This window comes from Cyphomyrmex costatus, unplaced genomic scaffold (genome assembly GCF_001594065.2).
Source record: "Cyphomyrmex costatus isolate MS0001 unplaced genomic scaffold, Ccosl1.0 scaffold14, whole genome shotgun sequence".
Classification (NCBI taxonomy): domain Eukaryota; kingdom Metazoa; phylum Arthropoda; class Insecta; order Hymenoptera; family Formicidae; genus Cyphomyrmex; species Cyphomyrmex costatus.
In genome coordinates, this window is record NW_017275390.1 from 495,917 (window position 1) to 568,005 (window position 72,089).

Consider the following 72,089-nt stretch of genomic DNA (forward strand, 5'->3'; position numbering starts at 1 on the left):
ATATCAATGAGTGAATGATTGAATGTATTTCAATTCGAGGCTGCATTTGACATATGCATATGTTTCTTTTGAAGATGTATGCCTCTCGATTACCATCAGAAATTATGAATGCCTTTTGTATAGGTTCTCTTTACTGATGCTCTTTATCAAGTCAAAACCCCCAAGCATCGCAATTATATTGCAACCGATCGCGCAGCAGTGGTGGATTTAAATGATTGCCGTCGGCTCGCATAAAATATAGATCGGTTTTGGAATACCTATTTCCACCTGCTAATTGGCGTAAAAAAACAGAGGCGCAAGAAAGCGACGATTAGCCGTTCGTCATTTCTGCAACTCGTTACTTTCCTTTTAAATCCACGCGCTCAAGCAAAATACGGTTGCATTATGTCGACGAAGCACCTCCCGGAGTTTGGAATAAACAATGTAAACGGAAAAAGAGCGAAACGAAAAAGAGAGAATTGCGTCTTAAAATTCTTACTTTACGTTCTTTAAGGTGACGAGATCATTATGTCATTTGTGAGGTTAAAAGTAATTCTTTGGAACATAAAAAAAAAATAGAAATGTTTTCCTCTTATATAGCGCACATGCTCGTAAAACGTAACTAAAAAAATATTAAAAAATATTAAATGTTAAAGAAATTTATATTTTATTAACTTTGATCAAAATTATTAAATTTTTGTAAAAATTACGCAATTGTTACTATTTTTTACGTAAATTCTTTTACGTAAATTCTTTACTACGGTTTTTACAATAAAATGTACAACTATTGGTAAATTTAAGAGTAGAAGCGATACAGTATCGCACTTTTGTGGCTTGAAAGTGGAACAATAAGTAAACAATGCCAAATAAATATTGACGCGTGTCGAACAGGCATCGTTTGTTCAGCCGCAATACTTGATATTGCTGGCCTTTGTTGATATTTAATCGTATTTTAGTAAGAAACAGAATCATATTAAAGAAATTTTTTTAAATTACGTTTTGTTTTCGCGATTTTAAATGTATTAAACAGGTATTTCGTCGTTCATAAAATGATTAGTAACGAGATAGATTGAAGAAGTTAAAAAGTAGAATAAATTCTCACTTTTGCGACTCGTGTAACATAGAATAAACATGTCAAGATATAAAAAAAAACTATTAGAATAATAGCTGCCTGACAGAAGTAAATAAAAGGAATAAATTGTTTTTCTTTTGTTGTGATGTAGAAATATTCGTTAATTAAAACGTCCTTTCAAGATTGTAAAATCTAAACCGTTATTGCAAGTTTAGTATCTAACAATAAGAACAATCGTCTTTCATAAGTACTCGCTAATTAGTGAGCAACACAATGGCAATGTATGTGTGTCAGTTGATTATTTTATAATCTAAACGATGCTTACGCGTTTTTCACTTGTAAAACAATTTCCATTTCTTTTTGCTGTTTTTCGAGATAAATAATTCTATCAATGACCTCCGCTAAATAATGAATAACTAACACAATAATAAGTAACACAATTTAGAAAGATTGAACACGGCGCTATCAATTTGTTAATTTTTATAATTAATTTCTCTCAACCGCCATATTATCAATTAAGTTTATTAATATTTTATTATTTTAAATGTCATTTATTTATATTAATTATTTAGCAATACAACAACCATATAAATAGCCTTATCAATTTATAATTTTGAATTGCGTTTAACGTTATACAATAATCATTCTAATTTTTCTGAATTTTTGTAATCGTTTATAAACTATTTATAAATTATATTATAATATATACTTATTTAAAAGGTTTTCCTCATTGGAAGAGTAAAAAGGTTAATTTTTTTAAAATTAAAATTTTAAGTAGAATTAACTCCTAAAATGATTTTGAAAAAAGTTTCTGAGATAATGACCTGAAACATTACGCAAAATCAAATCAACCAGATACATAGAGCTAAATGTATCAGGAGACACGGTAGTGTCTCCAGCCATGTTAAAAAAACTACTAGTTAATTTAAAAGTTACAGTTTAAAAGATTAATAATAGACAAGTCTCTTATCCCGAGCCAACCAAATCCATTTTTAGGGGATGCATAACTACTAAAATATAAAAAATTTTGAATCGAACGTTATATTTCCTGAATTGTGCTTATTTCAAGAGACCGGTTTCTATAATCTATCGTGTCAGAACTTTGATTGTTACGATTGGCTTAAAGTGCATACTTTATAAATATATTTGTCATTAAAAAATTGACTTGAAAAAATGCTGAAAATCGAAACATAAATTTTTGTTTTGCCGTTAAATTTCATTACTTTAATCTAAATATATTAGTTTAGTAACTGCATTATATCAATGTAGAGTACCGGTTAGAAAGAATAATTAAAATATGTAAGTGTATATTTTATAATTACAAAACCGCCAGGAACTTCCCGTAATTACTATGTTATTTTCGATGCGCAAAATTCGATGGTCAAGAGAGAATCATGAAAGGAAAGATGTCATTTTCCATCTCTAAAACCTCTGTAAGACAAAACTTCCTATTAAAACAAATAAAAAGTTTTTCCTCAGTCGGTTGTATAGTTCATTTATAATTCACTTTCAAGAAATAGTCAATTTTTAGGCTTCTAAATAAGGAAAACTCTTTAAGTATAAGGTTGGCAAATATATCTTTTAAGAATTGAGTGGAAAATATAAAAAATAAATTAAGCGCAAGAGACTACTTCTGTAAATTTGCATCTTTTATCTAAATAATCCTCTTTATTATTGTAAAAATAAAAGTTTGCTCATTAGAGCAGTGGAAAATTGAAATATTTTTTTCAAGAAACTTTAGAAATAAATTTCAACGAAGCATGTCGTTCAAATTCGAAGCAACATAATACTAATATTCAAAGTAAAATATCATTAAAGCACATTGAAACAATAAATTCAACTCAAGATAATATGGTTACATATTAATTATAACTTTTATAAAATATCTTTCTGACATTAAAGAGAATATCTCTAAATTTAAAATAATGTGTCTAATCAGAAATTATCTAAATAAAAAAAAGTGACTTTTGCAAATGTAAAACGCAGTTACAAAGAAATGTGCAATTTTAAATCAACGCAAACAGAGTTGTGGTCTTTTTATTAATCACTTGAAATGTATATAGTTATCCTGCTAAACGTAATTATCATTGTGGTATGTTTATTTATGTTTATTATGCCATAATATAAAGATACATTAACCTTTAAAACTTTTAGAATAAATCTCACTCTAAAGAATGAAATCTTAAAGATTAAAGATTGAGCCACTCTTATTTAAACTGGCTCAATTTTCACTCTTTATAGTCAAATTAGACGCTACCAAATCCGAAAACAAACAGGTGTTTTGACAGAACATGAAAAAAGTAAGAGAAGTCAGCTCAACACTTTTTATCGATTAAAGCAAAAATTTATTTACCTATCTCTATTTTATTAGCTTTACTCATAAGATAACTCAAGGAAACATACGAAAGGGGGAATTTCGCTTTGTTTACAGTATTTTCTTCAAACACACGTTGATCATTCTGACAGTGCACACTCGAGTGGTAAATAATTGCACAGTTATACGCAGAGACAAAAATGTTTATCAAAAAAGATTTAACAAAATATTAAATGATAGGTAGAGAAATATAGCCTTCATAATATTTTATAATAACTAAGCTTCTCGATGCTTACTATAAAACCAAGTAAATGATATACGGATTTGATCAATGTTTCCTAGCAGTTATGTAGCTGATATAAATTATAATTTATAGTTTTCTTATATATACGTAAAAGTTACAACAGCATTTTTTCTTTACACTTGGGGGCAGATAAAAGTAAATACAAGACATAATTTTTTGTGTTTAACATTGTCATTATATATAAAACCATTTTATAAAATATAATTTTATATGTTTTATATAATTTGAAATATTTTAAATTAATAAAATGCTGTTTAAACGAATAAATATTGTCCAACTTACTCCTAAATTACTCTCTTTTATATTTCCTCAATTCATTTCATCGTATTTTTTTTGTGTTCTTATAATTTAAACTCTTGATTGCGTACTGTAGATAAACATACAAGTTTATATTTAGTCATATTATTTAATTGCTTGTGGCATCTTCTCTCATATAGAAGGTGACATTTTACTTATATATATACCATATAAGAGAAAGATGTCACTTTTGCAGAGTATGACATATCAATTTTTCCCAATAATACGAAATATCAAATTAATTTGTGTAAATAAAGAAAAAGTTTCTAGAATATAAACTCTTGTCGTAATTTAATTCAATATCATTAAAAAGTTATTCAAGAATATATATAAATAGACTTAAGTGTAGCGTCTTCCATCACGTGTTACCTTTGTAATAATTTTTCTTTTTTTGTGGCAGTTAGAATTTAAAAAAATTGTAATTTTTAGAAGCGAAATAAAACAACTTCCTATTCAACGCGTTCATGCATTTTTAATAATTTCATGCATTGTAAATAATTTGGACGCTTTACTATATTACTACAAAAAAAAAAGGTCTAAGCATAAGGAGTATTGTCGATTTAAGTATTTATTTAGACAGCGTACAGAGGGAAGCGGTTTTGTACCGAGGAAACCGCTGCCGCACTCTCACAAGTTGAGGCGCGTAATTGCGCTTAGCGCGAAAATCCTGTTTTCGCGGATGTGCCCCGACAAACGACGGCAACCGAATAGCGCGCGCCGAGACCGAGTTAAGTCGAAAGTTCCTATGTCGTCATGACTCTGCTCGGAGTTAAACTCAACAAAGTGCGTGAGCGGTGCATCAGCGGCATCGCGGACGTACTGAAAGACAGTAACGTTGAAGCAACGATTAAATCGTCGAGATGTTTCGCAGAGGCTCAAAGAGACGTAGGTGGTAGTGCTCGAGTACTACTGCTATTCCGTCTGTCGTGACGTATTAATTAAGATAGACAAGAGGCAGACTTAATTTGTCGATCTTATTGGTTCACGAGCCATTATTGGAGATAATAAAAAATACCTGGTGTGTCAAATATATGTATAACGTATAAAAGTTTTATTTAAATACATGCGGACTCAAATATAAAGGAGAAACAAACTTTTCTTGAAAAAAAAAAATTAGTTTTTAGAATTTTATTTTAGTAGAAAATCTTACTATAATTTTTATATTATTTTTATAATAGTCGTTCTAATTATAATTTTATCTGATAAAGTTATTTAAAGTTGAATCAAAACATACCGGAGATACCTTCTCTCAAAAGTATAAGCTTAACATCAAGCTGTCATTAATTAGAAGTACCATCATTATAAAATATTATTAGTATTGTTACTTAAGTTTTGTTACACAAATACTCTAATTCTACACAGATTCTACAATCCTTCAGCTCTCAGCCGCTTCGTGCATTTCTGACGCACTCCAGTTACAAACTCCAAGGATAACAATGACATGACGGTAAAGGACAGAACTTCCGTCTTAAATCAGAGCGAACAGGCGGTTTCTCAACCGGGCTGTTCTTATCCTCTTGAACCACGTTCGTGAAAACAAGATTTTGCAGTTGACAGCCATTACTAGCTTCATTTCGCAAACGGTTCGCCCGAAGCCGATCCGCTGCGATGCATCTGTTTGATTTCCTGCACCTCGCTCTTGTTTTGACTTCGCAAATTCGTCCGTCACTTGTCAGAACGATTTTCCCGAGTGCGAAATTCACCGTGGATCCACTTTGATGCATCCAGTAGTACGTTACATCCGATGCGATATACCAGCGAATTTCCAATATATATATTTCATTGATCGCGACTTTAAAAGATTTGTCAATATGAATCTCAATCCATTTCTTGTGAATAATTTTCGCAGCTTACTACATACAAATATATAATTATTTTAGTTTACTATTATGTTTTCCACGCTATGGAAAGAATTGAGACATAAAAGGTCAAATAGATCTTTCAAATGTCATAAAAACATATTAATTCATTATTAATATAGAAAATATTTTTTGGGGCATATATAGTCAACTTATAATTTCACATAAGTCTAAAAATTAACTCTAATATGATAATATTGTATAATTCAAAGTACATACATTTTATTTTGTTGTTTCAAGCAGCTCCAATTTTAAGCCGTAAAAACAAACGCAATAATTCGAGCATAATCAATAATCAATTATATAAAGTACATGAATATTTTGCAAATTAATTTATACCGTTACTCAATTTGCTTGAAAATTGAATAAATCAACATTTAAAGCTTTCATTCAAATATCATACGATTCATACATTTCTGTCAATATATGTGTTTACATTTACATCCTTTATATTTTTAAATTTAGCTAAAAAAATATATTATTTGTTTTGCATGAAATACAATAAAATATCAAGTAAAAGAATATAAATAACAAAAAATATAAATATAACGAACTATTATTTTAGAACCTTATTACATACATTTTATCAAAAGTTCACTTTTTTTCCTCGGTGTTGTGATATATTGATTTTATTATTTACAATATCATTGAAATATAATATTTATGTTAAAACGTGGATATATACATAATTGCAGCATATTTTAATAAAAGCTTAAAAACTCGATTTATTTTGAAATAAATTAGTTATTACTATCGTTTAAAGCACTTTTGTATATTTTTAAAAACAAAATTGTTTTTTTAACAATTCAATAATTTTGACCGAATGAAACATAAATCTAACCAGTTGACACTCAAACATTAAAACTTTGAAATTCTAGCCAATGCTATCGTATCTCTTCCGCGGAGCAGTAAAAATTCCCCTTATTATCTCCAAACACGAATATTATCTTTCAAAAGACAACGTTCACATCGCCATATCGTTATATTTTTCTTCGTGTTTCGCTTCGCTGGTATTACCAACTTGTAACAAACCCAAGTCGTTCGTATTTCTTTGTTACGATCTAGAGAAGATGAAGTGATAAACTAAGCCTTGTAGTTTTCAACAACGATGTCGCCAAGATGCACCCGAGGTAACAACGAGGTGATTTCGCAAAGTTCTTCCTTTCTTCCTCGTACGTTGCAACACCGTGTGTCCAACGAAACTGGAAGCGCGCTCGCAAAAAGAAACGAACGGTCACTTTTCCTCACTTTGTTTACTTGCGGTTTGCGGGCGCCCGTTCGATTTTCCCGGAGATCCCGGAGAACACCGGAGAATACCTATCTCGTTTTCTTCCTCTCGTTTGGTTCATTCCTTCGTTTGCAATAGAGCAGGCAACTGATACAGCGGATAATAAATGTTACTTCCAGCGATAGCTCGATCTCAAGCAGTAACGATGCTCTGGTTTCGTGTTTTGATTTTTATTTTGCTTTACGAGAGGAAGATCAACTTTAGTCTAGACCATTTGTCTCTTGCTAGGAAATTGAAATAAAGTTTACTCTTTTATTATACTTTTTTTTTTTATATATATATTCACTATGTGTAAAATTTCTTTTTATTAATTATTTTTTGTTTTTACGAAATATTTCCCTTTCAATTTTTTTTATCAATATGTAGTGATTTTATTTGTCGATACATCAAATATATAACAGTAGCGTTTGCAATATAGAAAACAGTTTACAATACGGAAAATAGTAGATACTATCAACGGAAATTCGATTTTATACTATAACTTTATTTTGTATTTGAATATTGGTGGAGGTCACAATTCGATTTATCAACATACTGAAATAAATTTGTCATATACTTTTCTTCAAAATTTTATTGTATAGTAATTGCTTTTTCCTCTTAAATAAATTTTTTAACAAAATTTCGTCTATTTTACAAATATAATTACTTCTGATATTCTTCGCAATATATTAAATTAATTTAAAAAAAGATTTTTAACTTAATTTATTGGGGCTCATTGCCCTGTTTCTCTATATTAGTTATAATTACTTCGTTAAAAAATCATCTATGAGGACTTTGATAGCTGGCACGTTTATAATTATCGCAAGTAGTAAGTTCGATCGTGCCAAAGAGGACACTTTTAAGATTATAGTGTCACATACGTAGAATTAATACATGTAAGATATACATCTTAAGACAGAGACAAGCAAAAGGTTGATAAGACATCAACGAATCAATTATAAAAAAAAAGTATAAAGCTAGTTCAGAAATGTTTCTTCGCAGCATGACTGACAATGAGAAAACTTTGCAAACTTATTATAGTAATTACGATAATTTATTAGTTTTTAATCTGTTTTACATTATTAACACAATGTTACATCTGTCAATTAAGAAAAATAATTTATATTAATCAGTTTTACATATATATGTATACATACAAGTGTGTGTGTTAACATATCCCTAAACTGAACACCTATTTTCTATGATAGTCTTCGAAGTTTAATTAAATAGTTATAATATAAATAACAAGATAAATTATATAAAAACAATATATATAACCGTTTATCACTCCAAGTGTGTATACAATCTGTTTACTTTATACTTTTTTATAAAATGAAATAATTTCTTTCACGCAGATCTAGATTAACGCTGTTCAGACGCAATGCAGTTCCTTTACCAAGACGCTCGTCTAATCCGCATTTTCGCAAACGGAAACGAGCGAGAACGAGCAGGCCGACGAAGCGGCCGTCGTCGTCGCCGTCGTACCCGACCCGATCGATGCCCCGCACGAAAGTGAGGTCACGAGATTCCGTCGTTTCGTTTATAATTTCGCCGTGCCCCGTCGAGGGAAATGAATCGCACGTGAGCGCAAAGACCAGAAGGAGCAAGAATCGGAGAAGAAAGCAGCCCGCCGCCAGAAAATCAATAAAGTCGCCGCGCCGGTGTGTTTTATAAACGGCAGCAAGACGCGCCATCGACATTTGTGTAGAGCGAAGACGGAGCTTCTTTTTATTGATAGTTTTATTGAGTTATGACACACGTATATATACGTGCCTCGGGTTCTTTGTTACTAATCCTGATTCATCGCTGGATTTATTAACGCGATATAATTTTAGATTGCGCGATCGTAAAAATATTACGTTCACGTGACACTGGCAATTCCTCGACGATAAAACGTGAAGTGTAGCGATGAATAATTGTTTGAAATCAAAAAATAGAACGTCCCAGATACATATATCATTCAAAATTACAATTTTCATGCTGTTAATGCAACGATTGTGACAAGTACAGGAAAAGTCAATTTGGAGCAATTCGCGGTAACAAGTTTGAATTAAGTTTGCGCCTTTAGCGCAAATTCGATCGCGTTGATTGTCTTTAATAGATGATAAAGTTATAAAAAAATCAGCAGCGTAAAATCTCATCTCATTGTTGAGTTTCACACCAATTACAGAATTTACATGGCAAAATGGTTATCCATACATTCGCGACAGTCGACGCGTCGAAGCTATCATGATTTAACGAGATCACGGGAAAAACGATGGAAGATTGACAGTAACGGAAATGACTTGTCCACAGCGATGTATACTTTTTCGTAATCGCGTAATCGGCATGAGCTCTTTTACCGCGTCCGCGTTATATAATTGCGCCGCAACGCGATGTAGCGACGGAATTGCCGGGACGTGCAGCGGACCCCTGTTCCTCCGCCCGACAATAATTTATCTCTGGCTCGATGCGCCAGGCGTCGGTTTATTGCCAATATATCGTTGCACCTCCGGCGTACTTTCCTAATCTGCATCGCGCCCGCGATGCATCGAGTGTCTCGGAATTCACAGCGAAAGGAGACCGTGCGCAAACGGATGCGCTTTCTAGTGCCGTCGCGTCGGAGGGATGATTTAGGCATGCCGCATGACCTATCGACGACGAAAATCTCTCAGTCGTAGACTTCGTGTCTCTCTCTCTCTCCCTCTCTCTCTCTCTCTCTCTCTCTCTCTCTCGATAAACTTTGTCATTTATTTAGACACCGATGCGTATCGTTTCATGGCGACTGTAAACATTTTAATTGTCTCGATATACTGAAAGAAAAAAAATGCTTGCAATTACCATAATTTAACTTTAATTTACAATCACTCTAAATGCCAACTATATCTATGTAGGTATATGTACTTTTTTGATAGAATTATATTACTATATAATAACGATAATAGATGGAATTTGTAACTATAATTATATTTTATTATACTATTGCAGTCACGAATATTAAACACTTTTCTCTGAATGTAATCATGAAATTATATCGGAACAAGGAACATAGGAACAAGATGTTCTTATATCTTGTATCACATTCCTACTATTTCATTATTATTAATATTATTGTTACTTTTATTATTACATAATAACATATACATAATTTATAGATACTAATAGACTCTTTTATTCTCCGCAAATGTTTTGTTGTGACAAATATATTCACACACTCTTTTATTTTGTGAATCCATAACTATCGATAGATTTATAAGTAACATGGTTTGTTGATACGACGGTATTTACACGTGTATATGTAACGGTCATCACCGAATGCATGGAACATACAATTGAATTTAAATTCACGGCAATACAAGAAATTCCCAATGTTGATTTGTTCCGAAATATCTAGTGGAAAGAGTCGTTGACAGGCGCGAACAGCTCGACTCGATTTTTAATTCGATCGATAGGCATCGCCCGGAATCGAATGAAACGCTTCTCCATGTGGTTTCATCGTTGCGGTATTTGTGCTTGCATTTTCGTCACGAAGCTTTCTTATGTAATTGTTATCGACATGTACTAGCAGATGTATCAAGTAAAATTGTACACAGAAATAATTCTTAACCATAACTCGTAATATAGTAATAAAGAATTCGGAAAATGAAGTAACTAACATTGTTTTAGTTTTCATTGTTAATATTATATGAATATGAAACGTGTATAACATGTATATCTCTTTCGTATTTTGAACGTTACACAATTCAAAAAAAGCTTTCGAAATGTTACCATAAATAAGTTGAGTAAACATTTATCCTTTCAATTATTACAAATAAACTAACTAAACTTCATAAAAAGTCGCCAAGGTTCAAAACAAGTGGTTATTTTTAAAGGATTTTGAAACACAGAAAAGGATTATAAAACGGGAAAGGATTTATGCCACAAAAATGACATTTGATCATATCAAGAATAAGTTCTCTTTTTACCGCAATATTATTTGATTAGTCGATAATTTTCTGTCAGTTGGAAAAAAGTTTTCCCTTTACTGAAATGCTTATTAATTTTTTGAGCTGCGTTACATTTAGAAACGATACATATCGCATTACATACATTATATTACCACGTTAATTCTAATATATCTTTAAAGAGTGATCAAATTTTTTTCGGATAAAACTTGCTTCATGTCTATTTATTACTATTTCATATGTATTTTTTCATACTTTTTTATATATTTTTTAATAGTCATCATATATTAATAAAAATCATTTTTATTTTACAAAAATGATTTGTGTATATAGAAAGTGTAATAAAATAATTATTCATAAATATTCATTAATATTTATAAAATTTCTTATACAATGCAGACAAATATTTTAAAATTATTTATTAATAAATTCATTTATGTCGCAAAAACTTTTGAAGAGTGAGCGAAAAATAATAACTAGAGTATATCTGTAAATAAACAATTTAATCATATGTTTTATGCTCGCCTACAAGAAAATACAAAACTTACTTTTTATAATAAAAAAAAGACCTACATTTTGTATTTTTATTATATCTGAAAAATCTATCATTTTACACGATTATCAAGAATTCTTTATTTTGATTTGGGAAACAAGACGGAACTATGACGACGATTTCACACGCCATGTGGCACACTTAACCACTGCAAGTTTCTGCTTTTAATGTCGTCATCGACCCGATAAAACGCGGTGTATGTAAACGCAAGGAAAAAATGTAAACGCTGCATAATGGAGTAACCACGCAATAGTGTATTCTAGCAAATTTGTCGCTTGTTTCACTTAAATATTTATTGAGCACAATCAAATATTTAATTATACATTATTTCCTTCGTACAACTATTTCACATTCTATAATGCAATAGTTCTCGAACATTTTGTATAAAAATAGTCACACATAAATTTTGTTATGATATAAACGCACTAAAAGAAGATTTCCTGCATTTTGTTCTTTAACTTTATTTTTAAAAAATCTGAATTTAATTATCTAATCATTATTCTTTATTTTTGGCCGTTGTTCATATTTATGCGTCAAAATTGACGACGACATTAAAATTGGCGCGTGCTTACTGGATGGCGTGTAAACTCGTCACCGTCGCGCGAGCGGAGGTCGAGGGCGGGGCAATGGATCGTCTACGAGAAGCCCCGACGTTCACAAATGACGGAGGAGGGTGATTACAACCTTCCTTTCATTATACGCCTTCGCGGTTCAGCGATGATTTTGTTATTCAATTGCTGCGAATCACACTGTCTCGCCAGTAAATTTGCAACAGCTAGACCGCCTATGTATATATTCAGCTTTTCTATATTTAAATCTGTTATAATCATTTATATTTTTTAGAGTAATTTTGTGTGTGTGTGTTGATTAGAAAGTAATATATATAATTTAAAAATAAATCGATTATTATATCATAAATTATATCATAAAATTTATTATATCATAAAACAATAATATTAAATAATTATCAATATTTAATATAAAATATATAGTTGTATAAAATAGATACAGTATAATTAAAATATTCTCATTATTTAAACCTTTTTAGTTTCTCTAAATCTTATACAATTTTTTTTGAAGTATTCTTATCTTATTACATCAGAAGTATGTTTGAGAATTAAAAATATAATAATACAATTTATAATATAGATATATATAAACTGTGTTGTATACTTTTTATTGCAAATATGTTTTTATATTTCTAGAAACTTTTTATTACCTATATTTATGTATACCTTCATAGAATGTTCTTTTCCATGTTTTTTTCAAATAACTAGAACTATGAACATTGGAAAAGTGATATTGTTTTACTTAAACCATTGTCTTGCCGCAGGATATTATTTTCAAACGATTTCTATCAAACTCTGCAAATGTTTGGATTGTTTTCAACAAAAAAACTAACACATTTTTCTGAAGTCTCAATATCCAAAATGTTTCGTAAAAAAAGATTGCGCGAATATTGAAAAATAACGACAATAAGAAGAAATGACCTATATGGAAGTAAATGTTGTGAAAGAATGCAGTTATAAAATATAAAATCAGCAAACTATCCAAGCGCGGTCAAGTTCGAGAAATCAGTAAGGTATAATCGATCGGCAGCTATATACGAGAATATCCGCAATAAGGGTGAAACCAACTCCCCGTGGGAGGGTTGTATGGTCTCACGAGCATATTTGCGAACGCCCAAGAAGCAAGGATTCGTGTCACGAATGCTTGCGTATCGAAGAATAAACCACGAACAGCGCGGAGCAGCGGAATATTTTTATAACACCCGCCGCAAATCGGGTGGAGGGAGGTTATATGTCGGTAGGTAGGAGACGACACGCGAGGGGGCGTCAGGTTTCGACACGAAAGCTCCTCGAACGAGCGCGTTTGCAGGCGTTATCGCGACGTAGGGCCCTAAGGTAGAGCTTAACCCTTCGAAGGAAAGATCTAATCTGACCGGTGGCGGTTTCCTTGGACTCGCTGCTGCTCGTTCTCGTGCTCGGCGCGTCCTTCTCCTACACCCTCTCCGCAAGAGCCGTCGGCACCAGTGCCACCTTGGAAAGCCACCCCTTTGAACCCCCGCTAGCTCCCTTTTTACCACCGCGATCGCGGTCGACCGTTTACTACCGTCTCGTGGTCGACACGATGACGACGATGTCGCACGCCACTCCTGAGAGCGCGAGAACGCTTGCACGCTCTAAACGAGAACAATTTTACATGTGTGTGTGCGGACGTGCGTGTATTTGCCGGATATTCCGGCCGCGTTGAGTTGCGGTCGATCATTTATTCATATGTAATTTATAGGGTAGGTATAGCGGTGTGTTCGCGCGAGCGACAACGCGCCGGGATCGAACGACCCGATAGGGTAGAACGTAATCCTCGTTAATTGCGTTTTGCAATAAGGCAAACTAAAGATTTTCATTAATACTTATAGCAAAAAATTTAATCCTAAAAAATTTTATATCTGTTAAGATTTGCGTGATGAAAAGATTAATCCGAGTTTTGTATTGGTGATAGTATGTGATTAAAAGTTCGATTCTCTTCTTATTGAAGAATGAGAGAAAGAGCTTTTTGCAAAATTATTTATACTGATGGATATTTTAAAAAAATTCTCGTTACTCTTAATTCTTCGTGTCGTATGAATGAGAAACGTAGATTTAAAAATGCTTTTTTAATGAATGTGGATATATGGTGTGTTGTGTACCTTTTTACTTATCTTTTACAAATTTAATCTTTTTAAGTGGCCAAATTATTTTAAACATTAAGATATCTCTGTTATTTTATTTTAACCTAGTTCATTAAATTGAATCGATAATTTAATCTCGATAATTAATTTCGATTTCTATTTCAATCTTGATAAAAGAACTTACAGTCTTTTATTTCGCAGCTTTATATAATTCACTATCTACTACTGTAATTAATATAACTCAGAGAGATGTTTGCTCTAAATGCAGTTCGATTAAACATCAAATTTAATATTCTATCTGCCACTAATGTCTAAAAATCTTTAAAATCGTTGAAGAAGTTAATCTGTCAGCTTAGAGATTGAATGAAATATTTTTAAAAATCTCATGTCGTGCAAAAAATTAATATTATTTCTGCCCTAAAATGTTGGACCGAATCGGGTAGGATCAAATCGAGATTTCTCAGCGATCCTCGAGATCGAAATACGTCGATTTGACATTACAGCGTTTTTCGTCGACGTTTGTAACGACGCGAGCGCATCACGAATACATAATTGCACATCGAGGACGTTTTAATACATGCTTTTCCGAGTATAATCTTTCGATAGCGTCTTCACCGAACGTGTATCGGCGGTATGTGCACATGGACTTCGGTGTATGTGTGTACGTTGCAGCCACCCGGTCCACGTACGTACGCGATTCTACGTGACCGCGTCGGCGGCGCCGACTAGCATAGCATTATGGCGGTTGTAACTCATCGCGAGCCGCCGCGTTTGCGGAAAAATGGTAGCGGCGGTTAGAAAAATACGCCACGTGCATTTCCGAGCGGGCTCAATCGCTTGGAAAACTTCTATTTTACCGCGCTTCCGATTTATCGCGGGCACGTCGCGAGCCTTTAGCGTGCTTTCCACTGCGCGACGATGTTACGAGTGTATATTACTATATCGCGTGATTTTATTTCATCGCGAAGAACATAAATTGATTTTCGTAAAATTACATATTGATCAAGAAAAATCAAAGATTATACTTCTTTCGAAAACATGTGCTATCTGTGAATGTATTTGTTTTTTTTTCATTTGACAATGTCACGTAAGTAAGGTAATATGATTTGTTGAGATTATTGAAGCGATTCGATCGACGATTAAGCGGTTTCATCGATGCACCCTAAAGAATAAGCAGGCACATATTGGAAAATTATTTTGTTCATCGATAGTAGAATATTGAACAACATTGTCATAACGTACTTAACGCTACATAATAATTTTAATTAAAGTAATTGTTTGTTGTAACATTGTACGAGATATTGCAACATGGGGAACGTCAATATACGAGCGCATGCCACCGGCCATTCCAATTACACAGTGAACGCACGCACACCATAAGGAAGTCTGATCAAAGGGCGAGAATGTTTGTTAATGATTACCTTGAATTTCCTCCGTAAATGCTATAGAAGCCGGAAATGCGAGTAGTAAACCACTTACGATGCCGTTACATGCAACGTAACGCTGCGCATTTCCGTTACGATATACGCAATTCGAAATTTCAAAAATTATTCCGCCAAGTTTTATTATTAATAAACAAATAATTATAAAGTAAGTAAAATTTTTATTTAAAAAAGGCAAAAAATAAATTTAAGAGCAATGTTTAGAAATAATGATCGAAAAAACTCTTCTTAAACCAAAATTTTTTATCCATTATTTGTAATTGTGTATCTATATTATACACAATAATAAGTACACAAATATTGTCAACAATTATAAAGACAAATAGCTAATTTAATATGAAATAAAATAACAAAAGTATAGGGAAAAATAAAAATTAATTAAGCAAAAAAAAATTTTTTAAAAAGTTTTTTAAAATCCTTTATTATCTAAATAATTTAATATATTATATAGAATATAAATAAATTAAATTATTGTTAAAATTATAAAGAACAGAAGAGTTACTTAAACAACTTTAAATAAATTTTCTTAAAATTTTTTACTATATGAATTGTTTAATACAATTTTTTGGAAGGGAGGGTAATATAATGTATAAAATTAAAAAAAAAATTTTAGAGAATAAAATAATTAAATGATCTATTACAATTAGGCAATCTAAAATAAAATTTCTTGAAGTTCTTCAGTATATAAATTATTTAAATGTTTTAAGAGATGATAATGGAATATATAATAGTATTGATTCTATCATTGTTAAATTTTTTAGTGTCAAATTATCTTAATGTAAATCGTCACTGTTCTTATTCAATTATTTCGTTATTTTATACTAAATGATTAATTAAATTTGATACGGTATCGTTTTAGTTTGACACCACGTAGAATCGACACTGCATGGTGTCAAATATAACCATTATTTTAGTACAAAATAACGATATATCTAATTAAATAGGAGTAATGGCGACTCACACTAGGCTACATTTGACACTATAAATTTAACAGTGTATGTTCTCAAAACCGAAATTCTTCATTAAAAATGTAACCAAAAATATAAAAATACTTAATATAAATTATTTTATTATTACCTCTGAGTACCTGTGAAAAATTGTGCAGTACAGTTTTGTCTTATAAGTCATTTAATTTCTTTGTTCGTCTTGATTTTTATATAAAATCTCGTTTTATAATACTTTGATGGAAAAATAATACTAAGATAACAATAATAAATGTTTGTGCAACAAATTTATTTGGATCCGTTTATATTTAAAAGTTACTAACCTATAAAACTATAATAAAATATAGTTATTTTGATGTAAAAAAAACTTATAAATATTATAATAAACCATATTATTTGTTGTTTTGTTTTTGGTTTTAGATCATAAGTTACGAGTTAATATTATCAAAATTTTTTTAATGATAAATTTTTTAAATAATATTAGTTATTTTTGGTTAAAAAAAAATTAGTTAACTGATACTTTTAGTTGATATCATATAGACAAAACATTCTTAAATTTAATTCTTAAACATTTCACGTGCCTATAAGTTATGGACAAGTTAAGAAAGAAAAATTCAGATGTTTTTCTTAATAAATAAAGATGTACAGTAAAAGGATGAAAATAATGTTTACTCCTCTGTTTAGTTCTCATCATAGCTTCGTTCTAACCAACCGTGCTCTAACACGGTTGGTTTTTGCGAAACGAATTTAATAGAGTCAGCCGCTGTTTTTATTTAAACACGGCTGGCATCGGTGCATTTAGCAGGCATGTTGACACGAAGAGGAAAGCGCGTGACTCGTTTCGGTAATCCTATTACATAAATGCGCATGCACACGCGGATGGCGAAGGCACGAAAGATGCGTACGTAAGGAGCCGGCTCGAGAGCTCGATAAATCGCGTTCAAACGCTGGTGATATTTGCGTCCCGTTTACCTCCCAGGAGTTTACTCAGAAATCGTTGGCGCGCGAACGGAGCGCAATTTCTGCAGACGAGGCTCGTAATAAGGATGTAAACGATGAACCGACGACTGGCGTTGCGTCGACCACCTTAGCGATTCCACGAATGTGCGTGCTTCACGACTGTCGCGGCGGTAAAAAGTCTACAAAAAGCTTTTTGCTTGCCTCGCATTTCGAGAAAGTCGCCTTTTAAACGCACCCCTAAAGGTACAACCTCTACGTAATAGACAAATAGGGAGGAAAACGTTGCGAAGTATGTAAAAATCTCTTCGCGATTGAAAGCTTCGGGAAAGTAAATAGATAACACTATTCTGTGCAATCAATTTCAAATAAGTCTCACTTTAACTTAATTTGTAAAAAATTACTGCACAAATATGTAACATTGAAAGAAAATAATTTTTAGTAACAAATCTCTCTCTCTCTCTCTCTCAATGATTTTAATTAAATAAAACTTTGAGCACACACAAACGAAAAGAATTTGATTTCAAAAAGCTGACGCACGATTTTTCATCAAAACTGCAGCTTGTATGCGAGTTCGATACAATGATTGACGCTAAGTTTGAAGATCAAGCTTGATATCCTGTACGAAGGCTTCCACTTTAAAACGTTTATATGCTCAAAACTCACAAGAGCGTAATATTGAGAGCTGTCTGAGAGATTGATAACGGACTCGATTTCCAACTGCATCCAGATGAAAAAAGCCATTTCATGAATTTGATACCCTCCGCGAAGCTAACAGTTTCGTATTTTTATACGCGGTGTGCAGCAAAGGAATATTTGATTGACCGCGAATCGTTGTGCCGCTTCGAGTAGATATATTTCATTCGCATAATTTCAAAATAATCATAGGATAACCTACACGTGCGCATTCATTCGAACATATCTCCTTTTCTTGAAGCTTCTATCATTGAATTCGCGCATCCTCAACAATTAATCTTCTGCATTTGCATTTTAAACTGTAACTTAAGAAGGTATGGTCGATTTTAAAATAATAAAGAAGTTATGAAAAAGTTACTATTTATTATTCTAAAAGAAAAGAATTATTTCTTATGTAATAGAAATGTATGGAAACATATAAAAAATAATGACAAAAATTTTATTTTTTAATATAAGTATAAATATAAGTAATAAACTTTAAATATTCAAAAAGTGTTTGGCAAAAAATTTATTACAATTACGATTTTTTGTTAATTAATAAATTGTAATATCTTCGCTATATTACAGTAAATAATGTTTTTTTTTTAAATTTTAAACTTATTGCAATCGGTTGAGAATTTAGACGTAAAATGATTTTTATCACAAAAAGCGACTTTAGGCCCACTGTGTACGACGCAACGGTCCTGTTACGTCATGATAAATAGTTTATATTAAGTAAAGTTTGTATAAATATTAACAATATATGTGTGTCACGTATACATTAATCGTACCTATCTCCTCAAGTATCATATTTGATAAGATATAATGTAAATTCCTAACTTTTTGTTACACTTTTAAATCTATTTCTTTCCAACAGAATTTCTGTCATGTCCCATATTTTCTTTTTTATCTTTACGTTGGAGAAAAAAGAGAAAAATATGAATAACAAAAGGTTCAATTAAAAAATAAAGAGAGCATGTCTCTTGTTACTTTAAATGCTGCTGTACGTTATAAACTTTCAAATTAAGTCAAAAATACATGGTAATAAATCACTGACAAAGAGATTCAAATGTGCTGCAATATAAAAAATTATATTGCGTTTTTGCAACAATTAATGACGTGTGATATATTATATTGCATGATTTGTACACAAGTTAATTTTTTAGACTGTTGGCCGTGATAAGAAATCTCTCTCACGAACGAAACTTCAAGGCAATAACATTAAAAAACGCTGTTGAACTGAGAACACAATAGCGCTTTGTAAGAGAGAACATCATTTCGCGGAAAACGTAACGTTTTACGAACGGATAGTTATAACCGATGATCGATGAGGGTAACGGACGCGCGCCTTATTTTCTTCCTCCTTCTCCCTTCCTTCTTTCTCCCGTTTTGTTTCCTACTTCTTTGCTGCAACACTATTGCGGAAGTTGCCTTTGCCCAACAAGCTCAACCAGGAAACTTTTGTCTCGCAGGCAACCGGGGCTTTACCGATATTGGTTTCTCGAACGTTATTTACCCTTTCCTCTGATCCCGGTCCCTCGCTCACCCCTTAAAACCTGCATCAAGCGGTACCACTGGTTTATAATAAGAGTTCGACGCACCGTGAGGCGTCGACCGATTCTACTAGATTCCGATGGCCACAAAGTTCTATTTATCCGCATATCTACTAATTTTTAGATATATAATAGTGTACAATTCAAAGCAATAGTAATTTCTATCAGAAAATATCAAATAATTATTATATCATAAATAGTATTATTATACAAGATGTCCTAAAATTAACGAGAAATATTTCGAAGACAGATTCTTTGCAACATTTTAAAACAAAAATCTAATGTAAAAAGGCTATAATGTTGCAAGCTAACAATAATTTATAAATGTAAAGAGTTTAAAAATTGCGAATAATGGCGCTAAAACTTCGTGCATTCTCGGGAATGACAAGATAATCAGTGTAAATATGTTGAATTTTGTTATTGTCAAAGGCATGAAATTCATAAAAAGCGTCTTTATTCTGGTCATCTTGCCATCCCTGAGTGCGTAAAATTCTAACCCTATCTCTCATTCATAATTTTTAAAATCTTTCCAAAACATTAAAAACTATCAAAGCCTCGTAATTAAATGATAAAATGTATCTTACCAATGTTTAAAAGTAATAACGTCTTATAAAAAATTCTAACTATTGTAATTGGTATATTAGAGTCATGATGTAATGGCAAGCTAAACAAATAATTTCATAGATAATCACTAAAATATTCGCTACCTAATAAAGGATGTTAAGAGATTATATAATATTTACACTGCGATCATAATGCTACCTTCTTCTCTATTACCATTATTAATACATTATAATAGTATCACATTATTACTATTATTATGTTATTATCGTTGAGTTGTTACAATAGAATCATCAATTTAAATATGGTATTTATCCTTTGACACTGTAAATGACGTCTATACAAGATTTCCCTACAATTACCGTATAATACATTAATGGTATCTAGAGATTAATTGAAGCTCAAAATTTTGATGGGAACATCAAATACGTAACAATATTCAAATTATATACATTTAAAGTGGTCCAACACTCTACTGTATCTCAAATAATATTATATATTATTTATTTATCAATAGACAGTACAATATACTAAAAGACATTAGATTTTAAATATTTTTAAAAAATTTATATGAAATTAAAATATAACTGTATAATATTTTTGAAAATCAAATTTTAAGAAAATCTTGAAATTTGAATAAACAATCTCAAGAGTTTCCTAGATAACACAAATAATCATTATGAGAGAATTTATAAAAGAATTCATCTTTCTATATTCTTTATGAGTCAATACAACTTGTTCAAAATAAATTCAAAAAATTCGCTCACTTGCAAATAGTACGCGGCAGTGCCAATAAATGAAAGCGGTGGAATTTAATTTTTAAGTAAAAACAGGAGAAGAGATAAAAAGCGCAACGTTACTTGAATGCTCTAGTAACATGACTTCTAAAGATTAGTTTCCAAAAAAAACTCATAATGAAAGTAAGGCCATGTTCCGATATACACTACCAGTATCGAACATCTATAATATATATAATGTGAACTATTTTCAGTACATACAGTATATATCAGAATACTTAAATGAGATGTATTTTGACAATTTATTTTCGTTTTTATAATGCAAGTTCTATGTACAGATTAATTTAGTCACTTAAAATATATTATTAAGAATTATATTTGTGTTCACTAAAATGTCATCTAAAAAAAGCTATTAAAAATTTCATCACAAGTCTTTGTAGAATACAAAATAATTTTCTTTTTAAAAAAGAGGTCAGAATTGGTAACAAAAAGTAAATCTCTTGGAGCTCTTAAGAATGCTTCTGGACGGAAATGGGACGGAAAAAGAAATCGGGGATTTCAAAAGAATAATTTTTCAGAATCTCTGTATAATGTCTGAATTCTTATGAGCAGTCAAGATCAATAAAAACGCTGACTCTTCGAATTTTGTCTTCTTTCAATTATTTGAACTTTATTTTGGAACAATTTAACACTGAGTTTAATTTACTTTATATCAATAAATAATATTCATGTTTTTTGTTAATTTTATTTTAATTAAGTTGCAATCTCTTCATCGCTTATCTCAGTTTCATAGTGGAGTGATTGCACTCAAATAGTCCATTTTATCATAATCAAACTCTGATCAAATTTGCTTGTTTTATTTTAATTTAATTAAGCTGCTTTGAAATGTACGTATGTTTTACTTTATCAATATAAATTAAAACAATTAACTCAATTAATTTTAATATTTGATGGTAATTTATTATATTTATTTTAATATGTCATAATTTTATTATTAATTTAACTATTTACTATTTGACTATTATCATTTATTTTGCGCTTAATTTATACTATTTATTTTATTTTGTTTTATTCCATTTAACACTGTCCATTGATTTATTTTTACATTACTTTAATAAATTTATTGTAATGTATAGATATTATGTATTATTATAACATTTTAATATATATTAAAAGGTACTATTTCACAGTGTAGGACATTCCAGGGACGTACCTTTTAAGTCCAATTCACGTTCGTACGTCCATAGACATAAAATGGACATTCATGGAACGTTCGTTGTTGAAATTGAAATTGGATTCTATTTGGAATACTATGAATGCCTAATTTATGTTCACATTTTGACCTTGTCTTTATAATTTTCCTTTATTATTTCTATTATTAAAAATAGTGGATTTATTATTTTTTATTATTTCTATTATTAAAAATTGGTGGATGTATTCCATATTATTGCGGGACAACATCATTGTTCACAACCTTGAGTATTTTTTAAGCTTTAATTTGTAATTGTCGCTGATGATGATCCGAAACTAAGGATCGAAACGTTCGACATAATGTTTTAGATTTTAAGATTATATATTTTTGTGCACTGTTAACAGCGTTGACTCTTAATAGCCTTTATGTTTTTACTTAATTTTTTTGGTAATTTCTATTATTATTTACAATTTATTATATTTACTACTATTTTCAATAATTCTAATTTATTAAACTCTGCTGCTAATCCATATTATTTAACACGACATTTTAAATAATAAAGAAATTAAAGTTCCGTTCGGCGAATATAATTTGGCGCGGTGCAGTCTGCGATTCAACGTAGTCCTAATGGATGAAGGCCGCAGTGAAGATGCCTTTACATGAGAGCATCGAACTTAAAGGTTAGACCAAAAACGTAGAAAATAAATTAGAAAATAAATAATCGACAATAATGAGAGAGAAAGAGACTGTGAAAATCAATCTTCTCTCATTTTCTTTCCCATTATTATTGAATGGAAAGAAATAAAGATTAGTCATCTTTCATGGTCTCTCTCTTATTTTTATCAACCATTTAATTCACGGAGTACCAAAATCGTGTTATAATCTATCCTCTATGATACTTTATGTCTTTGAATTAAATTACCTTGATAACTTAAAAATCATATATAACTTTGAGAATTTTTTGGCAAAACAATGAAAAAGTAATAAAAAGTTTATTTTTATTTTTTATTTTTAAGGCTTTTGTAGTGCAATTCTTTAGAAATAAAACCATATTTATTTCTTACAAGATTACGGCAAAAGCCGTTGGACGTACGCATGTTATCTTGGGTAGTTCAATTACCTTATAACCTTCTCTTTATGTTTCCATTATAATAAAATCCATTCATAATAGAAAAGAGAAGATCAGTCAAAGTCAATGTATTATACTTCCTTTATCATAAGATATGAAGTACCATGCGTTTCCGTGAAATGTATTAACAGGAAGAAATTCCTGCTGTCGATTTTAACGAGTATCGAGACTTTCATCTCGCGTCTGAGTGATCAACAAGGTCGAACTGTATACTTTTATCCTATTATTTTTATCCGAGCACTCTTCTCCGAGAGCACGTCTCTCAAACGTATCTTCCTCGACGCGATCGTGATTGGATCATTACCGCTCTTAATTGGAAAATCAGATCGCGCAAACTATTCGGTAAAATAAAAAAAAAAAAGTAGCCAACTAATTGCCTTCCTTCGCGATATTGCATAATTGCCGTGAATGTCTGGGATTAAACGGGAGTTTGATTTATTCATTGATTTCGTTGCTTCTACAATTTTCGACGAATTCGCGGCTGCATTCCGCCCTCACCACGATTAATCTCGCTCAACGTGCGCATCCCGCAGTCGCATTTCATTAAGCGTTTTCTCCAAACGAAAGTCGTTATGCACCTCAATTCACCCCACTGGCACAGCAATCGATTCACGCAAATTTGATTCCCAAGCTAACAAAATATTCCTGCTTTCGTGAAATGCATTTTGACATTTATCGTCTTTTTGTTTAAAATTTTTATAAAAAAATACTTTAAATTTTTTCATAAAGAGGTGTAATAACAGATATATCTACGTATATGATAAGACAAATAATTATAATAATAAACATTTTTAGAAATAGGTTTGAAGAATCTTGCAATTTAATTTAAATATTGATGTTGACATTAATGATAGATTAAAAAAGGAAAAGCTAAAGAAATTGAGATTCTATATCTTCAAAATGATAAATATAAATATATATTACTCGAGTATTATCAATAAGAGTAAGCCAGAGTATTCTTAATGTATGGTAAATATATAGTAATATGATAAAAATAAGTTAATCGAAAAGGCAAGAGTAAAATTAGTTTATTTTCATAAAATTATGTCTAAATATTCCGTTTATAATATGATTACATTAATTAATTTATAATATCTTTTTATAATATTTTTATAATATTATTATAAACGATATATAATAACGTTTATAACGATTTATAATAGTGAAAAAATTTATATTTTTCTCATAATCCCTTTTTCAAATACTTCGACTGCCTTGCATAACAAAATTCTCCGGAGCACGGTTTTATTGCAAATCTATCTTAGCACGTCTTCCCTCATTCTGCGATGGAAGCAGTCTCAGAGGCAGCAGGAAACACCACACCGCCTCGAGGTTGACTCCGCGTCAATGATGCGCCCCCAGAAGATTCGAGCAGGAGTGTGCTAGAGATGTAGATAAGAGACAGTACGTGTGCATGAGAGAGAGGGAGAGGACGTGTTTGTGTGAGACGTAGCAAGTATTCCAACTCGAGTGAAAAAGCTGCAACGAGTAGACGCAAGGAGTAGAACGACGCGAGGGCTTACACGATCCGAGAGCTCAGCCGACGAGCTCTTCGCGATGGCATGAAATTCCGAGGCGGTCTCGTGAACGCGGCTATTCTGTCGCGACGCTGGACGACTCCGGTGCGCATATGAAACGTCATTCCACGTGATTAACGGCCACGAAATTAATTTTGCGCCGCACGACGCCGAACATGCTTTAAACGTCGTCGTTCGGGGAAGAATGCACCAACTATTTTGAGCCGGTACGGTCGATTACACGGGACGAGCAAATTTTGGTATGGAATAAAATAATAAACGCGTCAGAAATTAAGGTTTAAAAAGATTATTTAATGTTACACCATTATTTTATTTTGATTTCTCTCAGAATCCTCTCGACAAATCCTGTCTCGAGAGAGAGAGTTCTTCCATAATAAATACAATAAGAAATCAATTACATGTAAAGTTAAAGAAAAATACATTTTTTTTGTATGCTGTATTTCGGTAACAGTAAGTTGCAGACACATATTCACATGACTTTTTTTTCATATTTTATGTGAAAAGTTCCGACCCAAAGTTTGTTACTTTATTTTTAGTTAAATCGTGTATAACTAAAATTTTCTGTTTTGAGAAGAGTATTGCATTCGATGATCAATATAGCGAATCAATAATAAACGAACGTTTCTACTTTGTAAGTTTTTTTCTGTAATAAAAATATAATTATGTAAGTATGGAAATTAAGTTTTATCTCTGGATCAAAGCCGTGATAAAATTTTAACACTGCGCGAAAGCAGTGTTATTGGAATAGTCGAAAATCTTGCAATTGCTGAGCAAACAATCAGAAATGCCTACTTGAAGACACTTTAGATTTGTTCGAGCCAAGCTCGTTACGACGCTACCCACCATAAAGTAGGTCGTATGAAAATAGCTGTGACGTTAAAACCGGTTCAGCGTGCGATTTAACATTATGAAGATATTCATCCCTGCCTCTTCTGCATCAAGCCTCCGTATTTTGCTCAACATTTGCATATCTTATATATGTACTATGCGACTAATAAGACTATAACAACATGCTTACATCATAATTTTAAAATCCCTTTAAGGAATTGATTGTAAGTAAATAACATAAAACACATTATATTTAAATCTAATTGCAAGTTAAAGTTTATACAAATATATAATATATAATATAAATAAATATATAATTATAAATATTATTATTTATTATATAAAAATTTCAAAATATAATTGCATTTATATAAGCTGTTAATTTATACCTTTGCTTAATTGGTTAAAAAATAATTTGTTCATAATTACTTATAATTGTCATAACATTGAATGTGTGATTTAAACTTTACTATAATAATACAACAATATTTATATAATTTCTGTAGAATATAATTCAAAAAGTTTTAATGTATTAGAAATGTACAATGCACTTGTAAAAATGCAATTGAGTTGCACATCGAGAATAAATCACCGATGACTTATTTCCGTCAATTATGTAACTTTTCTCGAATAATTTTCTGTCTTTCAGACTTTTAATATCTACAGCACACATAATTATACCAAAATATCAAGCTAAAGATTTTAAAAAAGGAAGTAAATTATGAGACTAGTAATTTATTTCTACTTTTAAATTTCTAACTTAATATTTTTACCAATTAATGAGAAACAAGCCTTAACAATCTAATTGGATCTTGAGTGCTTCTATAATTGCATGTAAATTTATATACTACGTATGTAATCTTTTTAATTGCGCACAATTTTTTTTAGACTTGAAACGCAAGCTCTACTAAACTACTGCAGTAATATCACGAGTTAAATCGACTAACAATTTAACAATTTTTGATACTCTTTACGCATCTTGGATCAATCTTAATAATGTTGAACGACATATTAAAATCTGTAAATAATTAATTCTTATTATGAAAAATATTATTGCCTGTCTCGGTAATCTAAAGGCTTAGAACACTCGCACGGAATGCAATAAGAGATCCGGATTCGACTCCCGGCCAAGGTAATAGTTTTCGTAATAAGAATTCATTATTTATAGATTTTTTAATATATCGTTCTACATTATTAAAATCGACCCAAAATGCGTAAAAAGCATCAAAAATTGTTAAATTGTTAGTCGATTTAACTCGTGATATTACTGCAGTAGTTTAGTAGAGCTTGCGTTTCAAGTCTGAAAAAATTGTTCGGTGCGCAGTTAAAGAGACTATACATACGTAGTATATAAATTCACACGCAATTATAGAAGCAGCTAAGATCCAGCTAGAGCTTGTTTCTCATTGGGTTTATTTCTCGCGGTCCTATAAAATTTAATATTGTTAATATTTTATTTTTTTGAATGAAATTCTTAAATAAATTAAATTATTTTAAAGATTTTTAAATAAACTCTTATCACACAATTATTTTCAAATCTATACCCAGCTAAATTTTTAGGTACAAAACCATACCTCTTTTGTGTAATATTACTTATTTTTATCCAAAATAATCTAAAACAATTACTTGTAATACTAAATTAATCATAAATCGATACTATTATCGGTGTGAAGCAAGATACTAATGGCGATGAGAAGCAGTTCGTAGTTCGTATGGAGAAGCCGAGTGTTCTGCGGCGCGAATCCGGCGCTAAGAATTGATGAATTATGCAACGCATCGAACGATAAATCTCGAGACTAGCCCGGTCTGATCGGATTAAACGTATTTCGTTATTTATACTCTATGCGTAGAGAGAGACAATGTTTCGGGCATACGGCAATTCCACGGGGAAACGAACAATTTCCGTCGTGGAGTGTCCACGTGGAACATATAGCGTAGAAATCGATACAGAAATATCAATATACGTCACAATTACACACATCAATCTATTATATATATATGTATATAAATTTTTAATTATTTCAAATAATCTCTTAATTTTTTATCGATTTATATTTTAACGCAATAATAATTTGAAATTAGAGTCGCTTACAATGTTTATAGCGCAGTACCTTTACTTTGTGTAATAAACTTTTTAATGAAAATCACGAATTAAACAATTTAATTACGTTAAATCGCTACCCTTTGAGATGAACTGTGCACCAGAAATTAATATTTTATACACGATTTAAATTATAAATTTCCATCGAGATGAATGCTGCTTGTCCTACATATCGTACGTATAACACAAATCAATACTTCTATACATGTGACAAATTGTGTGAATTTAACAAATATGTAAGTAAATTTAACAAATTTAACTTTGATTGTAAACACTATCACACACAATTTATAACGTGACAATAACAACATAAATGAAATAACATATTAAATATACACTTGTCACAATAATAAAATTTTCAATTAAATATCGCAAATTTTAGACAATAATTTGAATATACTAATAATAATGTATGTGTATTGCTCAAAAGATTAATATTTCTTACAAGTAAATATTATTTAATACAATATAATTTATTGTTATGATTTATTGAAATTTTGCAAATTTCACGATACAAAAATTGATTATTTTCTCAGAACTTGTTAAACATCATTTAATCTCATTTTGCACGACATGATAAGTTCTATCACGAATTATGATGGATTGTCTGTGTGCTTAGAAAGAACTTCCATCAAAATTATTATCAATCCTTAGAGCAAAGGTGAATGCAAGTTTTTTTTAACGCCCGTAAATTTTTTTTATTGTGAATTGTTTTGCTCTCGATTGGTCTGAACGTTTATGAAACATCGGCCGATAAACGAGCGATAAATTGAAGCCCGCCCGGGCGATCATCTTTCATCATTAAGCACGTAGAACGCGCCAACGCGGCAAATTCCGTGGGGAATGTAAGACGATTCTCTCGCGGAAGCTTATTTCGGAGTGTCACGGACGAGAAGGTGCAAACGAATCGACTGCAATTATACGTTTACGTGACTCCCGTTTCTCCTGATTACTTCGCGAAAATTCAGCGACTCTCAAAAAAGAAACCGACTACACTTTTGGAGCTCATAATCGCCTACCAGGAAATTAATTCCACGATCGTTAAGAGAAGCAATCAATGAAGCAGATCACGTTTCATCATTAAGTTTCTCAGATAGGCACTTCGCAGAAAACGTTTATATAATGTTCTCGCGAACGCATAACTTAAAAATAAAAAGTATCGTTACTTACAAATTTGACTAAAAAACGTATGATATTTAATTTAAATTATTATATATTCTATGTTAAGTTAGACAGTAAAAGTTTATACATGTATACAAATATAACAAAGATTATTTTTATTGGTAAAAAGAAAAAGAAAAAGAAAAAATAGAAAACACTAATCATTAAAATAGTAAAATTAGTAATTATATATATATAGTTAATCATAGAATTTAACTGAAAAAAATAATTATTTTGAATAAAGCACGTGACAAAAATTTTATGAAATAATTTAATCAAATATATAATGTCTTGTTACACTCTTACAAAGATTTCGTCAGTTATTGATGTGAGTAATTGATTATGATTTTATGTTTCCTCAATTAAATTAAGAATAATTTTACTAAATTTTCAAGATATCTATTAAAGAAACGATATGGTACATTAGAATATTTATAAAATAATAAAATATTGAAGTAATACGTTATATTAAGCCCAATGTGTCAAAATCAGTATTCAAAATGATACACATAGATATATAAATACAAAAAATACACATAAAATGTAACAAAAGATGACAAGAATGAAAACTTAAGTTTTATAAGAAATACATATTTATATATAACGTTGAGAATTCAAAAACTACGATCGGTATTATCCTAAAAAAATGTTCGTTTTCTTTAAAAAGCTATTTGTTAAAACTTAAAACCGGTTTAAATGAAGAATAACCAGTTCAGAGGCATCACATATGAAACCGGCAAATAAACTGGACCAAGTTGAGCGTCTTTCATCATTAACGCTCTCAATAGCCACGTAGATGATGCCTTGCTGCCGCGCACGAGGAATTCCACAAGGGGTATGAAACGACTTCCACCCTGGTCTGAACTTACACTGCCGTTCTAGCAGAGAGAACGTAGATAACCTTCGATTGAACGCGCGCGACCTCGATCGAAGTTCATCCTAGTACGAGGCCGAAGTACTCGCGCGGACACAAATAATGCGATCAATTACGCGGTAACTTCTCTCATTACTTTATATACGGGTGATGACGTGGTACAATCGCAAACTTCGAGTTAATACAAAGAAGTCACGAGCCGTACTTAATCCTAGGAAATTAAGATGAACTATTTTTGGATGATACATTTGTGTGTGAATGCGCGGACTTCTATTTGCCTTTATATTCTTCTCTTGAATTTATTTTATTGAATTTGTATTATCGCCATTTTAATCACATAATAAGCATTTTTCATAAGATTAGAATTTTGAAATGGTATATGAGTCATAATAATTATTAAAGAAGATTGTATTGAAGAAAAGCAAATTTCATTGCATTAATATTCCTTCTTATCGTATCCTAATATATGTTAAAGATGTGCAAGTTGTAACATGTCAGATTAATGATTAAATTCATAATACGGAGAACTTAAGTTGGTTATGCATTGTTAAATTAATAACCCGTTGTAACCGAATTAATGATCCGTTCATCCGCGAATGAGAATCATAGTATCCAGTAGCTGCGGTTAGTGGAACGTGGCTAGAGCATACCTACAGTTATTGGTTCCCGTTCAATTATTGGAGCCCGTTTCCTCTCTCTCTGTCAGTGTTACACTTTAATAGAATATTATATTACATGATAAGCAAAATGGAAATATTCTTAAAGGAAAGCATGTGTTGTCTGTAAGTACAAAATGAATTTTAAGATCTATATCTACCAGTTTCACTTTAATTATTTTCATTTTTATTTCAATTTATGAAGATTATGTTTACGTAGAGATACATAATTATAAATATATAATTATAAAATAATTAATTTAACAAGATATATTTAACAGATATATAATTATAAAAATATACTCATATTTTTAAATTTAAAATATAAAAAAATCATTGTAATTATACAAAGTGTCCCATTTGAAACTTTAGACGCAATTATCTCCTAAATTATTTATTAATATCAAAAAAGTGTTTCAAATATATAAAACTTACTTTGTTTCAAAAAGAACATCTTTTAATGGTTACAGATTCTCTATATAGGTGGACATAACTCCAAGTTTTTAAGATGACCTTTATTTTTTTAACGGAATCATATATAAGTATTTACGAAATATGATTCCTTTAATTACTGTACATATAAAAGTATCCAGATAGCGATATCAAAAAATTAATAGTTCACGAGACGTTTCATACTTTATTCTGGTACACATATTGACATGAAATATTAAATATCTTGTATATTATTATTCTTTGATAATCGTACCTTAATACTTTTATAAATAGAATAAAGAGATGAAACAATTAGTGTAAAAAAAATACATAATTACTTTTAAAAAAACATGTAGACAAAATGGATAATTTTTTAAATAAGCAATTATGTACTTTTTTAACAATTCATTTATCTCATTATCCTTTACAGAAAAATATTAAGGTACAATTATCAAAAAATGAAAAATTTACAAAGTATTTAATTAACATGAAAATATGTCAGAATAAAATATAAAATATTTCGTAAACACTATTGTTTCTTGATGTCTTTTTTATATGTAATCACTTTCATATGTAAAGCAAATAAAGGAATCATATTATATAAAAAAAAAACTATACAATTGAATCAAAAAAATAAAATTAATTTTGAATTTATCTAGAAAGAATTTGTGAACATTTAAAAATGTTCCTCTCTAAACGAATAAAGTTTCACTTGAAATATTTTTTGGAATAACGAATAGTTTGAGAAATAATTGTGACCAAAACAATGTATGCGAGATTCATGGGACACACTCTGTAACATACATTTTAAATTTAAAATATTAATTTATTATTTCTTATTTTGCCTCTTCGAATTCTTTAGTCTAATTCCGTTGTATAAATCATGAAAATTTGTATAGGCTGTATTACTATTAAGTCTAAAGTGCTTCACTGCCAGCTTTGTGAAAATATATTTTCTGCCAATATCGTGCAATATTTAATTTCGTAAAAGCACTAATGAAAACGCGTTTCTACGACGGTTAGTCAGAACGCCGTTGTAATTACATTGGAATTTATTTTCCAGTCCGTTGCCATTAGTACCGGAATATTATTTCATTGTTCCACTAATAACCAGCGTTGTATGCGAATTGTATAAAAGCAGATTTTCGCGCTCGCGACCCGGTTTATATTCCCCAATATCTCATTAAAAATCAAAATTCACCATATTTCTCGTTGACTTTTATCGATGAGTACTAATGATAATTATGATACGCATAATTGCTGCATATAATTTTTCTATATACAAATAAATTATCAATATTTAATTAACTAATAATATTTTCTCTTTTTAAAAATTTTGTGGGTTTTAGAATTTTATACCTACTTATTATTATAGCATTATAATTATGTTGTATGTTAAAAAATTACACAACGCGCTTTTATATTATTTTATAAAAATATTTAAAACACAGATCTCTTCTGAATATATATTTATAAAGGATCTAGGATGAAATCAATGCGGGTAGAATGTCATCTGTGTCATAAATAAATATGTATTTGTAGAAGTTTTCGGGGAGAGGGCGGATTATTATGTACGTGTAGTGATCCTTTTATCACGTATACGTAAATTATTTTTTGTATCAACTCTACGATCAATTCTACCCTCGGGACGACTTACCGCTTCTTCCGGTTGGCGTTGGCGCGGACGTGGACCTGCCGGTGGGCTCCGGAATCGGGTAGGGTAGGTCGCAGCATTCCCGCTCGGGGAATTCACTGGCGCGAGCGCAGCAGCAGGACAGCGCGACGAGCAGCGTCGTCAGGGTCGTCAGTAGGGGCCGCGAGCGCGACGTGAGCGTCCTGGCGACGCGCGCCGTTAGATCGTCATGCCCCGTCATCGGTCCTATCAGTCGGTCGTGGCCGATTCGAGGACTGCGAGTGATTCTGCACTGCGAGATCTTCCTCCTCCCGACCTGCTCGCCCGCAGCATCCTGCGTACCTTGGTACCGCTCGGTCCCCCAAGAGTCGTCGCCACCGCGAGTCACCTCGATGGTCCCCGCGGCGCGATCCTCATCGTCATCACACATACACACACGTATGCTACACTCGCAGGACCAACTCCCGCCAGCGAAAGCACGATTCGTCCGCGGAATCGATGGCGCGACAAGAGGAAGTTCGTCTTGACTCTCGATATTACAGTGACACTAAATGTTAATTATTATAATTATTTGAGAGCTGGTTTCCACCTCGATTCGATTATTGAGATCTTTAATAATTGAATTGGTTTTTAATCAGACGATAATTTCTTGAGCAAGTTAACTAAATGCGGAATTAAAGGATTTAAATACTTCACAGAAGTGTATGTTCGCTAAGATTCACGAGAGATCCTTTATTTGTCACACACGGATTCGAATATAACGAATCCAATCCCGCAGACAGCTTTGGATTTTAGCAAAGGTATTAATCTTTTCAGAATCCTAGAAGCTTAACAAATTATTCTTCCAACACCGACGATGTTCCTGATACATCAAGAGATATAAGGTGGAAGAAAAAAATCGAAACACTTCGGTAAAGTTTTCGTAGGATCGGCTTTCCATTGTCAATAATTTTGCCCGCTCGTAACTACAAGATCTATAAATCACGCTTCCAGTATCATGATTCTTATTCTTGTTGCAATACATAAGTTTTTAGGGGAACCAAAGTTACGTACACTACACACAGCGAAAAGATCGAGACATATTGCTGTTCGCGGAAGTATTCAGTAAGATTTCACTATGAGAGAAAGTCTTTTCCTCCCTTGCAGATTCATAATTCATAAATCCTTCCTGCGATGCTATAAATCTTTCTTTAGCGGGACGTTAAATAGATAAACACTTTGCAGAATAGACATTTTGTAGAAAAACGTTCTCCAACGCTCAAACGCTATTTAAGCCTATTTTAGAGATCTTTTTTTGCAAAATTAATATCTCCCTCTGTTTAAGATCCGCAATATTTGAAGCATACCTTTGACTTTTAAATTTTCAGGACACTTCTTAAAATTATTTCACTGTTCTCCGTTATCTTCCGCACTGAATTCTTTCTCTCTTTCAAATTCGGGATCTGCGAGCCCTTCAAATTAAAAAACAGCGAGGATCTTTTGAGCAACGCACGGCTTTAATTGGAAGAATATCGAAACTATAAAAAGACGCTTCTCTCAAAAATCAAGGGTGATTCTTGAGGTAGCGAGGATCACGCGATCTTCTCATTCACACTTGCCAAGTCGTAACACACTCGCGCACACACACTAGTAATCTACCAGTCGAATCTCACCAATCTTCTGGAAGATCGAGTCATCTGCGATCAATCGGAAACCGATCTTGCTCGCGATATTACGCTGATTCTCACGACCGTCGTGTCATTTACAAAGACAAGTTCGGTTCGCGATAACAACCGTCATGCTGCCGTGAGACCGATCTTGTTCTCAAAAAATCAATTTTCATCAATCTCAAAAAGTGTGACGTCGCAATCTTCCTCAAAGTGAATCGACGTCGCAATCTTCCTTAAAGTGGGTCGACACGGTTTTTTCTTCTCGAAACGCGTTCTTTTTAAACGAGTCTCAGTTTTACAGTCCTCGCGAGTTTGGAAACGGATATTCGCCCGAGAGATCCGCGATAGGATCTCCGTCCTCGTGCGCGACACTTCGCGGTTACGTTTTCGCGTTTCGGAGTCGAGGAGCGCTGCGTCGCGGCGGCGTCCCGACGCCCAATGACGTTGAGAACGTTCTTCGTACGAGCGAGAGCCACCGCGAGGACGTCCACCCCCGCCAACCCCTACACCCTCCGCTCGTCGACACGCGATAGCTTCTGCGCAAGAACCGGTGCCGCTTCGTTCGCCCGTGTGTATACGGGGTGTCGCGGACCTATTTCCTGTCGCATTCAACAAAAAGTAGATTACACGCTGATGGCTTCAATAACAGCGCGACATAGGTAATTTTTAAAAAATATTGACAAGGACAATTAAAATGCATTAAAAATAACGAAACTGTGCAGGTACAAAAATTAAATCAGCTATCTCAGTTACATCGAACTGACCTTGAACGTTAATCTCTGGAAGTCATTTCCAACAGTTAAAAGGACACACACATTGTCTTTTACTGTCTAATCAGCTTCAACATAGGAGACATTTTATTCCAATCTAAATCAGAGAACTTCATATTCTATGAAAATACTATCAAAATATATACGAGAATACATAGCAAGAACTTCATGTTGAGTTTAAAATATTCAAATAGTTTAGTTCTTCATGATGAAGCATTATGTGTTCGGGATGCGGAGTGAAACTTTTCTCGGTGATTTTTCGAGGAAAAAAAAAAAAATTGATTCGCCCAGTTAACCGATTCATTCGAAAATTCGCGGCTCACAAGAAAAAGAACAATAGCAGAATAAAACCGGGACACCCCATAAGTATGTGTGCAGGTGTGTGTGGGCGCTCGTTGCAGGTGTGCAGGTGGAGTTCTACGACGGTGTCCCCGCGCGGCGTCGTCGCGTCGAATCGAGCCGAGCAGCTCCGAGCGAACTACCCCCGGCTAGCGGCAGCTAGGCTGCCGCTGCACCGCACCGCGAAACGAACGCGCGACCCTCGTTCAGCGTTTGTGTGCGCCGTTCCTGACCTCGTTTTGCCCCGGCTTGTCGAGGTCGGTTACGCGGAAGTGCCCGCCGGCACGGCGGGCACCACTACGGTCGGCCGCTCGTAACTGGACTAGGGGATGTTTAAATATAACGGGGTATTGATACCTTCACTCGTTTGGCATCAAATACCGCAAACACTGATGACTATTCGATACTTTCCGCGAACAACATCGTTACTTTACTTACAGCTTGAGCGGTATTGATAAAAATGCTGTGTCTACGGGGGGAAAAAAGTAATGAATCAGCGGAACAAAAACAGATAATTATCATACACGTGCGCGAGTATTTCAAAGTTGCAATTTACGGCAAATTGTAAACGCTTTTGTTCATCGTAACAGGCGCGCCGATACTTCGTATTTAATATTGCATTCCATATTGTTGTAAATTCATAATATCTCCAAGTTTTTATAGTACCACATTCCCCGTAATAAAAAGAAACTACAAGTAACTCTGGGTGTTCTCTTTATATTGTTATAAAAATAACATAAATGTCTTTTTGGAGCAATCAATAATTTCGCAAAATTAAACAATAATTTCGCAAAATCGTACAATTAATTGAAAGATATAAATTCTAAGCGATTAAAAAGTATAAATAAATATAATTATTTAACACATACACACTTATATTACTTGTATAATTTTTTTTAACATAATTATTTTATAAGACGCATTTTATATTTAACGTTATATTTCAATTTTATTGTTTTTTATATGATTTACAATTAAATAAAAATTGACAATATTTATATTTAAAATTTGTAAAACAAAAAAGATAATATTTATACAATGTTCTATTTAATAAAAATTATTATTGTTCTTATTTTTTAATTAATCCTTCTTCTAAAAAATAGGAATATATTGTTAAAATTAAAAGAAAATCTTACACTAATTTCCTTTTTTTTTTTTGCATACTTAACACTAAATTTTATTATCTAATTTTTCATTAATAGACATATATGTATAATAACAAATAAATAAAATATTATGTATAATGTGTGACATTAAACATTAATATAGCAAGAAAACATCTTTTTTGTATAATTTTCAATGCAGATGACATTATTGCACAAGATACCTATCTTTGTATACATAATTTTAATTAAATGCCATTGCTTGCGTCAATCAGCAAAAAGTCGATATGACCGGAATATAACCAGTGCTAAATGTACACGCGCAATATATTATTTGCCGCAGATTCGACTATCGACAACTTTCCATCCCGCGGCTACAAAATTGGCATTCGAAATCGCGGGGCAACTTTTTTGGTCACGCGTTCCAGTTTTTATCCCGCTCTCGTTCGATCGATGAGTGTGAAAATTAACCTGCGAGCATCATGCATTGATTGCATTATTTTTTCTTGTAATAATGTACTATTTGGAAATCGTGTACTTTTTTGCAACTATAAATATAAATTTTAAACGTAAAACTATTAAATATCTATATCTAAAAGAAACTTTTTATAAATTTGTGAAATTGTACATTTTAATATAGTTTAATAGAGTTATCTACAATTAAATACTAAAAGCTTATGAGATGACATTAAGTTGTATTTTTGCTATTTAATAATATTTGGTCACACATCTTTCAAAAATATCATAGATGTTGTTGAAGAAATCCATATGCATATAAATATGTATGAAATAAAATATATCACTTTATACGTGCCTAATATATGTTGCGCAAACGAATCGCATAACGTAACTTTATACAAAGTCTCTAATTCTGGTCAGGTTGCGCTTTGTTTTCCATCACTAATGTAAAAGGACGTGCACGGCGCACAATCGTAATTCAGTTGCGTCCATTAAACGCGATTGAACTAATATTGGCGCGCGATATTAACTAAGTTTAATTGCTAGATCGTAATTGTTTGATTAGTTGAGTGCTGAAGTGTTGATGGATCACGTCGCATCGATTTCTGCTCTCGTTTGATTACAACTATTTCAGGTTCAGTACTTTGTTTGCTATAATGCTATTAACACTATATTCGAATACTTTGACTTAATATAAACTAAGTATTTAAAATTGCTTTTTCCTACAATTTCTTACTAAACAATTTTTTGAACTGTTTCAAATATAAATTTACCTAAGTATTATTTTACAAACAACTTTTTTTAATGTTTAATGTAACATATTATTTTTATACTTAAATCTTATACACATGCATCGATATAAGATTCAAATCTTTTAAAGTATATAAATTTATTTACCATAAAATAAAGTACGAGTATGAAATATTTGCGAGTGTGACATGTTAATTTACTTTCATAAAATATTTAAACTGACATTCTCTTCTAGATCTACAGCATACATGAATTGAGGTATATGTATATCCTTAGGATGGAAACCTATGCAGCGCGTATGTATGTATAATACAAACTTGTTGGAAAGAATCGACAACATATTCCTGTTGACGATATTCCTTTCCAGTGGAACAAGTAGAGACTAGCCAACCCTCGCATCAATAAGTAGCGCAAACTTTTCACGAGTCACTTATGGCAGTAGAGCGAACGTTTACTTAATGAAACGAGCATCGTTCTTGTCAGTAGTAAAAATTTACTATATATCCTACAAATCGCCGCAACGGCGAAACGATCATCGATTTAACATCATTTTGTACAATAGTAATCAACAAATAAAATTTGTGATGAAAGATTGATTGATGTATTTAGCAGTCCTGTTCTAACCTTAATATTGTACTCATAATAAAAAAGTTAATACTCTTGTTTTCTACGAATATGATTTTCTATGCACAAAGCATATATTTATACAGTGCCCGCCAAAAGTCCCGAACCACCTGAATAATTTCAGAATGGTTCGAGATATATAATAGGATTGAAATTTACAGGGATACAACGGGATCATAAAATCTATCATTGATCCTCAAAAACACCCACCTTAACATCCCCGGGACCTGAAAATTTTAAATGGTATGTGGGGTCAAGTGAAGGCTCGTTTGAAAGGGCTTTTCGAGACGAAAACAACGCGGACTGATCGTACGAGACGCACTGTCCTCTTTTGGGACTTTTGGCGGGCACTGTATATTGACAGATATTACACACAAGGAAGATTATGATGTGTGTATTATATTTTTTACAGTAATAAATAACAAATTTATCACACCTTATGTACTTTAAATTTAAAAAAAATAAAAAGAAATGAAGCTATTAAATTAGATTAAATTATTAAATTAAATCATGATAAAACCGCGTAAAAGAAAAATTAATATTTTTAAAGCTATAAATATTTTCTTTGTGCAGAACCGTACGTTTTTATAATTTACGCGTGTAATCGCATTAATTTTTCTTTGTTAACGATCGCTTTTTAGATTATTATTACTGTATTATTACAACGAATTTTTCAATGATTAATCTTACTATTTTAATTTATTGACTTGCAACATTACGATAATGGGAAGAAAACGAGAATACTACTATGAAGCAATATTGTAAATTTCCAATTATTTTATAATAATGTATTTACTGTAACATTGAGAATGACCCGATCGGTTTGTAATTGTTTTATCTTTATATTTTAAATTAAACGTTCTTTATTACATAACTGCCTCTTAGCTCTTCAATTGTTCTATTTTGTTTTATAATTTACATTTTAGTGTCAAAGAAAGATCGCTTTTTATTATATTTAATTTTTATTAAATAAAAATGGCTGTTTAAATATATTCATTTTCCAAATTTTGTATAATTTGTATAATTTGTTATCAAATTCTTTTCCTAATTCTATTTTTAAAATTAGCTAGGCTAATTTAAAATTGCAGCAAGACGACCGTATCTAACAACTTACTACCACAAAATTTATAATTGGGTAATTCAGTGTATTATTATTACCTTTAGTACGAAGAAAAATGTTCGATTGACATGCATTGGTATGATAGTAGAACATACGAAATTAGTATAAAGGAGCAATATTAACGAGGCACCGGGAATTTATTTCGGCAATTGCAACGGCATTGATTGCAAACAAGATTCATGAAAGAAATTCTAAAGGTCAAGGAGCCGGTGATCACGCAAACGCGATCGTGCAATGTGCGCTCTAAGCCACAAGACGCTCCTCAAGTTCGGTGATTTATCTAGCGCTTGCGAGTATCCGATATGTATTTATAGCACCAACCGAGAGTGCTTCGATCGGTCACTTCGGACAAAGTTAAAGGCCGTACGAGGTCAGCCGCGCATGTCATTGTTTCGTGTACTGGCTACTGCAGAGAATTACAGACTCAATCGAAATTTGTTTGCATTATAGTTTTATTAATGCAATTAATAAAACTATAATGCAAACAAATTATTATTTATATACCGTTATAATATTAAACAAATATAGGGTATCACACAAAGATCAAAACATTCAGGAAAAATGTTTCATGCGAAAGTTGTAAAGCATCAGGTTACTTAGATAGTAACATTGGTTTAACTTTAAATGCGATCTTATGAATGTCACATCAAGGTCACCTTGATATTTTTAAATGGGAACAAGTTTTTTTTGTAACAATATTAAACGAAATTCTTTCGGACTCTCCTTGTTCAAAAACCAAAATTTATATGACACTGGACAGTGAGAATGCAAAATATTTTTATCTTGGATTTAGGAATTATCTTTGTGACTGCAAGTCTCTTTTTACATTCTCTCGAAATGGTTGACCAAACTGGTTTATTAAATCATCGATAAATATTAATCGGGCAATCGATCGAGCGGTGATATCAGTATGTAATAACGTCGAGAACAAATATAAATTAAAGTCACCATGTTATGGAATCGAGAAGTTATTTAATCAGAGGGACGAAATGATGCGCTGGAAAATAATGCGGAATTTATTCATTGAGTCCAATTTACGCGGAAAATTTAATCATGTAATTACACTTTAGCAACCTTAATGACAATTTGTAACATGGTTCGGCATGTGCTTGCGTAACGATTATTAGTGGAATCCCGCTAATCAGCGGTATAAGCGGATTATTGCATTGATATTGCGGAATGATAGACACGCTTAAGATTGTTACCAATGAGATTCATTATAATATATTATAGGAACTTATTTTTGGCTATTTATCTTTAAAACAAGACAAATATTTCACCCTTTTTAGCTCTCCTTACACACTCAATTTATATAAAATTTGATAAAAAGTAACAAACTTTTAATTTATTTCTTTCTAGATTCAATGAAATGAAGTTTTGGTTGAATATCAATACGATATTATTGCAACATTGACAACATAGTTTGAGATTTCAGCAATATTAGAAATTTCAAAAAATTAACATTATCAAATATAATGACATACAATACATCTTACACACAAAAATAATAATATAATTATACATACATTTTTCGGCTGCGAGGTTAATGATAGACCTGCGTAAAAAAAAAATTTTTAGTATAAATATTAAGTAAATATATAATATAGATATAACAAATTAATTATAGTAACAAATTATAGATTAACAAATTAATTATTGTAACAATAAAATAGTATATAATATGTATAATTAAGTTGATGTCGAAAGACTTAGTTTATCTAATAAACTGCTTCAAAACATGTTAAACTTATATATCTTTCCGATAAGTTACAATTTCTCCTTGTAATAAGTTAAATAAGTAAAATGAAGATCAATTCTCCTCCCCTTAAAAATTTAAGATATTGCTCTATCAATTCTCTATGTTTAATTTCCTAATACTTTTTATGGTTAATTTCCAAACCCTATTAAGTCATATTAAAATCCTTTAATAATACGACCAATATACTGAAAAATTATATCTTAAAAAGATCGTCTTTGATTTTAAAATTCGTTGACTTCGTCAAAAAGTGAGTTTCTTTGATAAGACATTCACGTGCCGAATGAGTCTTTCAAATATAGTGCAATACTTTAAGATATGAAAAATAGGATTGATCAGCACCCAACACAAAGTTGCGAATCGTAAACTAGCTGCATAATAGACCTCGAGTGATGGCCAGGTGCATCGCAACGCTGTGATTTAAGGTAGAAGTAGGAAGCCAGAAGGAAGTAATTGCTGTGTATCGAGATTTATGGACTACAACTCGCGAAGCTTGTCGGTAAAAATATAGCTTGTGAAAATGGTGGATAAAATATTCGGGCTATTTAAACGAAGACAGGCAATATATGTATCTGTAGAAGACAGAGCGCAATTGAGATGAGGTCTTTGGTTTCAATCATCTCACTGTGTACTTAAAGTCATTTACCATATATATTTATGCATCCGCATTTCTCTACCGTGCATTATTTCTATGTGTAAACTTAGATAATATAAATACAAATGTTCATTACTAAAATCTATTATCACTTTTTTTTTAAATAGGATTAGAATAGCTTCAATAATAATTTTATATAAATTCATTATAATTTAATTTTATGTGTGTGTAATATTAATTTAATTTGTTATTTAATCTAAAAGTAATTAGTATAATTTTCTTATTATTTCTAACCCACGAGAAAACATTAAAATCTGATTTAAAATCATTTTTATTACAAGATAGTATTCCACACATAATAAAAAAAAGTATTTCAATGCAATTAAGATACAAAATAAAATATATAGTTGTTACGGTTTAGATAAAAAAAAAGCACTCTGTATATAATTGATATGACTAAAAAAATTAATAAAAATGTGTAGCGAGAAACGAGACACGACACGGCGAAGCAGTAGTCTCATTATATTGTCATATACACCGGAAATCACATTCAGTGTGATATAATAGATTCGGCGGTTCACCCCGGTGCAGCGTAGCGACAAGACAAGTGCAGAGATCGCGTCGAGTTGCAAGTGCACTGGGAGTCAACACCGGCGGCAGTCAACACTCAACGTCGGTCTGCGGTCGCGGGCGAGCGACAGGCAACAGTACCTGCATAATGACTCGACTGCAGCCGTGCACTGCGGTGCGCGAGCTGTGCGCGATGCACCGGTGCGGCCGGGCCAATCGTGACAAGGCCACCCGCGCTGCGAAATGCATCAATGCATCTTTCACGTTGGAATCGGGGCTGTTTCAAAGCCTTCGCACAAAATTTCGATAATTTTACTATTTTTTCTTAAAGTATTAATTGTAAGTAATATATTTTTTGGTGCACATATATACATAAAATTTACTACACTTCTCTTGCAATTAGCCGTTTACAAAGATTTTTACAATATTACTTCCTAAACATTGATATATACTTATTTTATTGAGATTTTTGTAAGACTTCATTTACATTATTATACTGTAAAATTAATAAAATGATATAATTAAATTTGTTAATAATCTCTTAATTATTATATCTTTTATTATAATTTGAAGACAATACATAAGATAATAACGCTTTAAAGAAATAAATTATACAATTAATAAAATATAAACTGACACAAGATATAGTGCGTGATAACTACATATATTAATAATAATAATAATAATAATAATGAATAACAAATATTGCGGCCCCAATTTGAGTCATCTTCAATATAAAGTAAAAAGATTTATAGATAATTATTGAGCATTACGATACTAAAAGTACAATTAAAGCGCTTAGTAGGACAAAGAAAATATGTCGATTCAAATATATATGTCAAGATGGAATCGGTAAAATCAGTCCTAATATGCATAATATAAATATAATTATAGATTGTAAAAACATGTTTCTTACAATCTTTAAAAATGTAAATGAATATAATCGTGATCAGTCAAACAACTTATTTTATAAAAGAAATATAATTTTATTTTGTGCAATATAGCTATTATCAAAAAAAAAAGAGTAAGCAAAAAAATGTTCTATTTTATTATTATTAATTAATATTTTTTAGTTATGGCATTTATATCTTTTATATGCTATTGCATTATTACCGACTGTCTACTATAACTGGATGGAAATAGACCATTAAAATCAGAATTATTTGCCGCCGTAAATATAGATAGATCTACTTATCGACTGTGTAATCCCGACTGCAGATAAAATAACCTACAAACGATTTATTGGGTTTCTCTATTCGCAGCTGTGGATTTTAAGATATCAGAAAACAGTTTAGCAAAAAGTCTGTGTTTTGAACATAAGACGTCTTACAATTAAAGATACAAGACGTCTTTGTAAATATTATTTAAAATGTTAGCCTCTTGCAACAATGCAAACATTGTATCTTGTACAGACAACTTGTGTTGCAACCAAATACTGGATACCTCTCTATCGTGAAACATATTAGAATAAATTCCGATCGAAATTATTCTTTTTTAGCTAGAAAACACAATAGAAATAATTGAATAATTTCGATTGGAATTCATTTCGAATTGTTCGCATGATAGCGCAGGACTCCTATTCTTGAAAAATGTCGTAAAACTAGGAAAATAGTATATAGTATGTGTTACGTATACTATACGAAGTATAGTTATATCATCCATATATATTTTTTCTATCTCTAAAAATTAAATTTTATTGAGTGTATATTGTCGAACGCAATCTCGACCTGACAATGCTTTGTACGATTTGGGCGAGACTTTATATTTCCTATATATTTTTCTTAATGTTCTTCTCTTTCCTTTTTTTCAATATCTGGATATAAATTATATTTTTAGTGTAAAAAGAAAAAGTATGATACAATGTGATTGAAGTCAATTTTATGAAGACAAGAATTCGAACTGCAGCGGCTATCCAATCAATCAAAGCGACCGTAGAAATACGCGCGCGCTGTTGCAACGATTCGAATTCAATACAAGTCACGAAGGAGGCGTCGCGTCGCGGCGTCGCGACGTTGCGACATGCGCGACATCGTCAGTCTAAACGTGCTCGTCGTTCCATACACATTGTTGTATGTCGTTTCAAGTCCGTTTCGATTCAAATTTGTGACAAATAGTCATGTCTCTGCGTTTTCCAATATAAAATTAGAGGACACGTTCAACGACGGTGTAAGTGGCAATATATTTAAAAATGTTTTAATTTGTATAGAACACAGAATGTATATTTTGTACGATGCGAGACATCTTTGTAGATTGAATTTTTGATGAATTCGCGTACAATCTAAGTTTATATATGTGTGTATGCATGTGTGTACTATTTGTTTGAAATCAATCATCACGAAACGGTGAAATATAGTATATAAAAAAAAATTGTGGATAAAACATTTATGGTTTTTTTATATGTATACTTTGTAATTATGTACCCAGATTTTTTAAAAATTGAATATTTTAATAATACTTCCATCTCCTCCCTCCCCGTTTAATGTTGAAGGGTTGTATCGCCTTAAATCTCAAATTGGACCAATACAAAGAGATTTGTATTTCTTAAATTCTTGTATTCAACAACATATTAAAAAGAAATCAAATCAGTCCCGAGCAGTTATCTGATTTCTTATAAGATAGAAAATGTTTTAACTTTATGACAGAAAAGCAAAGTATGTATCATTTATTTTCATTTTACTTAAATTTTTTTGCTAGTCTATTAGATAACAGCATAAAAAAGAATTTGTTAAAATTTTATTTTTTATACAAAAAAAATAAATAATATTTAATAATAGAAATTATAAAAATTTAATAAAAATTAGTTTAGAATTTTAAAAAATTATAGCTCTCTCTGTCTCTCTCTCTCTCTCTCTCTAAAGATTTATTTCTTAAAATATTTATTTGGTAATTAAAGTTCTAAAACAGTAGCATGCAATTAAATTTTCTCTAGAAAAAAATTAATCATATAAATTATAGTTAATAAATTAATCTTAAATACATACATTATATGTATAACACTATAAGAGAGAGTGAGAGAGAGAGAGAGAGAGAGAGAGAGAGAGAGAGAGAATACAATAATTGTCTGTCATAAAATTAATTCATAAAGTATGCATATAAATATCATAATTTTTTTCGTGTATTTTTGTTTTAAGTGAATAGTAGCAATGGATAACTAGGTCAAACTTTAGGTTTTACTCGGTCAAGCGTCATGTCGTATCTACCCTTTAAGATCTTAATTTTTCTATGTAATACAATCATATAAAGAAAGCAAAACTTTTACAAATTTTTGTGGCGTCGAGTGGCTCTGTGCGATTGACTCGCGATTTGTAGACCCGAGTTCAATCCCACGTGCGCCCAAACGCGATTTTTCGCGTTTAATGAGCCAAAAAATGGCTCCACCTGGTGATCAAAAGATCTATGATCATCAACGCCGTTCGGATTCGGCGTTAAACTGTAGGTCCTATACATCAGTATACATCACTAGTATACATATCAGTAGATATTTGTCTCTAATATCTGACTGAGGTAGGATTCTGTGGACCAATCACCCACAAATCCGAAAAACAATCTGATTCGAGAAACGAATATAGGCTCGGACAAAAGAGGAAGAGGTCTATAAACGTCCTATGCTCCACATAAGGAGATAAAAAGGAGATATATACCGTTTCGTTATATATCAAAAGAAAAATACTTGCTACATTCGTATTTCATAAACGTTCGTTCGTTCGCAATTGTTAGTTTATGATCGTTCATGATTAATTTACCAAGGAAACACAGAAAAGACAAAAAATCAAAATGACTTAATTTTTTAATAAAATAAAAAATTTTTCAAATTTTTTACTCCATGAAATTATATCGGTTTTAAATATTTTTAATGTATCTTTAATGTATCTAGAGTATATTTGCAAATCAAAGTATATCCGCTAGATGTAAATTGTATATAAAAAGAATATAAAATTATTTTTAAAAATTCAAAAAATTATTATTTATGTTTAATTTTTTATATATTTACATTATTAAAGTTTACAAATTATTAGGTAGAATTCTAAATTATGATATAGGAATATATAAAATGAAACAGTTTTTATATGAAAAAGTATTTGTAATGTCGTGTACATGCGAAATGTCATAATGAATAGATAGTTAAAACTTGGTATATTATAATAGTGACTATAAGTATATTATAATAGTGACTATAAGTATAATCAATGAAAGCTATCAATTATAGTATAACATTTAATACATAAATAAAATACGTAAGTTGTTATAAAACATTTACTTATCAAGAATATTGCTTCAAAGCCTTGTTATAGGATATTTTATTCTTTTATATTAGCTGACCTTTCATAACTTCACCTTGAATCTAGGGTTACACCGTCTTGCGTAGCAAGATAGCTTACACTACGATACATCGTGTTCTTATTCGCAGTGAATGTGCACTCGTATAACACGTGATTGTACTTACATATTCGAACTAGTAACAGAATGTATGTACTAAAAAGTGTTAAACACTTAATCTACAAATATATAATCTTATCACCATTACTATACACAATATAGGTTTTTCGCGTCTTGCAAGAATGCGAACTGACAACGCACAAAATTAGTTCTAGATGCCAGTTTTTAAGAAAAAAAATATAATAGATCATTATTTATAATTATGTGTTTTTAATACTTCAAAGAAAAAAAACTAAAGACACAAATGGTCTAATTGTATATATTAAGAATTAATTTAAAATTATTTCTTTAATTCCAATATCTCATATCCCACGATATGGAGAAGTGCTACCACCTAGGATTGTACTCTCGATATTAGAACTACTGAAACTTTCATCCGCACTAAAATATATGAAATTTGTGTCGGAATTGCTGCTCAAACAGCGCACGATGTCCATTGGATGTTCTTTAGATCGTTGTTACGTTAAAATTTTGTAGAGTGGTGGTATAGTGTGAAAAACTTATACGTGTAGTGTATCTACAAATTATTTCTTTCAGTAATAACACAAACTAATATATATTTCTTGAATTTTTTGCTAATAATTTTTTAATGAACAACAACCGACGGCTAAAATCTTTAAATGTTATTCAGAATTATGATTTTGATGACATACGTCAAAATTACGGTTATTAGAAGTTCATCCTCTCATAAATATCAAAGATTTTATGTGAAAGTAACTATTTTTTACATTAATTATCTTTACTTTATACATTAAAAAAAAATGAAGTCGTCAATACTTCCATCACAGCAATTTAATAGAATATTAAATAGTTAAAGACAATTTTTTTCTATTTCCAGATGTCCGAATCCGTAAAAGTAGCGGTAAGATGTCGGCCTATATCTAACAAAGAATTGCAGCAAGGATGTCAGGTACCTATATGATATAATCTGCAAAAATTTACCTTTTTAAAAAAAGTAAATAACGGCATCAAGTATGCGCACTTCCTAAAACATTTGATATTCAAAAATTGCGCTAATTTGTATTCAATAAAAATATAGTTACTATTTGCCTACGTATTAGGTATGCACCGGATATAGTGATTTTACCGGGTAGCCGGATAATCGGCAAATACCAGATAATCCAACCGGCTATTATTTTTGTCAGATAATCCGGATATTATTTGGTAGAAAATGTTCCAATATTTTTAAAAATGTAGTAATATTATTAAATAGAGAAAATGCAATATCTCTCATTATTCATTTTGAGAGAAACAATGTTTTCATTGTCAATCTTCTCGGTAACTATACTGTGAAACAATTATTAAAAATAAAAATTAAGCACTTACATTTTTTATTATAAAAAATAGCATTTTTGTGTGTCAAGATATAAGTAATCAATTTATTTTGATTTTCTGTATAAAAACATTCCCTGTAGAACTAAACAGTCTTTCTCTGAATTTACTGAAAAGGGTAGATTACTTAGAAGATATCTTCTATGTATTGTCCAAGTTTCATAATTTTCTGAATTTTTGAATTGGGGACCTTTCCTTATTAGATCAAACACTCAACGAAATTAGTTTCGAATATCCTTCATAAATCGAAGACAAAACAAAAATGATAGTGTCTAAACCATGTTACTAGCGTCACTTAAATGTCGTCACCTTTAAGAAAAAATGTTTCGATTAAGAAATACAATAGAGATACAATTTAACCATCGCATCGATACGACTTAGTCAAATCTACTTTACGTTATATCGGAATGATACATTATTGATAACAATGATAATTATTTCGAATAGTCAAATTATAAGAGGTATATACTTATAGATACGTATATTGAATTTTTAGAAAATAGATTAAAAATTGCAAGGTTTTGTTCTTTATAACATCATGTGGCAATTGCGTGTAATACAAACGGTACTACGTTTATAGACCGTTTATCGATGGCGGATGGAATATGTGCCAAATCGATAGTCCGGTCAAGTTACTCTACATCTTTCCTGTAAACGACAACATAGACTCTTTGCTAGTATATACATATATATGTGCACACATATATGGATATACCGTCACACTTCTTGCTTTTAGTAACGTTGCGACTCACGCGATCAGCACTTTGCACATTTCGAAATTAGAAAGCCACGTAATTCACACATAAAGAATTGTTTAATGTCTTTTTGTTCTATGATAATTTCGTAAAAGTACAGTATTTAAAAATCGCAACTACAGTTTTCATAATTTCTTAATTTATTGACTATAAAATGTTTTTAAATTATATTTTATCTATTATATATGTACATTTTAAATTTAAAGGATATTACATGATGATACTTAACTAAATTACTGAATTAAACATTTTCAATAACATTTGGTGTGCTTTGAAATTATAAAAAGCTATGTAATTTCATTTTTCTATAATAATATAAATTCCTAATAATATAAATTTTATTTTTACCTATTTACTGAAAACTAAGAACGCAAAAAATAAGAAAAATAAAAATAAACTTTTATTATAATTTCCTATGAATCATTATTTAACTATGTAAGTATAAACATTTTTTAGATTTTGCAGCGAAAAAATTATAATTTTATATGAGTTACTGTTGCTACTTTATTTAAAGAGATACTGTATAACATGGTGACTAAACTCCAACAGTATCGTTGTTTTATTGATTAAATGCGACGTATGCACATACGATTAACTATACTAACAATACGATTTATGAGTCATCGACACATTATTACGTACAGATACATGCTATATTATATCACTATACATGCACACAATTTATCAAAAGAGGTAATTTTTAATATCCTATACTATATTATATCCTTTCGCATAATAAATATTTCGATGAATTGGCCACTTTAAACGCTACATTGGGATAAAAATCGATAAGAAAATTTATCATTCCATTTTTTCCTTTGTCACAAAATAATCTAGAACCAAATACATATATTTTGATAGTGGAAAAAGAATTTTTATTCTATGAAATCAATACAAAGTGTACCTTAAACAATAAAATAGTATTTTTAATAAAACCAATAACTTCAAGATTTCCTTGACACACAAAATAAAATAATTATTTATTTATTTCTCTATTTGATTTGTGATGGGGTTAAATATTTTTTGAATAAATAAGGGTTTAGATTTTTATGGGACTACTTTGTACAAAACAGATAATGGAAAACAACGCGTGCTCGCGTGTGCATATAGTGTTCTCGCTGAATAATTTATATGCAACGACATACGTAATCCATAATACCGTAATTCACTTATAGTATTATACCTACAACTTCTACTACACCTTCACTACATATGTATATCAATGAAGCGACGTTCATCCTGGCAAGAGAAAACAGTGCAGCTGACATTCTTATCAACGATCAAAATATATCATGTTCTATATTTAGCGCTTAAAGTCGTTCGATTTTTGTTAATATAATAGGAACTGCATGTTTTTACTAGTAATACTTTTCGATATGTATCTAATGATAAAATAGCACAATTATCATTACTACTAATTTTATATTTCGTTACATTAGCTATTTATTATTTTCATTAATTTTGTATCAATTTATAATAATTAATTTGATCTTTATATCTTTTTACTGTTCAACCTTATATTAAACTTATTAATTATTTAATTATGATATACTACTAGATTTTATTAAATAATATGTAAATCAAGATTTTTAATTAGTGTATACAGGATGTTTCTTAAAATCCGTTCACGAATCATATAGTTTAGCGTTACTGATCAAAAATTGACAATGAGTTGAAAAATATCATTTGCAATTTTCGTAATGGTTGACGAAATATTAATTTTTAAAGATTGCCAAATAAGCGATTATCAAATTACGTAGTGTTATTCCTGATCAAAAACTAAGTCGAAATAAAGGTCTATCATTTCATAAACTCTAATAGTTAATGCAGGCGGTTAGACATTTGACAATCTTTAGATTTTTATCACATGAATACGTCACGTGCGAGGCCGATCAGTCGTCTATTCGTGCATTATTCACTCAATGTAAATATATACAGCATATATACGCTCTGGTGATAACAATCAGGAAAATTGCGTGTATATATATACATACTAATATTACAAATAGGTTAATCCGCTTTCAATTCATGCAAGTTTTGGATCATAATTAGTGTACGAGATTTGAAGAACATTGTTTATGGAGATATCACCATTAATAAAATTACATAAAAAATATTTTATTAAATTATAATTTTATCAAATTATACTTTCTTATACCTTAAGAAAAAGTATTTCAATATATTGATTAATTATTCAGTAATTGATATTTCACTAATAATTGATGAGGTATCATTAGTCACTGAATTTTTAATCAGTTTATTGAAACATTTTTTCCTAAGAGTTTTATTAAATTTTTATCAAAATTTCTACTAAACCCTGCATTATATATATATATATATCAAAAATTGTCTAACAGAATTTGAACTCTCCTTTCCCTTACTTTGTTAAGTGATCGATACCAACAAAAAAGGGCACATCGATTATGTCGAGTCTTAAGCACTTCTTACTGGTACGTTTATTGCAGAATATAGTGACGATCGATCCACTGACAAAATCCTGTACGTTGGAAAATACTACCAGTGGAAGTGGAAAAGTCTACCAATTCGACGCCGCGTTCAGCCCATCCGCTACAACAGAATCGGTTTACGAAGACGTAGGTTCCGTCATTGTCGAAGCCGTCTTAGAGGGTTACAATGGCACTGTGTTTGCTTATGGTCAAACTGGTTGTGGAAAGTCTTTCACAATGCGGGGATTCATCGAACGCGCATTGGAACATTTATTTGAAGCGACTTCCACTGCCAGTTCAGAAACAAGGTATTCTTACAACTTATAAATTAGTTTAAAATACGCAATACAAAATATTACATTTTATTTTAATGAAAACGAACAATGCCTATAATTATACAAATATACGGATAAAATTAACAATAAGAACAGCTCATGTAAAAATTAAAATTGTTTAATAATTTAACAATTTAACAGCAAAACGAGCTACATATATGTATTATAACTTCCAATTGCAAAATTAAATTTTAAATTGTATGAGCTTCTTTCCGTTTTGCATTACGATATAAGGATGTGTGAACTATTGTCTTACAATTAGTTTGACAATTTATACTAAAATCTCTTTGTCACGATTTTACATATATAATAACAGAATGATCTTAAACTTGTATGCTACACTCATTTACGGTTTATTTACTTAATAATGACTATCCACCTAAGACATAGACAGCTCTCGTTCAAAGCCAAAATTATCTTTACCAAATAATATCTTTAACAAGACGTGCGGAATTGTACTTATTGTTAATAAGAGCGTTTTCGTATCGTTTTAATTTTATTACATTTTTAATTTTAATTTTAACTATTGTTTATTACACTTTCTACATTCAGATATTTAGCATTGTTGAGCTACCTCGAGATCTATAACGAGCGATTACGAGATTTGTTACAAGACGACACTGGCGAAACTCTGACACTAAAAGAGGACCCCACGAAAGGTACTTACGTCGCTGGTGGATTGCGCGAGGTCACTGTCAAAGACGCGACCGAATGCGCAGCATTAGTTCAACAGGGTGATCAAAGGAGAGCCGCAGCCGCGACGAAGATGAATGCCGCCAGTTCGAGAAGTCATGCTGTTTTAACTCTATCACTCGAAGCGATTGCCATCAATAATGATGATAAACGTGGCAATGCTGTCAGAAGAGGTCGATTGCATTTGGTCGATCTAGCTGGATCTGAAAGGCAAACTAGGACTGGAGCTACAGGAGATCGTCTGAAAGAAGCTGCCAGTATCAATCTGAGCTTATCAGCGTTGGGGAATGTCATTAGTGCGCTAGCTGCCGGAAATGGAAGACACGTACCTTATAGGTACAAATAAAATTTTTTTTATATTATATAATTTCTCGTAAATTTTTAACTCAATCTTTTCTGATTTATAGATACTGTTATTAAAAACAAAATTTTTTTTTCTCAGGGATAGTAAATTGACGAGATTGCTACGAGACAGCCTGGGTGGAAATGCTAGGACTTTGATGATCGCTTGCATAAGCCCAAGCGACATCGATGCTGATGAGACTCTCAGCACTTTGCGTTATGCCGCTCGAGCTCGTTGCATTAAAAATAAGCCCATTGTCAATGAAGATCCCAAAGACGCTCTTCTTAGACAGTATCAATTAGAACTTCAACGTTTAAAAAAGTTGCTTGACTCCAATGACGTATTAAATGTTGGATCGGACTTCCAAACGGGGGGAGAAATAGAAAACTCAAGAGAGAAACAATATTCCGAGGAGGTAATGTAATAATTATTCTCTTCATACTTTAATTTTACATATACAGAGTGCCTTATTTCAATTTTATTTTATAAATTATATAAAATATAGTAAAAGAAAATGTACATATATCTAAAGGTGGAGAGGCTAAGAAAAGAGTGCGAGAGTTCAAATTTGTCAGCTCAGAAACTGAAAGAGGAACTAGAAACTCTGAAATTTCGTTACGACTTGGGATTTAATGTGACGGACAATAGGGATAAAAACAGTGAAACATTTAGTCAAGGATACCAGGAGATGAATGAGTTGGACAAAGAACGAATAGAAAGAAGAAGGAAGAAAAGGGAGGCAGCTCTACAAGACGTTTTAAAAAGATTGGAAAAATTGACAATCGGTGGAGAAGAGATCGGTAATGCAGAACTGAAGAAAAGAAGGGAGAAAAGAAGAAAGAAGCTGGAAGCCCTTGCAGGGGCGTTAGAAGCCAATGATGCCAATGGTAGTGTCTTCCAAGTATATGGTCAACTAAGGTTAGTTTATGTAATAATTGTACCTAATAATTGACATGAATCTAAGGATTAAAATTATATGAGAGTTAATTTATAAAAATTTGTACTTATTTCACTGTATTTGATTTAAAATCAATTTTGAAACAAGTTAATTATTTTTTGTGTGTTTTATTTTATTTCGATATATTTTCATTTTAATACCAGTTTATTACAAATCGAGTATTATAGGCACACTCATTTACTAAAAGTTTGAGCTGAATTTGATGACTAATCTATGAATATTGGTTTTAATAATACATGTATAATAAGAAAAAACCAATATTTAAAATATAACAGATCGACAGAAGATGCATTAAAGAAGATGGCAAAGCGAGTAAAACAATTAGAAGCTGAAGCAGTAGACCTCCAAGCATCCTGGGACGCCGAACGTCGCGAACTTCTTCGAAGAGAATTATTAACGTCTCAATTGTGCGATCTCATGATGCCCTATCTTCGTCCTGGCTGCCCATTTCGAGATATCGCGGTAATGAGAGCAACGGCAACTTGGTGCGATGAATTAGGAAGATGGCGCTTGCCGGATGTATCTCCCCATATACCTCTACCTCCAGCCGCCCCTACTGTGCGAGTGGATCTTCATCCCAGTATTTCCTCCAAAGCGGATCATAATAACAATAGTAGTAATAGTAGCAATGACGAAAATGACAGTGGTCAAGATAATAATAAGGAAGAAGATGATAGACAAAGTATGAAGAAAAAAAAGGGTTGGAATGTTGTAAATAATTATTTTCGGAGAAGCAGAGTGGATACTCTTCTGGCACACGCAAGAGAAGCAAAATCTTTCGGTAAGATTATATCATATTTATCATTTATTATTTATATCATTTATTTATTTTTGTGTGCATTGTTATTTAATATTACCCAACAAATACAGAATATATATAGAATAAGATCCTAGATAAAAGGGATAATATACAGGCAAATTCATGTAAATGTAATCCAGTGTACTTTCTTGCAAAGAGTCTCATCCTCTGCCATCTCTACGCTCAACAAATATATATATTTATGTTTTGGAAAATTGTTACTTTGTTAAAGTTAATAAGGAGACTTTATTATGATTAAATAATTTGAATGTTACAGAACCGGGAAATCGGTTGAGCAGATCAGGAGGATCGGAAGACTCGGGACCGATCGCAGGTGGCAGCGGCTATCTGCAACTGAACGCATTAAATTTACAAAGTAGCGCACCGATACTTGATGAAAGTAATTACAGCCCGAATCGGCGCAGATCGGTAATACACGGTGGCTGGGTCTACGATGAGCAACCTAACCATTCTATGTATAACTCTTTCGTCAGTACTAAAAAGAAACTTCCTCCAAGAATATTGGAAGCCTTACCTTCGTATCCACGCGAGCCTACACCATTCAAATCATCCATTCACCTTAAAGGGATGGAATTGTAAGAGTAAGTGTCTTCTGTACTCTTTTATTCGAGATTTTAACAAGTGAAATGAGTTGGTTATCTAAAATTTGCAATTTTGATCTCATTTTTTGTTGAATTCATAATTCAAAATTGAAAATCAAATTTAAAAGAAGAAACATTTCTAAACATTAAAAATATAAGACATTTTCAAATATTTATTATAAATAGATGAAAATAAAAGTAGTATTTATGGGTCATACAGAGAATGTATTATACAATAAGTATTCAATATAACTTAAATATATACTTTCTAAAATAATTAACTAAAGTATAATTAACTAACGCAAACAAGTTACATGGACAACCTGTACGATTCACTAATTCTATTTATTGAACTCGCTATATAAATATCTATATAAACAGCGTGTAACTCACGCATTACTCATACATTATTTACATTCAATCTCTGAGGATTTATTTATTATAGAGGATGTTTAAGAAGTAATGAAAAATTCTGTCGCATATAGGGGTAGAATGGACTATAACAAGCGGCAATGTCTTAGTAGACATTGTCTAGTAACGACCATTATCGCTTGTTATAAACAAGTGCCTAGCGACGGCGAACTCGCGCGGCGCGCCTCGCTGGACAGTCGTATCACGCGCTTGCATTTGGCGATGAACCGGGCGAATTTGGATATTTTTATAAATTAATATCTCGTTAACTATTACGAAAATTGTAAAATGGTAGAGAACTTTTCTTCTTAGTTTCGTCCATTCTACCCCTAAGCGACAGAACTTTTCATTACTTCTCAAACACCCTGTATATACCTAGTACTGTAACTAGGTACAAATTGACCTAAGAACTGTATACTGAGGTACTTTTTTTGGTATCTATACCTGTACCTAAGAGGTATCATTTCTTGTGTATCAGTACCTATATTTAAATATATTTCAGTTTTGGGTGATACTTATCTGCACTAAGCAACTTTATTTTGCTATATGGGCAAAAACTGTATTCATATATTTTAAGAATCTTTTCCATTCTTTTTTGTTTCAGAGCAATGGAAGAGCCTGAATTGTGTCAACAGCTAACACAATGATTTTGAAAAGATGTCTTTTTTAAATAGCTATAAAATAGATCGGCCAAATTTGAGAAAAAATATATTTCATACTTCTTAATAGGATAAATAGACCCTGTCAATTTCATGTCAATTAATGATATGGTTTCCTTGCAAAAAATTCTTGAAAAATATCTTCAAAAACCTTCGGCAAACATTTTTTTCTTTAATATACTACAAACAAACATGATTATGAATTTACTTTTAATCATGTATGTCGTAGTATTTCGCTACTGAATTAATATTTTGTGATACATTCCAATATTAATTATACATACTTACATAATGTACAAATCGATTTCGTATAAAAGCAAACAAAAATATCATTGCATATTTTGTATGATATAATTGAAGCTACTATAAGAAGACCCTCGTGAAACAGAGCACTTTTATCATTTGTCATATCATGCCTAAGCGTGTAAAATATCAGCTTTATGATTAACAAACTTTAATTTAAAGCTATTAATTTAAAGAGTATCATAGTTTGGATATTTTCGTATCAAGATTTTCAATTCAAAATTATCTCAGGAAAACGCTCTTAAAAAGTAATTTGGTTGTTGCAGAATACCTTGTATATCATATACAAATACATATATGAAATTATATGTGATCATAGGTATTTATTTCCTAACTTATATTTGTATTTACGATCTTTAAAAAATTCTTTGTTTAATATTGCATATATGATTATATGTACATGAAATCATACATGATTTCGTACATGATCATATATGAAATCATTATGATCGGATATAATTACGATTTTATATATGGAATCACATATCATGATAATATTATACATAGAATCACATGATTATATATATAAAAATATAAATGTGAGCAAGTATGATTTTATACATGATTAGATATAATGTAATCATTAAAATGGTAAACATTATACGTAATGATATATATTTTATATATGATTGTATATAAAAATTTTTTCCCGGATCTAGTAAATATTTTGTAAATATTTCTATAAAATGTCTGCTGTTGTCTTTCATAAAATGCGAACTAGCATTCAAGCTATACATATGTCATTAATAAAGCAAAGGCTGTTTTGCAACTGTTAGAAGTTATTTTCGCTGAAATAGGATTATTTTAGATTCATTTACGAAAAATATATTTTTTAACTATAAGTACGTGTACCATCTTTTTGACAACACCTTAGTTATTAACCACATCACAGCTATACATCCATTAACATTTAATGTTTGTGGATTATCGACGTAGTGGCTTCATATGATTGCAGAAATCAAGCAATCTTGGATGTCATACAGCTTTAGGATAAATGACTGTTTTCGAAAGCATCATGAAATTAATTCCCGAATTAAAGGGGAAACGTTTTCCTTATCATAATTTTATTGTGTATATTCTGAAATATATAATTATGCTAATCAATAATATTTATTTTAGCAATAAAACTGGATTAATTTTTTACTGGGATTGTAATACTTTCTTAAAAATATTTTCATAATATTTACACATAATATCGTGCGTATTTTTAACTGTTTTTAAATAGTTTTTAATCCGAGTGCATCTTATCATAAGAATAGCATCTTATCATAAGAATATATATTGTATAAACGATCATAGACTTGCAAATACCTTTTTTTATTATTCAAATCAGTGTGAATTTAAAGATTGAAGTCTATTGGCAATTTTTTAAAAATAGTCAAGGGAATCCTAAAAGCAATTAGTCATAGTATAAATATGACATACATGCCACGTATACTATACATATATCATAAATTTTCGTACAACAATAGCGTTTTAATTAGACGTCTAAGTCCAATTCTAAAAATTCCACGTTGTCTTTTCGTGCAAACTACTATTTTGTGAACTACTATTTCGTAAGTACAGATTGCACAACTTTATGCGAAGCAAATGTGATCACGATTTTAAAACGCCATATTGAACTAAGAAATGGTAAAAAAGATTTCAAATTTAAAATTTTTTGACGTTTTCGGCATAAACTTTACCTCATATCAACTTTATCACATGTATTAATGTGTATACTTCAATTGTGGAAAAGGATTTTTAAATTTGTAAAAGAAGAAAAAAATAATATTACACAAAAATGATATGGCTATTTATAATAGTCGGTAATACAGGTAGCTCTAAGACTTCCAAAGGCTTTTGGAACTCTTCTCAAAACGTATACAAATGGTCAGAACTATATATGAGAACTGTGACAATACAATTTTATTGACATCGGTTTTATAATTTTCGAAAACGCATCGCAACGGGATTTCAATCAAAAATTTTAAAAGAGTAAATCTAATACACTGATTGTAATGCTGAAAGCTATACAATCGCATGCTTGTTTGTCAATTCGGCATTATCTAAATTTCACAATAAATGTTTCTTACTTTATAACGGATAAGTTATCTTATATTATATATATAAGAATTTATTACAATTACTTAACATTGGTTTCTGACTTTTCGGCTTTCTTCAAGAAATCATTAGCAAAGAGAAAAGATAATCAGATTAATAGAAAAAACAATGACTGCATTTAGATTTAGTCTACGTATATACAAACGTTTTGTAGTATCAAATTTCCATATTCAAAAACTCAACTATCAACTAGTTCAAAAACTAAATTTAAAAATAATTTTTATATGTACAAAGTGTGTCAAAAATCTGGATACAGTCGAATATCTTATAAATTAAACAAATTATTTTTGAGAAAAATGTTTTATCGAAAAATTGTAGATTTTTCAACAAGTGCATTAAACGACAATATCATCCATTTAATCTTGAGTGTGAGTATAGAAGAGCTCTGAAGATCAACTTAAAAATTTTTAATAGAAACATCTATTTTTTTTATTTAATATTCTTGTAGTTAATATAGAGGTCTTTACAAAACACTATAAAGAATTAGGTATTTTTTGAGATATGGGTTGAAAACTTTCAGGTATTACCAGCATTAACATTAATTTAATTTAATATAATGTCGTTCAAAATCATGACCTCGATAACATTTGTTAAGATTGAGGTTATTAGCGGTTGTCTGCTTTATTTTTAACTATTTAATCTATTATCTTTATATTTAACCATAAAAAATGTAATATTACCAAATCGTTATTAAAAAAAAGTAATGGTAACGGTAATAGTAATGACATTCCAGGTAACACATTACTTATACTTATCCCTTTTAATTAAGTAGATATTTTATGAGCATAAATTATTTTACTCGTGTTAATTCAGGGCTGAAAATTAATTCTGGCTTTTATCAATATGGTCACTATTTAAAAAATCAAGATAAAGAAAACAATTAAAAATCGTTTCTTTATCTTTTTTTGAATGCGCAAAGAATTTTTCACATTTTTCAATATTGAGTTAATTATATGAGTTAGCTATGTATCTGCAAAATTAATTGTGGTAACCTCTCATATATTAATTTACGCTCACTCACAATCAGGCAAAAATTTAATTACGTGTGTTTCTTTGTTTTGAAAGCGATCGTAGGGTGACAAGGCAGTAGTAGAGAGGGTGAGGACGAGAGGTGGCAGCAGCGGCAGGGGTAAGAAGACCTGCAATTCCCGATGAGCTTACATCTAGGAAACCTCACAAACGCCAAACGTCGATACGCCGACTCTCGAGCCGGCGGCAGCCATCTTGGAGGGTTGCTGTGCATTCGTCTTCTCTCATAAACTCTTGGAGCAATTTCGGCGTCGTCGATATGACGTCAAGTAGAATTATATGGTATATATAATTGACAAAACAAAACTAAGGTCTTTTAACAAAATACTTATTTCAAATTATCCTAAATCATAATATTTATTTTTAAAAAATTAAAATTATGTGATACGTAAAATATTTCTAAAGTTTTAGATAGATTTGCATAATCTCAAATTTTTTAATTAACAATAATAAGTAAGGTAAAGGACTCTTAGTTTAAAACATCAAAGTAATAGACTAAAAAGACAAATTAAGTATCATAACATTAAAATTTTTAATCACGTAGTCAAATAAAAGAAAAATAATAATTTCGAAGACGTAAATAATATAATAACAAAAATAGACGTTTCCAATAAAACCTAACAGCAAATCTTCAAAACTTTACATGTTTCGACTCTTGGATTGAGTCTTCAGAAGTACAATTGAAAAACGTATAATGAGGACATCAGAATCATTGGTGTAAAATACATTAAAAGATGAATCCATTTTTAGGGCAAGAAATCTGTCTAACAACGATTGGTAGATCGGTAGTAAATCTATGGAAGAATAATTAACTAAACTCTCTTTTGTAAAATCAATAAATCATTAATATATATTTTTTAATTAAATTAATTTATATGTAAAGATTTCCATATAGCATAATCTTTTAAAAGTGTAATGTTTTAAAAATCTAAATTTAACTAAAATAAAGAGACAAGATATTAATGTATATAATGTTTGTTAGTAATTTAATTCAATAAATTATTTAACTTGTTATAATAATTAACCTGGTAACCAATAAATCTTGTTATATCCAGCAATACATTTTTTATTAATTAATAAAAAAGATTCTAAAGTATCTTATTTGTCATATAAACTATAAATTTACAAATTATTTTTCTACTGTATTATAGTACATACATATCTCTATACGTATAAACATCACGATTTTCATTTTTTGAAATACACAAATAATAAATGTAGATAGACATTTAAATATTAAACAAATATGATTCTCTGATTTAATGCATTATATGAATGTTACTTAAGCGTCGATTAGTTTGTTAATAAAGAAACTCTCAAATATCTAGTTTTGAAAATTCGCAAATCAAAAGCAATTCGCTGAAACAGTATCTTTACACTCTACATAAATCGACCATTTAATCACAACTGAGTGATTAAACTACATCGAGGGATGACAGCAACGGTGGTAATCGCCCATGATTAAAGCTCCTGACAAGATAACTGCTATCTTCTTGTCGGAAAAGCGATTGCGGATTATCCCCGTATGATCATGATAAAACGTTTTGATCACGGTTACTTAATTAAGTCTGCGGCTTAAATACGCAATGGGAACAATCCATTCTTTTATAGAGCAAGCTAAATATTCTCATTCAATATTCTTCGACATATGAGGCATACGTTCAATAGGTATGTTATATTTGTATGCTCACTATTTACAGTAAAAATAACGAAACTACATTTCAAGTTTAATTCAAAAACATTTCATTGAATATATTAATATAAAAATATTTATTAGTACTTTCTTTTTTTGAATAAAATATTTTTTTATTCCTACCATAAATCATAATATTTAAATCTAAAAGTTATTTTATATAATACGTATAATATAATTATATAAATTTACATTTTTGTGAAAAATTATATACAGAAAGAGAACAAGAAAAATAAAAATTAATCCTATATTTTTTCCTTATACATATATAATAAATATTATTCTTTTTCCAATAATGTAGCATTATTAATTCTTTCGCAGGTAATATTAATCACTACTACGCTATTTCTATACGGGAGAATTCATCGCGGATTCATTAGCACTGTATGGGAGTGCAAATTTGCGCATTTTATACAAAGTATGAACAAAAACATATTCATAAAAATTTTTTTAAGTTAGTAATAATGTTTAGTATAATACATATTACAAAACAGTGATACACTCGTAAACCAACATTGCAAAGCTTTGGAGACATCCATATAAAAAATATCTACATAAACATTTTGAGATAGATGACTCTATAATCACTATATAATATTGTACAACGGTAAATACTGCGCGTCGAATAACTACACTCTTAATATGAAGCAAGCGCGCTCGATGTTAAGTAACTACAGTCATCCTTACAATTTAATATTAATTACACAATTTTTAATATTATTCTTACATTATATAATATTAAGATATCTTTAATGTATATATATGTATATTATTGTTGCATGTTAATTCGATACTCATCATATCTAGGCTTGTAGGAAAAGAGAGTTTTCCAACAAGAGGCACAATGTAAAACAATAAATCATTACATCCTTGTTGTTCGCCAATGTCAAACAAAGATGAAATGATCACTATATTACATGGGGTTGCTTGATGAAAAGCTCCCATAGTCGTGTATGTATGCGAGCGTGCACGAGCCGCACGTAACCGGCTGGCACGCGCCACATGTAATTCAATCGGCTACTCGAACGAACCGTCCATGGATCAAGAAAGGTGGACGGTAGACATAGCCTAATCCCGGGGAAACGAATAACGCATGTATAATCATCTGATGCTTCCCCACTGTATTTTCTTAGCTGACTCTTCATGACCAGATGCGTCGCTGAATTATAGCTTCTTCATCTCACCTTTTTTTTTTCGAAATAAGACACTGATCAAGATATGTTGTCTTTGGTATATAAATCAACAAAAATGTTAAAAAGAATATTATCTTATTGTTTAAAAAATAACAATCATACTTCAATAATTTAATGTTCAATAAAATTTATTTTGTCAGAAATATTCTAATACGCAATTTTGAGATTAAAGTTGTAAAAGTGGGCTCATCGTAAAGGTCAAGTTACTAATAATTATTGTATTATACTGTAAAAAAATTATAAAAATTTACCTCATACCATTAAAGATCAAGGATAATTTAAATCAGCCAAAATAAGTTAATAAAAGTTAACATCAGACTTGTATCAAGCAATTAAAAAATTTATGTATTATTAATTTTTTTAACAAACAAATGCGTGTAAAATGCGTACAGTCTCACATTATAAATTTCTTGAAATTATAATGTAAAAAAGTCAAAATTGTAATGAGCGCTAATTTTATAATACAAAAAAATATTATAAAAAAGAGTTGTTAACATGAATCAAAAACATAAACAATTTGTAATGTAGTTAATAGGTCATTTTGGAAAATAGAAATGTATCTTACATTAAAAAAACTTCTAGTAAATAATCATTTATTACAATTTAAAAAACTAATTTTTATTGGAATTATTGTAATCATTGGTTAAATAAATTTGTATTAGATAATGCAAACTTATTTTCAGCTTACTCTATTATTATCCTATTTTTTTTAACACTTTGAACAATTTCTGGATAATACAAGTTATAGATCACATTTATGTATGTGTGTGGTAACAAGTAGAAAAATGTAATCCTCCTGCACACATTCAAACTTCTTGCACACAGATCATACGGTATGCACGTGGTCGTCACGTAAAGAACGAGCGGGGTTGAAAGAATGATTAAGTTCACGTGCGTATTTACACGATTTGTAACGGTACTTAATCTTCTCTTTGATTTTGGTCTCGAGCAAACACAGGTGCATCAAAAAGTACCCCGTCCTATCTCCGGCAAATCGTACCTGCCGTTGCTTCTATTCGTTTTGCTATACCCGTATGGATTCACGATTCAAATAGGGAATGAGAAAAGGCGAAAAAGACGACTGAAGTTGAAAAAGGTTTGAGAAAAAACTTGCAAACTCCGGTTTCAATAAAGTGTTTCAATAAAATTTATATATACGTATATGTACAGAGAGAAAGATCCAATAAAATTTTAAATTAGCAATTTTATAGAAAAAATTTGTTCTATTTATTTAAATAAATACTTCTTTATTTTATTTAAAACAATAATATTATAAAAATAATTTTAATTGTTTTTATTAGTATTGCTTTAATCAATTCTTTTAATTTTTTAAATCTATTATATTTTGCTTAACGCGCATGTTAAGGTTTATTAAGACATTTTCTAATTTTTTTTTTTTTCCTTCTAATCTGACAATTTTCAATCTTCTTTAACTATATTTTATAATTTCTACATTATAATTTTATAACTTTTAAATTTAACGTTATTTATATAATTTACATATGTTTTTTTATTAATTTAATCTTTAAATTATAATTTAAATTTAATTAACTTAATATTTTATAGCAAAATATCTCAGTAAAAACATTTTTATACATAATTATAAGTCAGTATATAAAACACACACACGCGCGCGCGCGCACATACACACACACACACACACACACACACACACACACACACACACACTTGTGTGTGTAATTCACTTAACTCTTTTACAGTATACTTTCAAGGCCGTGGAATATTTTTTCATCATAACATTGTGTGTATTTTGAAATGTAATGCTAAACTAATAATATTTTAGTAATAAAATTAGATATATAGTTTTCAATTTTCACACAAACATATATGATTATTTATAATTATAAATAAACATATTTCATAAATAGTTTATACAATTATATATAATTGTTTATATATAATTATGTATAAAAATGTTTATGAGAATAAAAGAAATAATTAAATGCATAATCGTACAATTTGTCTGATCTTTATACCTTATTAATTTTCTTTAATTTTCTATAATTTTTAAAGAACTTTTGATTATCCCTTTTTTCACTTATTTTGTGCTTAATTAATTCTCATAATTATTTAATATGTTCATAGACTTAGATATTGAAAAGAAAAAGGAATGATTTTCTACAAAACTCACCATAAATACCGTAGATCTAATCGGTTGGAAGTGTAAGCCAATACCAGGTTGTACACGACGTGTCATAATTCTTGGACCCATCAGTGATCCGCTTCCCTCTTTTTTTCTTCTTAGCTTCTCTAGTTATAATATGTTATTTATGCATACACTGTGGCAGAATTGGTGTAATGCAGATTGTATGTCCATTGTCCATATACATTTCCATACATAATATTTTTTATGAGATTTACAAAGTTTGAAACTTTTATATGCATGACTTAATTTATATTTTAAAAAATGTTAATATAAAATCTACGTTTTTTTATTATTTATGTATACGTATATATCTAAAGTGGTCAAAAACTATCTTATAGTCTTTTTAATCATTAATTACTTTCATGTAATTAGTAATTACTAACTTCCTCTCTCTCTCTCTCTCTCTCTCTCCCCCTCTCTCTCTTAATTACGAATTATTAAAAATTTACTATTTCCTGGAAACATTAAAAGAAAAAAAAATTAATTTTGTGTTATTCAAAAAGTCTTTCATTAAACGTATAGGATGTTTTATATATACGTGTATTGGTAAATTTCGAACTGGAAAACATGATCCTTCTCACCGGCACCCTCACGCTGATACGATGACACAACATCATGGCGATAGTGTGCCGTGTTCGTGCGGTTGACTTCCTCTTCCTGTGTCCGCATATCGAAACTACGCAGTCAGATGTTCCGTCTACACTCGCCATTCGGTTGTCAGGATTATGTGCGGACAAGGGTCGCGTTCAAGGAGTGCGCTATTGTGTCTTTGTCGTTCAATAAACCTAAAACAAGGGTTGAATGACGGAATAATGTTGATAGCGCACTGTTCAAATGCTGCAAAGATAGTCAAATACTTGTAACTTGTTAAAGAGAGTCATGATAAAAGTACAAATTAATAACAGATTTGAGATTGCTTTTATAACGCCTGTCTCAATTTATTTAAATCAATTGTTTCTATATTTTATGAAAATTGTGTTTCTCATTAAGGTAGGTACATATTTTATCGCAAAAGGAAATATATCTCCTAAATGGATAATAATATATGTTATGATAATATATGATATGATAATTAATAATGTTATAATAATAGAATATATTAGGAAGAAGTTTATCTCAATTACGCTATATATACATATATCTAAATCGGAAATTTGCATTATCTTTAAACAGTTCATATTTTCAAGGCATGATGTAACGTTAAATTGTTGTTTAAGTACGAATCCTTTAGGAAAGTAACACTGGATCTCCGCATACTATACGGTCGAGTTCACTGTTGACTGGTCAATATCCACGAAAAGGAAGGCATTACAAGCCGATGATCTCGAAAAGGGTATCGAAGAACAGGACCACCGTGATCGGTGCGCGGTTATAGTATCTATATTATATCTGAAGAAAATATAATACCTCCCTTCCATTCAACCAAACAAGATATATCACTATGACTGTAGTGCGAAAAAGATTATGATCATCGATGATCATCGCATGAACGTGTAGTATCCCGTATTGTCGATGTCAATATCATACAATACATGTGGTTCGATAGCGGTTTGATTAAATATATGTAATTAAAAATACTATTTGCTAGTTTATGCTGAATGTGAGTATAAACTTAATTTACTTTTAAGACAATATATTAATGCGATGGATTCATCCTTATATAAAAAAGAATAAAATAGAAGAAAGAAGGAAATCTTGCTGTATCTGATATTCCATTACCCTTATTCTCTCATTTGACACACACACACACACACATATATTTTTTTTCTTTCCATTTTGAATAATATTTCTGAAATAACATCTCTAATAATTATTTCCAATTTTTTTCGAATAAAAATGTAATTTTTTTAAGTAAAAATTCTGTAACATTATCCCGTCACTTTGTAACTTTCACGCAACTTGGGATATATAAGATCTGACGACGATATGTTGTACACAGTTTCAGTTAGTAGAAGAAGAAAAGAGAAAGAAGAGAAAGAGAGATCAAGACAGAGATAAAAGGAGGGAAAAAAGGGATAGAAAGCGGTGGAGTGGGGTTGGATGATACGTACGTAGTCAGTGAGCCGCTTTAAGGGGTGAGAGAGTGGGTGGATAGGTGGTAGATCGCTAGTTAGCCAAGAGACATTGACATGCCAAACCGCCAGCATGACGGTGTCTCCAAAAATAGTGCGCCAAAAAGTTACGTTGAAGTTTAATTGCTTAAATTTTAACCGTAAATATTTTTAAATAATTTAAAGTGAAAGGTTTTATATGAAATTGGAATCTTATTAGTCGTTATTAATTTAATTAAACAAATTTCTTCTTACTGTTAAAAAAATAATTTATATATATTAATTTGTGATTTATTGGAAAAGCAATCAAGTTATATTTGAAAATAACTGGAATAGTGAAGTGTGATAATATATAGTCCAGGAACTGATCGAAGCTGTAAGAAATGTAAAAAAAAATATAATTTTGTGTAAGCGATAAATCATCATACGACAGTAAAAAGAAAATTCAATTAAATAATCACTGTTGCATTAAAATTAAAACGTGATCTAAAATATAAATATTTCAATTTTTACTCTCTATATTCTAAATCTTTCAGTGAATATCACAATATGTGGAACATTTGCATAAAGAAAACATAATTTGCTAAAAATAAAATATTTTTAATTAGAAAACGTCAAATAATGAGATAATATATGTACATTAAAAAAATAAAATAATAGAAAAATGTGTGTGTTACATGTAATATGTAACATATATATAAAAGAAGTTAAAATATTACAAAAGTGCAGAGAAAATTTGGAATTAAAGGAATTTGTGTAAATTACAGAGATATAGTGAAAACTTCAATTAATATAAGAATTAATTTTCTCATAAGTGTTATTACAATCGTCGAAGTGATATGTTCCGTCATTCAATTTTTTAAAGGAACTACATTAGAGATAAAACTAAAAAATAATTTGACACTCGAAGAATATAAAGATCCACGACGAAACCGAATGTACAAATCATATAAGAAAATGCAGACATTACGGATCTGTGAATGGGAATGTCCAACGATAAGTTTTTTGCAGAAGCCTCTAACAAGGATTGGCAGGTCTTCCAAGCCATAAAGGTACGTCTATATGCGCGTGGTAAACCGTATACACGTGCATTTTTCTTCTTCATTCGGTCATTCATAAAAAGTCATTCATTGATTAATTCATCTAGTCGATTTTCACAGCCACACATTCTGGTCCACAACAATAACAATATATTTATCAATGTATAAAATTCACTTGTACAAAGTGATTCCTAAGGAATCTGTAAAAAACCAGGGAATATTCTTTTGCTAATTTTATGAAGGAATAATCCTTCGAACATATAAAGTATTTTGTTTTCAAATGTTTTTATTGCTATATACAATCGCCTGTAGAGAGAGAAAGAGAAAGAGAAAGTAACGATTGTATTCGAAATATTATATTTTGAATTGATCGTGTATGTATCAAATTGTACGTGTTTCTAATTAGTAACACTTTTCATTAGGCCGCATTCAATTAGGCTGATGTAGTGTTTTTTATTTAAGAAAAGTATAGCCGTATTTAATGAGCCACCGCTAAAAATGTTTCATTTGCATTGGAAAATAGTTTTAAAACCACATATAAACATATCAAGTTTGAATTCGATTAAAATATCTCTAATTGTTTTCTAGATCTTCGAAATTTTCATTCTTTTTTCTCAACTTTAACATTTCTATTTTTGAAAGTAAAATATTATTGGACATACAGTGGTAGTCATGAAGACAGTCAACTATATAAAAATTAACATAGGTATTTTATCGGTCTATTTTTATACTTGTTGGTAATGTTATTCATTACAGCAACAATTATGCAGCAATAATTTATGTGAACTAAAAAACCATAACAAACTATTGCCGAAATAAGGTGTAATTGTGAGAATCTTAAAGTGCCCTGTGCTATAAGTAGTTGATCATAATAATAAAACCAAATTATTAATGTAAATTTATTAACATAAAAAAAATGTGTTAAACATTAATGTGATTTCATACATTAAAAATAATTATAACGCGTGCGTGTTTATACAATTTACAGATTTTTCGATTTTCATATTGAAAAATTACGATTCATCATAACTTCGAATAATTCATTCAGCACATAATTCCTTTTTTATGTCATACTATATTTTAAATATTAAATAAGAAACTAAATAAGTGAACTGATCAAGAGGCTCAAAGTTTTAAAAGAAATTAAGAGAAGTATAGCCATCGAGTGTATGTGTCTTGCATTTAGTTGTAATCATAATTTAAACTCAATCTGTTTGTCATGTTAGGGATCCAACGGTAAGCATTTATTTTTTGACGTTTTCAACACAACAATACGTTAATAAATATTTTTCGTTAAGAATTTACGCGTTATCGCGTTTATATGTTTGTCTATATTAAATCTATTCATGTACTGAGAAAGACCAAAAACGATGGTCAAAACGTTTATTTATTTATATATTACTTATTTATAATGTATTATTTAAGAATAAAAGTTGACTTGTATACTAATGCACTGATATCTGCGGTGGCTCATTATATATAGCTATACTTCTCTTAAATAAAAAACACTACATCGGCCAAATTAAATGTAGCCTAACCAAAAACGTTACTAAATAATTAGAAACATGTACAATTTGATACAAAATTTTCCCTATTTTTCAGAACGACTAATAATTTCTTTTAATTTCTCTTGTTGCGATTTTTCTTTATAAAGAATAAAATTTTTATTTTCTTATCAGCTTTACAGTGAATATTTCGCCCTATTTTCGTTGCGATTTTAAATAACTGATAAAATTTCTCACTATAATTTTATTATAGTTAATTTATAATTAATATTTAACACACCTTTCTTATAATAGTAAATTACAACAATTTTGGTTTTATTATTATGACCAGACTATTTAGTAGTAGTAACCACAACACTTTAGAATTCTCACAATACAAAAATAAATCTTATTTCAATAATTCATTATATTTTTATCAATACGAATTGTTGCTGATGTACAACAATAAATGACATTATCAGCAAGTAAAGACAGATGGGTAAAATAAATATTTTATTAATTTTTTATACATATAGGAGATTCCATTTTCACAACACCACTATATGCCTTTAATTGTTTTATACTTGCTTAGGAATCATTCTATCTGTATAATATAAAAGTGTCAATTGATAAATAAAGATTAAAATAAAATAAAGATTAAAAAATTTTAAAGATTAAAAATATTTATTATCTTATATACGTACAATAGGTATAGAAAATTGTTTTCATTGAAATTAAAAGCATTGAAAGATATATTATATGTCAATCGCGTCATACATGTTTTTGATATTCAGTCTAAAATAGAATGTCTAACTTTCTTTATTTAATTTTTATTATTATTAAAGGAATTAATGATATTAAAGAAAAAAAATTTGAAGTGATAATTTGTAGTTTAAAAAAAAGAAAAAAATTCTTTTTATAAAAATCAAAACATATATATGATTTGTTGTGTAACTTTCTGCAAAATTTACACTCTCTTTCAGTAAAAAAAAATCCTTATATCACTAGTCAATCATTCATCATTTACTATCATACGATAAAAAGTAAATATCAAATTCTTTAACTTTCTAAAAATATTTAATATATTTTTGACTTAATATTTTTAAAACAAATCAAATTCGAATAATTTAATTATCTCAATCTCATCTTTTCGTATAACCTGCGTTTTTCCTGATTTTTACATCCATATATTTAATGATCCGAAACACTCTTAATGATTTTACAATGACGAAATAAATATTTCTCTACTTAACAAAAAAGTTGTATCTTATTTTTCCATAGAAAATGTACAATTTCGATTGTTTCGATCTGCGAATTCATTTATTTCGTAATATGCTTAAAAAATATATTTTGTGTGTATAACAAAACAATAACACTTAATCACTTTCACATCTACTTTATATCGTAAAAATAGCATCGATGGCGAGCGACGGCTTGCGCTGAAGCTGCGCGCCGTTACCGGGACGACCAGAGAGGGCTGGACCAGCACTATAGCGCGTTTCCATAGGGAGAGGAAACGAGGGTTGCAAAGAGGAGGTGTGGGTAAGCACAGTGGTGTGCATCCGGGGGATAGGCCACCGTCGAGAATTTCACAGAGATGGAGTTTCTGCAGAATCATCACGCGGTTAACACCTCCGAGTCGCCGTATACCCTCGGCACAGGTGAGACCTGAAATTCTCTGTACCTCATGTGAACGAACGCAAAGACAATCGCGAAAGTAAGCACGAAAATGATCGCGAACATGAAAAACGAACACGCGGGTGATTGTTGCACAGTGCGAAATTTCCGGGATATAGTTATAACATTTCTCTCTCAATCAATAATACTGTAGTTCTAAAAATGTGAACAATAATTAATCTATTTATTGAGTCTTTAACGAACTCTTAAAAAAACTACAGTTCAGTTCAATTTCATAAGAATAATTCACTTCCGGAATTCTCTTATAAAATATTTTCTAATAATTAAATATTATACGTTAAAGTGACTTCTATAAAAACATGTGACAATTTCTACTACACTTATAATTTTTCAAACTACAAAAATTTCGTGCAAAATCAGACAGTTAATTTGTATAGTATTATTACTATACATTTTGTAACAATTTTTAATTATTTTATCAACAACACGTTTTTATATTAAACAAATATCGTGAGTGTGACATACAGGATAGTTCCTAATGTCAAATTATTCCTATTGACTTTAATAAACTTTAATTTACAAATCACCATAATTGCATAGCATAAAATTCGTTCAAAGTATTCCTATCATGATAAAGAGATATTATTAAGAGTATATTATTAAAAAACATCAATGCTTTTTCAATTTTAATATATTTTGTATTATTACAATTTTTTTTTTTTTATTTATTGCAAGATTTCTAACATATATTTTAAATTATAGCAGAGAATATAGTTCATGTTTCGAGCAAAATTTAGCAAAATTTATATCTACGTATTCTCTACTTTAATTAATTAGAAGCAAAGATTCTTTTATATTTAAATTTAATTTTTTATTAAATTTAATTGAAATTATAGCAGAGAGTAGCTTGATTCAAAATTTATACCTATAATATATTCTTTGCTTTAATTAATGTAAATTATAACAGAAGCTTAAATTCCCTCTCAAAACATTGTATACATGCCTATTTATGATTAGAGAGAGAGAGAGAGAGTTCTGCTAGTTACTGAAGAAAACCGCGGTTTTTGGTGGAGTAATACTTTTAAACATTTACCAGAATCTTTAATCTTCGTAAAGTTTCCATTTTTAGTATATCAGACTCAATTTACTAAAGCGGAAGATTTGAGTAACATGATTTGAGTGAACGGTATTTAATCAAAATTAAATTGTTATTTTAAATTTTTAATATAC

General features: G+C 30.5%; 2 protein-coding genes across 2 annotated transcripts in view; both read left to right on the forward strand.

The window, feature by feature from the left end:
- The first annotated feature begins 44,507 nt into the window (after positions 1 to 44,507).
- On the forward strand, positions 44,508 to 56,186 carry LOC108783008 (osmotic avoidance abnormal protein 3). Its single transcript, XM_018551424.1, has 9 exons — positions 44,508 to 44,553; positions 47,663 to 47,734; positions 51,377 to 51,666; positions 52,246 to 52,722; positions 52,829 to 53,144; positions 53,262 to 53,647; positions 53,963 to 54,468; positions 54,764 to 55,088; positions 56,104 to 56,186. The coding sequence occupies exons 2-8, from the start codon at positions 47,663 to 47,665 to the stop codon at positions 55,084 to 55,086; spliced, it is 2,370 nt and encodes a 789-aa protein (XP_018406926.1). The 5' UTR covers positions 44,508 to 44,553; the 3' UTR covers positions 55,087 to 55,088; positions 56,104 to 56,186.
- A 14,623-nt stretch (positions 56,187 to 70,809) lies between these two features.
- The window catches only part of LOC108783027 (protein glass), a 6,740-nt gene continuing 5,460 nt past the window's right edge, over positions 70,810 to 72,089 (forward strand). The window contains exon 1 of the mRNA XM_018551451.1: positions 70,810 to 70,882. Within this exon, the coding sequence (XP_018406953.1) occupies positions 70,819 to 70,882 (64 nt within the window). The 5' untranslated portion in view covers positions 70,810 to 70,818. The remainder of the gene's footprint in view (positions 70,883 to 72,089) is intronic.

Excerpts from the sequence above, each read along its gene's own strand:
- LOC108783008 (XM_018551424.1), top strand. The coding sequence starts at position 47,663 with ATGTCCGAATCCGTAAAAGTAGCGGTAAGATGTCGGCCTATATCTAAC. Across the intron at positions 47,735-51,376 it reads AATTGCAGCAAGGATGTCAG|AATATAGTGACGATCGATCC; the intron begins GTACCTATATGA and ends CGTTTATTGCAG. Across the intron at positions 53,145-53,261 it reads AGAAACAATATTCCGAGGAG|GTGGAGAGGCTAAGAAAAGA; the intron begins GTAATGTAATAA and ends ATATATCTAAAG.